At 34.7% G+C, this 71,096-nt stretch overlaps 7 protein-coding genes across 9 annotated transcripts in view; 2 read left to right on the top strand and 5 right to left on the bottom strand.

Annotated features, from left to right (window-relative positions):
- LOC145620326 (bifunctional bis(5'-adenosyl)-triphosphatase/adenylylsulfatase FHIT-like) overlaps positions 1 to 4,418 on the bottom strand; it is a 4,734-nt gene extending 316 nt beyond the window's left edge. The window contains exons 1-6 of one of the 2 annotated variants that reach the window (XM_081674973.1): positions 4,210 to 4,418; positions 2,288 to 2,468; positions 2,050 to 2,160; positions 571 to 717; positions 180 to 278; positions 1 to 76 (exon numbers count right to left, since the gene is read on the bottom strand). The exon at positions 1 to 76 is cut by the window's left edge and continues 316 nt beyond it. In XM_081674973.1, coding sequence (XP_081531099.1) covers positions 20 to 76; positions 180 to 278; positions 571 to 717; positions 2,050 to 2,160; positions 2,288 to 2,452 — 579 coding nt within the window. In that variant the 5' untranslated portion in view covers positions 2,453 to 2,468; positions 4,210 to 4,418 and the 3' untranslated portion in view covers positions 1 to 19. The remainder of the gene's footprint in view (positions 77 to 179; positions 279 to 570; positions 718 to 2,049; positions 2,161 to 2,287; positions 2,469 to 4,209) is intronic. The other variant, XM_081674974.1, reaches the window with a different exon arrangement.
- A 1,673-nt stretch (positions 4,419 to 6,091) lies between these two features.
- Positions 6,092 to 9,046, bottom strand: LOC145618973 (uncharacterized). The gene is made up of 2 exons (XM_081673578.1): positions 7,459 to 9,046; positions 6,092 to 7,029 (listed from the first exon to the last, which is right to left on the bottom strand). The coding sequence occupies exons 1-2, from the start codon at positions 9,044 to 9,046 to the stop codon at positions 6,092 to 6,094; spliced, it is 2,526 nt and encodes an 841-aa protein (XP_081529704.1).
- Positions 9,047 to 18,136: 9,090 nt separating this feature from the next.
- Positions 18,137 to 24,496, top strand: LOC145620317 (polyamine oxidase 2-like). Its single transcript, XM_081674961.1, has 10 exons — positions 18,137 to 18,723; positions 20,585 to 20,700; positions 21,311 to 21,399; positions 21,513 to 21,626; positions 22,331 to 22,418; positions 22,517 to 22,602; positions 22,689 to 22,791; positions 23,260 to 23,357; positions 23,447 to 23,876; positions 24,026 to 24,496. The coding sequence occupies exons 1-10, from the start codon at positions 18,684 to 18,686 to the stop codon at positions 24,329 to 24,331; spliced, it is 1,470 nt and encodes a 489-aa protein (XP_081531087.1). The 5' UTR covers positions 18,137 to 18,683; the 3' UTR covers positions 24,332 to 24,496.
- Positions 24,497 to 27,321: 2,825 nt separating this feature from the next.
- LOC145620802 (protein NPG1-like) lies at positions 27,322 to 34,944 on the bottom strand. The gene is made up of 6 exons (XM_081675518.1): positions 34,801 to 34,944; positions 34,256 to 34,503; positions 33,012 to 33,261; positions 31,659 to 32,869; positions 30,470 to 30,617; positions 27,322 to 28,120 (listed from the first exon to the last, which is right to left on the bottom strand). The coding sequence occupies exons 2-6, from the start codon at positions 34,427 to 34,429 to the stop codon at positions 27,801 to 27,803; spliced, it is 2,103 nt and encodes a 700-aa protein (XP_081531644.1). The 5' UTR covers positions 34,430 to 34,503; positions 34,801 to 34,944; the 3' UTR covers positions 27,322 to 27,800.
- A 1,385-nt stretch (positions 34,945 to 36,329) lies between these two features.
- Positions 36,330 to 57,832, bottom strand: LOC145619242 (general transcription and DNA repair factor IIH subunit TFB1-1-like). 2 transcript variants are annotated; one of them, XM_081673895.1, is made up of 20 exons: positions 57,455 to 57,832; positions 57,281 to 57,359; positions 55,128 to 55,186; positions 54,479 to 54,551; positions 52,866 to 52,974; positions 52,618 to 52,693; positions 52,354 to 52,452; positions 51,098 to 51,142; positions 49,994 to 50,050; positions 49,737 to 49,892; positions 49,580 to 49,645; positions 49,246 to 49,375; positions 49,067 to 49,123; positions 48,847 to 48,971; positions 48,570 to 48,761; positions 48,357 to 48,470; positions 47,692 to 47,769; positions 40,564 to 40,611; positions 37,523 to 37,591; positions 36,330 to 36,774 (listed from the first exon to the last, which is right to left on the bottom strand). In XM_081673895.1, exons 1-20 carry the CDS (start codon positions 57,539 to 57,541, stop codon positions 36,694 to 36,696), a joined length of 1,800 nt encoding a protein of 599 aa, XP_081530021.1. In that variant the 5' UTR covers positions 57,542 to 57,832; the 3' UTR covers positions 36,330 to 36,693. The 2 variants fall into 2 exon arrangements, with proteins under 2 accessions (XP_081530021.1, XP_081530020.1); XM_081673894.1 differs by having other exon boundaries at positions 48,847 to 48,974; positions 57,455 to 57,830.
- A 957-nt stretch (positions 57,833 to 58,789) lies between these two features.
- Positions 58,790 to 61,127, top strand: LOC145618971 (protein DETOXIFICATION 41-like). Its single transcript, XM_081673577.1, has 8 exons — positions 58,790 to 59,110; positions 59,205 to 59,749; positions 59,845 to 59,931; positions 60,023 to 60,079; positions 60,201 to 60,439; positions 60,640 to 60,758; positions 60,829 to 60,915; positions 61,050 to 61,127. The coding sequence occupies exons 1-8, from the start codon at positions 58,790 to 58,792 to the stop codon at positions 61,125 to 61,127; spliced, it is 1,533 nt and encodes a 510-aa protein (XP_081529703.1).
- Positions 61,128 to 61,768: 641 nt separating this feature from the next.
- On the bottom strand, positions 61,769 to 66,066 carry LOC145619371 (beta-amylase-like). Its single transcript, XM_081674050.1, has 8 exons — positions 65,856 to 66,066; positions 64,772 to 64,828; positions 63,918 to 64,316; positions 63,652 to 63,816; positions 63,211 to 63,474; positions 62,833 to 63,042; positions 62,382 to 62,621; positions 61,769 to 62,284 (listed from the first exon to the last, which is right to left on the bottom strand). The coding sequence occupies exons 1-8, from the start codon at positions 66,045 to 66,047 to the stop codon at positions 62,075 to 62,077; spliced, it is 1,737 nt and encodes a 578-aa protein (XP_081530176.1). The 5' UTR covers positions 66,048 to 66,066; the 3' UTR covers positions 61,769 to 62,074.
- Between the last annotated feature and the right edge of the window lie 5,030 nt (positions 66,067 to 71,096).

Here is a 71,096-nt window from a genome sequence, read left to right as displayed (position 1 = left end):
ATTCATTTCTTCAAGGGTTCTATCCTTCCTTTCCTTGTCCAAGTCCAGCTTTTGAGCTAATTCCTTCTCCTGATATCTGGTTCCACAAACGAGGAAAGGGTTAAGTGAGCAAGCTACACACTTACACATTGAGAGATGAATTAGAATCTAATCATCTATGGTAAAGGAACTAAGCTTACCGCATCATAGATTTCATCGTTCTTCTCAAAGTCACCAGTCTTCCGGGGAATTATATGAATGTGGACATGTGGTACGGTCTGTCCTGCTTGAGGCCCATCCTGATATTTCATAATATACTTGCATAGTCAAATTGACTTGTCAAAAAGGGTGGCATGCATTAATTTCTAATTTTAAGGGAGAACTGATTACGGATAGTTAATCATGTATACAATTACATTCCCACATAATTCTATAGAAATGGAAGATGCTGCTTCCTGCAGCACATTCACTATGAAGCAGAAAAAATGTATTTAGCAGTATCAATTACAAATTTACAATAATCAACCAACAAAAACTGAATTGAAGAGTACATAACAGGCCAACAAGATATTGTGATGTTACTGTACGTACTTGGATTGCAAGAGTTAGTGATGATGCTTTATGGTAATGCTCCAACTTGCTGCCAATTTTTTGTGCTGTGAGCCATAAATCACAGGTCTCATCACCAGTGAGATCGGCAAAGCGCTTTACTTCACGCCTTGGGCAGACGAGTACATGTAAGAAATGTTAAGTAAACCAAGCAAACAGAAAACACAAGCATTGACATACATTAATTCATAAATTCAGTTACAACTTTGGATTAAAGTCATTAAACTCATTAAAGTATGGCAACAATGCATTAAAATTATCATACATATGAAAATCATGAACTTCGCCATTTATTGTTAAGTTGTTGACACAACTCACACAAGTGAAAAATACTTAGTTTAAAGTGCTACCATCAGCAAGTACACCAATTACTAGCAAACTCACCCCACATACCAAAGTAAGATGATCAAGCATAAGTCAATATAGTCGACTGATTTGAAGCAGAAGTACAACAGCAAACCCTTAAACGGAAACCTGCATCAGGTTAGTAGGGAAAGCTCTCTGTCTTTGAGTAAAATACAGGCAAAGTTTAAATATAGAGCCTGAGAAAGACAATGAGAGAAGGCACTATGCCTGATGCTTGAAATGAATACGAGCAGAATATGATGTTTAATCTTATAATCTTATTTTATCTCACTATCGGATATATTATAAAGTTTGACTTGTATATAGCATTTATTAATACTTGCATGCAGTGTGAGCGGCGTACTACAGTTGTGAAAGCATTTATTGTTGTCATAAAATAACTTATATAGTAAAAAATTTACATAACATGGAATTGTAAAAGGAACTTGATGTCTTAAAAAATCAAAGGATATGACCTGCAAAAGAACAAAAAATAAAAGAGGTATCTTAGATAATGGAAATAGGCTTGATGGTGAAAGGTAGAGCAAAAAGATCAATAAGTTTGAAAAATTTCCCTAGATCCCCAGCAAGTCGACAACAACAACAACAAAAACAAAAACCCACACCAAGACACTACTTTCTGTTTCATTGACTATTGACTAATTAGGTGCATGTTAGCTTTTCACCTACTTGTACACAATATATTAAATATTTTACAAATCACAATAGTTCTTGTAAATAGATTTCCTTAAAATAGATAAGTACATTCAAGCTTTTCCTTTGAACGCAACCATCTAAAGTAAGAAAACAAGGGTTGATCTAAGGCTCTAAGCATCTAGAAATTCAGAAAACTATGTATTTATGTCTCCCATTCATAACTATTCTCTCTAATTGAGCCCTTGTACAAGAAAAAGTTTTCTTTATATACATAACATGTAAGAATTATAAACTGAGCAGTCGATTAATGCCATAATTACACTGCATGTTAGGACACCGAAGAACCAATCATGTATCTGTCTAGATGAGTATATAAAACATCAAAAAAATTAACCAATATGGTTAACAGAAAACTGATGCTGAATTATATTAAACAGAATAAACAAAAAGATAAGGATTACCAGGAAGAAGAGGGCGCAAATTCACCATGGCATAAGAGAGAGTAGTAGAGTAAAATACTTCTTTTGGATCTATTTTGTAAGGCCCAAACACAAAAGACTCTGATTCCATCTGCATGTTACATGTGCTAATGATTAGGGGTTGCAAAATTTCTTCATTATTCATATACAGTTTTACTGTCACAAAAGATACATGTGCTGTAAACTTGACAGACAGAGAAGAAAGGCCTGAAACCCGCCTTCTTGCAGGAACTAGTAGTCATGGTGGAGAAAGTTTGAAGCCCTCTTGATGAAATGAAGAGTGGGGTGATGGAGGAACACCTCATGCTCTGAAGAGTAGAACCCCTGGTAATGGTAGTAAAAGTCTGTGACAACATTATGTGCTCCAATTGCCTTAATATCATCTTCCCTAATCCCAACCTGGATTGATATAATGATCTAAGAATGAAGGCAAAATCTCACAAAAAGATCAAGATCTTTGCTATAAGGTACTTGAGAAAGGCTCATACATAATCAAAAGTCGGTCAAGAGATATTTCAGCAAAAATTGCCTTTTCTACGATAAACATGGAAAAATTGGTATAAAGGAGTATTGCCATGAGTTATAACCTATCGAATTCTACACAGGCTAGTCAGATTTCGGGGAGGTATCCAAAACATAATGGGAACAGGTTGTCTAGTCTAACCCCAAATACTTTACGAAACTGCACCAATGTATAATGAAGAGTAGAAGACCTTTAGTTTCATTCAGCAACGATCGAATGAATCAGACAGCACTCATGAAGTGCTCTAGCTTCTGGAGTCAAATAGTACTCCAAGAATCTCATAGTCAACCTTTGTTACATTAACACTCAAACTCAATTTTCTCATAAGATAGCAAAGAATTCACAATTATTGCTCAAATCCCAGCAAAGCAACCAAATCAACACTTCACAAATAAAAAACAATGTCTACCAAGTGTATCTCCTATATAAGGTATGGGTCATTGAATGTGCACATCCTTACAACAAACGCTATAAAAGATCAGGATCCTAGCTCATAAACATTCAAATCAATGCAATTAACTCTCGACATTCCTGGTAAAACTATATATTTGGCTCCACTTTCAGTCCTGTTCCTGAGACCCAGATCAAGGCAATAGCATCATCTCATTTCACAGGTAAATTAGCATGTTCCTCTTCTTATTCATCAAGTAGATGTGCTTGTTACTCTAGCTATCTGAGCACACAACCTTTGATTAACAACCTAGTGCGAGTGATCAAATGTGACACCACAACCTTTAATACTAACCCTTTCATATCACACTATTAAACCCTCAAAATATCATCATAATGCACTTGGGCACAGCTCTGATTTTACAACAATCTTTGACACTATTAACAATGATTTTCCTCTACAAACACTTGAATGCTGATTTTGCGAAATATAAAATTATGGGCCTTTTAATGAAGAACCCATTTATTGAATATAAAAACTGTAACTTGATAGACCTGCAAGGGCTGCAACTTCAATAATGTTGTCTTTGATTCATAAACTTGTATTCAAATAATTATAGGTCAACTACTCTTGCACACACGGCGGTCTAATTGTGAAAATGGGGCCTTGAAAATTCAACAAAGAGTTGATAATTTATCATCCAAATATCCAATTTTTGAATAATCTAGAAAAGTGTTAATAACTCTCCCTTTTTCTTCATTTACACTAAAAATCGGATAATATATACTTGTACATAACTTCGATGATGATCAATCGGCGAAAACGTGAAATTGGGCATCAATCAATTGTATCAACAATTAACCATAAACATTTTCATCCAACAATCGAATCAATCAATTCAATGACCAAATAACAAAATCAGCTGAACAACACAGCTAATTATCAATAATCAAAACCAAATGATGAGAAAAATGCAAGCCCTAATTCCCAAACATAATCAAAAGCTCAAACCCATTATTTCAACCCAACAATTGCACAAATTAATTCAGTAATCAAACAACTAATGCGCCAATATATAAACAATTTAAAGTAAACCCCATCAATTATAAACTTATTAAATTGACCCCATTAATAATTAGACAAATATCATAAACTCTCAAAGATATTTTGGGAAGAAAATTAATAAAATAAAACAAAAGAAAAGCAAGAAAGAATAAAGTACTAACAGAGATATAATGGTGGCTTAATTGGGAGTCAATAAGTTGAATCAGCTGCCTTAGAGGAATGCGATGTTTACGATTGTTGCTGGGAATGTTGTTGGCAAAAGGCTTGTGCGCAGATCTTGCTCCAAAGCTCCACTCTTTCTGGGTTTAGAATAGAAAAGGAAAGAATTTGCCTTTCCTCTTTTATGCATAGTGTAACGAATCATCATTGATCATGGACACGAGTGCACGATGAGTGAAAAGACACTCGGATATATGATGTTGCATCTACTGAGCACGTTTGTCATTACACGTTTTTAATCATTATCGTAATAAATTTGATATGTTTAGACCGTTCGTTGAAATGAAAAATATTAAAATATGATAACACACATTTGAGTACGATCTTGTTAAAATGTTTAGAAACGTTTTGATAAATATTTCATATAATCAACTTTTTATAATTTTAACTTATTTATAAATCGTTTGATATAACATGTTGTCTTTTTTCATTATTTACCTGCAAAGTACAGAGTATCATCTTCTTACCGTGATTCTTTTTACTAACATATAAATTATAAAAGCACATGTAATACTTCACATATAACTAGAGTTATTAATCAACATGTTGCATTTAGCCTAAAACAGATAAAGTATAATCAAGGCATGGTCTTTTACATTATGTGTTTATTTGGTGCACAATAAAACATTGTGCGCTTGTTTCTATGATATAGACCTTATTTAGTATTGTGTTTTCATATTACGCGGTGCAATGTTGGTAAACTTTTGCCTTCCAACGAAATGAAGGGAATAAAACATAGAGTATATCGTCTTACATACTCTATCTTAATATTTACTTCGTATTTTTTTTAGTAAAATAGAATTTGGGAAAAGACCTGTTTAATGGGTCGAGTCTGGAACAAGGTGAGTTTACTAACTCATGATCGGATCCTTTTAGGCTGAGTTGAGACCTTAGATCCAACCCTTGGAAAAAGTGAAAGAAGAGAGGGCTAATAACTTAGATGATTTTCAATCGACATACACAAACATGTATTGATGGAAATCATGTGTATACACAATATTGATAAGAGGATAGATGGGTAGTTATTGAAATTATGAAAGAAGAAGACCTACACACAATAAGGCTAATGAAATGTTATTTTCACGTATGTTGTTTGGTACTGTAAAATATCCGCCCTATCAAAGGACCCATAATCAAGAACAACAGTACAACCTCTCTTTCAATTCAACTATTTATTTATTTAATTTATGTAATGAGGTCCGTAAAAGATTGTGTTGTATGTGGACGAGGCATGATCTCAAATATTTGGTACGATTCTCAAAATTTAACCAACTAAATTTTATTTTATTTTTGGCAACAACGCACTAAAATAATTAACATGAAAAAAAATAAAAAAAAATGATGAATTACCAATTGACATACACTTGCTTTCCTCAAAGGGTCATACACTTGCCTCCCCAATTGTTTAAGTAAGGACGGACCGACATACATTGCATGATTTTGTCAATAACATTGCATTCTTGAAAAAAATAAGGAGCACGACTCTAACTAATGGAAGTGAAAAGCCAGAGTAAATAATACTCTTCAATTTTTTATTATTTTTTTTTTCAAATTATTAGAGGATTAATGTTAGAAAATGATAAGTGATTATTAAATGTGTCAAGAAATAAACCCATCTGCACCCTAAGGCCTTTTTCCCTGGAGGTAACGGTTCCATTACCCAAGTCTGATTGTCTTCCAATGCTGCAATTTCTTTTTGCATTGCCTCTCTCCACCCTGCATCTTTCATAGCCTCTTTGAAATTACGGGGCTCAGTGCCTGCAAGTACAGCTGCAAGAAATATACGATGTCGTGTGGAAAAATTATCACAATTCACATAGTGTGTTATAGGATAAGGAGTACCTGAGGAGCTTGGAGTAGGTGAACTAGGAGGACTCGTTGCTTGTACAGTATGTGCCACATAATCTTTATGCCAACCAGTGGACGTCGCACACGACCCCCACGATCAATGTCAAGTGAAGATGAGCCACCCCCGCTGCTAGCAGCCCTTGCCCCCTGCCCAAGGCCGCTGCCAGCAGCTTCTGCTTGCTGCACAAAGCTGCTGCCGTGGCCAGCAGCTGCTGTCTGCTGCTTAAGACTGCTGCCACGGCCAGCAGCTTCTGCTTGGTGCTGAAGACTGCTGCTAGCAGCGTCTGGCTGCTGCCCAAGACTGCTGCCAGCAGCAGCGTTGCTGTCCAGACCAGCAGAGCCAGCCACAGCCTGGCTGCTGCCAGTGCCACCTGCCACAGGTGGGTTGTGGACTGTACTGCTAGCAGCAGCAGTCCCTGTCCTGACCTCGGCAGTGGTCTGATGTTCTGTGTCACGGCTTGCTTCACTCACCTCTAAAACCGCTTCCAAGTCATCCAAAAAATCAAGGTCTACTCCCACACTATCCGCATTCGAATTTTCCTTGACAAAATTAGTTTCGAAGCCAACATTCAAGTCTTTGTCACAAGCAAAAGGAAATTCGTTCTCAAAGAACTTCACATCACGGGACACAAAAATCTCACCCGTTTCAAGGTCGTATAATCTCCAACCCTTTTTACCATGAGGATATCCTAAAAACACACACCGCCGACTTCTAGGAGCAAACTTATCCCCCTTGGATTTTTGATTATGTGCAAAGCAAAGGGAGCCAAAAACACGTAACTCATCAAAGCTAGGTTCTTTGTCAAATAAAATCTCATATGGTGTTTTGTTTTGTAGAAAACGAGAAGGAGTACGATTAATCAAATAAACCGCCCCAAGAATGCACTCCCCCCAAAAACCAATAGGCAAATTCCCTTGAAACATTAATGCACGTCCCACATTCAAAATATGTTGATGTTTGCGTTCTACACGGCCATTTTGTTGGGGTGTCCCAACACAAGATGTTTGAAATAAAATGCCATGTTCCCTAAAGTACGGAACCATACAATTGAACTCAGTGCCATTGTCACTTCTCACCAATTTCACAGACACACCAAATTCACGATCAATCATAGCAAAGAAAGAACAAAATGCGGAATAAACCTCGGTTTTATTATTTAATAAATAAACCCAAACACCTCTAGAATAATCATCAACCAAAGTCAAAAAATAATGTGCACCACAAGTAGAGGGAGTTTTATACGACCCCCATAAATCACAATGAATTAATTCAAAGATACGAGTAGCTTTGTTATCACTATTTGGAAAACTATCCCTATGTTGTTTGGCTTGAGGACACACACCACAAGCTTTATTCAAAAATTTATTTGCAGAACTACTACGAAGAGGTGGAATCAACTTAACCACTCTATCCGACGGATGCCCAAGTCTTCTATGCCACAACTCAAATTCTGACACCGCAGGAGCTTGAACCGCACATACTGTAGGAATACGCCGAAAAAAGTAGAGTCCGTCCCTCCGTTCACCGGCTCCAATCAGGCTCCCCGAACGTTGGTCCTGTATAGCACACAAAGAATCAGTGAATCGTACAAAACAATTTGATTGATCAATCAATTTAGACACCGATATTAAATTGCATTGTAAATTGGGAACAAATAAGACATGCTCCAATGTTATAGTGTCTGCCAAAAGTACTCGACCCTCCTTCAAGGCCATAGCTTGTTCCCCATTCGGAAGTCCCACGGGAGAAGGAGAAATCAACCGAACATCCACCAAGCAATGTTCATTTCCGGTAACATGATGCGATGCCCCCGTATCAATAATCCAAGAAGACAAACACTCACCTTGCATACGGTCTTGTTGAAGAGAAGCCATATTAAGTAAAACCCGAATGTCCTCGGGTTTGAGATCTTGTAGGGAAAGATTATCCCCACTGCCAGAGGTTGCCCCTGTCGAAGCAACAACCCCTGTCACAGCATTGGCACGAGCAGACCCCTTCCCGGAAGCCGTGTTAGAAGAAGTAGCAGCAGTAGGTGTGGAAGAAGAACGAGCAGACCCCTTCCCACGCTTGAGTTCATGCCACCAGTCAGGATACCCATGAAGAACAAAGCAGCCCTCCACATCGTGCCCTGTTTTCTTGCAATGCGAGCAAAACAGCTTGGATTTATCTCGACGATCGGGTCCCTTCGAACGCCCAGCAGAGACAGCAAAAGCATGAGCATCTCTTGCTGCCTCGGTTTGTGCTCTGCCTTGAGCAATGCCCCGTGATTCTTCTTCTTGAAGCAGTGCTTGATAAGCACGAGTCAAGTCAATTGGTGGCTGCTGCGATAACAAATTGGTTCGCACAGCCGCATACTTCGAGTCATCCACGCCAATTAGAAATTGATGCAGCACTTCCTCCTCCCTGTCTTTTGCGAATTTGCCCGCAACATTGCAAGTACAAAGCCCACATTCACAGCCATGTAAGGGTTTGAGTCTCGTGAGATCATCAAACAAGCACATCAAAGTAGTGTAATAGTCCTTAATCGACATACTACCAGTTTGTCGACAATCAGTAATTTTCGACCGTAGTTGTTGCAACCTTGGTACATTAGAAACGCAAAACCGTTGCTCCAAGTAAGTCCACAAGAGTTTTGCTTCTTCAAAATAAGGCAGTGATGCCGCTAATTTAGGTTCCATAGACCTCAAAATCCACGAGACGATCATTGAATTAACCGTCTCCCAATCCAAGAGCTTCTTCTTTTCTGGGGGTTTCGTGATTGTACCATCAACGAATCCAAATTTTCGACGAGATCGGAGAGACAACGTGATTGCCCTCGACCAAGGCAAGTAGTTGTCGCCTTTCAAAATCACGTGAGTGATGAGGTTTCCCGGTTGATCTCCAGCACCGAGATAGAAAGGAGATGAAGGATCAAGCTTCCCGTCTTCCATGGTTGATGCGTGAGCAAGAGAAGAGAGAAAGCAAGGGTTTTAATTTTAGGTTAGGCCTGATACCATGTCAAGAATGTGTATTCTCGTGTTTGTATTGATTGTTAATGTGGTATATATACACAACCTAAGCAAGGGCCTTAAACTTAGCCCATAACTAAATACAATAAATTATATACGGGCTCAACAAAATGTTATATAATGAATGCAAGAGAAAATTAGCATTAAAATTTAAAAATGTAATTAGAAGAAAATGAAAGGTATTTTAGTTGTAAAAGTCATTCATTTAATTTTAACAAGGTAATAAAATAGATTAATAGCATCATATACATGCTAGCAATTGTGTTACTTTACTTGTAAGTTGTTACCATATTCTGAATTCAAAAATAACATTATAGTACACTCCACTCTTTTTTTTTTTTTTTTTTTTTTAATGGAATAGGGAGAGGTGATTTCAATAAATAATAGCCATTCGGCACGTATAATCATCTCTTAAGAAATCTAAATTCTCAATACAAGAATTAAATATCCCTAAACTAATGACATCGCTTCTGAACTGCTCCTGGATAATTTTAGATAGATGTCTTTGCATCGTTCTTGACGGAGCTCCATTGATGTTTAGTCGCAAAAGAAATATAACTTGATTGATCATCAAGATCTATAATGCTTATTTCTTGGCCAAAATTTTGCAAGCTGTGATTTTATCAACTATCTTAACTTAATAATAGTGTGGGTGTAGAGACCACCAAACTAGTAAGGGCCTGTTGTGATTGATTGAACTGAGCTGAACTTATTAGAGTTAAACTGAACTGAACTGCATATTTTATAAGAGAAAGAAATTAAGATAAGAAATGAACTGAACTAAACTAAATTTATTGGAGCTGAACTGAACTGAAAATTAGCTAAAGAGAACAGGCCCTAAGTATCATGTTTGCATAACACTTTTATTTTTAAATTGTACTTGTCAGCACTCTTTAAAATAATATAATTTAATTGTTTTTTTTTCCCCCTTCTCTTCAAAGATAGATGAACTCAGCTACTTGTGAATATTTCATTAAGGGGTTGTTTAATATGAAAAATGCCACATGCAATAATACCATTGATATCGACCTTTATTACTCACCTGCAGGGCTACACCATAACATATTTGTTCTAGTACTAGCAGGTAGCAAGGAATTGCATAATTTGAAGCTTGATACTATTGTATAGTTTTATTTTCTATATTATTGGGATTGCCTAATGTAATGAATCATGCATATTTATTAGTGAGTTAGAAGATCATAGGCATGTGTATTATATTTATATGTGGAGGTAGGTGGGTTTTTTTTTTTTTTTTTTTTTAGCTATGTGTTGTTTTTCATTTGATAATCATCATCAATCATCAATCAATACTATATACTAAATAAAATACTAAAAGACACACCATCAATGACACGTGTCATTTCCTGGTGTGTCGATTATATTATTTTTAAATTTTGTTTTTAAAAAAATCCATTTAAAAAACAAATACATAAATAAAAAGATTTGATCCGTCCTAATATTTATTGCCAATTATAAACTTAAATATAAAACAAAGTTCTTATTTACATAAATAAAAATATTTGATGTATGCATGTATCCTTCCACAATCAAATGCATATTTTAAAAGATCTGCTTGACAAATAGGCTATTTTATAATCCATCATAATATTCACATATGTAAATTTACTTATACAATGTTAATTTAAAATAAGTTATTAAAAATTTCCGTGCATGGCACGGGGTCTAACCTAGTTTTTCTATAAGTTTGAGATGCATTACCTTATTATTACTCTTTGTTATATTTTGATCATTGTGGATGGTGAAAGTATTCACGTACGTGCACTTGTAAATTTTTTGTTAATCACTATATATTACGGAGTATTAATAAACTATTTTAGGATTTTAACTTCTAAAAATCTTAGGATGTGTGCATATGAAGTACATTAGTGTTGTATATTTTAGGATTTTAAACTTTAGGATGTGTACATATGAAGTACATTAGTTTTTTCATCTGTTTTATATGAGTTGTTAAAGTGTTGGTGTTATAAGTGTTATAACTTACATTAATAGTACATTATCTATAAAATTGTAGGTTGTTATTTTATAATTTTTAAGGATACATATAGTTTCTTTGTTGTTTTTGTTTTATATATTTTCACATTCTTTTCTTTTTTTTCTTTTCAGGTTAGTTTGAATGTAAGGACGAGAATGATCCTGAATGAAAGATCTAGCCAAAAGGATTGTGTTGTAATGAATTATTTATTCTTGTATTTTGGACTATGTTACAATAGTTTTAGTGTAATTATATATTGGTATATTCAGAATTATGTATGTACGATTCTAATTAAATAATTTATGTATTCCAATTATTTTGGCTATTTTTTTATTCATCTAAACTTGTGTGAAATATTTATTTTATTTTTTTTTTCTTCACTAAATTACTATGATTTGCACAACAATTTTTATTGTTGCGAAAACTAAGAGTCAGGATTCCTAGTATTTTTCACAACAATATGTACGTTGCAAGAAAACAATTTTGACAACAAATAAATCTGTTGCCAAAAATCTTTTATTTCGCAACAATCTCCTTTATTACAATAATAGTGGGGGTATATATTGCAACTACCTGTTTTCTGCAACGTATATGTTGTTGCCAAAAAACCATTTTTGACAACGAAAAAAAGTCGTTGCATACCTTTAGTAACGGCATCTGCCATAACAATGCAAAGTCGTTGCTAAAGCCTAAAGATCTTTTTGGCAACGACTCCTCCTGTTGTTAAAATCAATTTTCTTGTAGTGATATAAATTCAAGAAATAAATTTAGACAAAATATTATAAGTTTGCATAATATAATTTCAAATAACATTAGTGAACCAAACATAACCTAATTATATTAGGATAAAGTCGGCATAAATGAAAATATATAATAAACTTATTTTTTTTTTTAAAAAAAAAACACATGGTAAGAAAGTGACATTTACAATCACATGTTTAATTACTTGTCACCATATTGATCAAACTTATGTGATTCATATGAGTTAAGACCCCATTCCAATAAGTTGTATATAATTGGTTCACATAATCACATATGGATATATCATGTTTGTCAATATACAATTGTATACACCTTTAATATCCTATTAATAAAAAATTTAGAAAGTTAATGTTTTAAATATATACATACATTTAAATTGATAAATCAACAATTTTGCTAAAGATTATCTCCTTCGAAAAACAAGATTTTTTTTTTTTTTTTTTTTGCATATTCTTCAAAAGGCAGGGTTTTTAATCTTCTTTTAAATATATGTTTGTCCCCACCTGACTCTGATGAGCCAAGGGACTTTTCTTACTTTAAAATCTTAGACTAATTAATGAATTGCTGTGAAATTACTTCATTGATGAAAAACTCGCAAAATCAGATGAATTTCAGTTGATAAATAACCTGACAAATATAAAGAATTGTTATATTGTCTTTCTAATTTAACACGAGTGATATAAGGGAAAACATAATGCAAAATCTACCTAATTTAATAATCGTAGTTTTTAAGAAAAAAACCATTATTTGATTCATTATGTTATGTATTCAAATTTCTTTTGTAGATGTCATATGACCTGTTATTACAGAACTATTTTATATATATATATATATATATATATATATATATATATATATATATATATATATATATATATATATATATATATATATATATAAACTAAAACAACAATAATACTCCGTATATCATAAATAGTGCAAAAGGTAATTGTTGCGATTATTAATGAATGAAAAAGCAAGAGATCAATCTAAAGTAGAGGATTATAATGTTATCTCGACATATGGAAATATTTCACCTTTTGTCGTTCTCTTAGGGAAAAAAAAGTGCAAGGAGATAGTAATGGTGTACTTGTTAGGGTGATTATGTAGTGATTTTGTGGTGACGATGGGTGAAGAAAAGGGGATTGTTATCCTCATTTTAAGGTAAACAAGGGGGAAGGCGAGTAGCCATTACCAGGCAAACGAGGATAATAATTCCTCCATCAATCCCTTTTCCTCGTGTTATCACTTTGTCATTTCATAAAACGCTTTATCTCCTTTGACATATTCTTTAATTAAATTAAGTGTATTTTTTCTAGTTTGACTTTTATTACTCTTTTAATACACTACCTCCAATCTCAGAGAAGATATATATATTGAAATCACTATGTAATAAGATCTTTTTTTTCATGTCTAGGCCCGTTAAAATTCATTTTCCCCGATCAAGGGCCCATAATCAAGAATGACCTCTCACTTCATATCATTCAATTAGATTTTTTTAAGGGCGCATTCAATTAGATTTGATTTAGCAAAAAAGATACAAATTTACTTATTATTAATATTAATATTAATAATAATATTAATATTATCACTACTACTCCTCCTCTTTTTTTTAAATGTAGATAGGGTTTGATCTCAAACGATGGAATTTCAAAACTTAATCAACTCAGTAATGTAACGAGGTTTGATCTTGTATGCTGGGTATCATTTTCAAAAATTAACCAAGGTAATTGACATGCATTCATCAATGATGACTTAATATACTTGCCTTCCAAACTATTAAGTAAGGGTGAATATACATACAATAATGTACATACACCCGATTTTGTTTAAAATTTGTATATGATAAAATAAATTTATATTATTAATAATGTTGCTATAAAATATCTAAACCATATACTTGGTAAGAAAATGACTTTTACAATTACTTTAATTATTTGTCACCATTTCAACCAATATTATGTGATTTGTAGGAGTTACGACCCCATCACAAATAGTTAATTGGTATGTACAATTGAGATCTGTTTTTTTTATTTTTTTTTAAAAAAAAAACATTGAGATTTGTTGTTTGTCATACACAACCTTGACCATTTATATCGTTAATATTTTTTCAAAAGTAGCAAAATTTTATTATGTTGATATCTTGAAAATGAGATTTGAGATCGAGTAAACCAACCATAAAACAATTATTTATTAATATAACATAGAAAAATGTGGTCAAATTGGTATACAAATAGTGCAAAAGTTCAACGGTGGCAAACGGTGATTATGAAAGAATATGTTTCAATTCATAGTTGATAAGACAAAAGATTGAACTAAAAAGAAGATTATAATGCTATCGGCTATCCTGAATTATGGGAATATTTTTCCTTTCATAGTTCATATTGAAAAAAAAAAACTACTCCTCATGTTTAAATTTTCTTTTTAATTTTTTTTATTTATTTAAAGTGCCTAAGATTTTTTTTTTAAAAAAAACAAAATTTTGTGAGAAAGAGTGCCTAAGATATTTGAGTTCGACTTATATATATATATATATATATATATATATATATATATATATATATTTGTTTTTTTTTTGTGAGAAAGAGTGCCTAAGATATTTGAGTTCGACTTATATTCAAACGATTAGGAAAATTTGTCAATTACTATCAGGGAGTCTTTGTGAATTACTACCCCTAAAAAAAAGTTGTTAATTATTACCCTAAAACTAATTTATATCTATACTTAGTTAGTATTTAAAAAAGCAAACCAAAAAAGACATATGTCATCATTCTATTACACTTCCCTATCATCTTTTTCAGCTCAATGTGCCACATGTCATTATATATTTTTTATTTTTAATTATACAACTAGTGTGTGGCCCGGGCGATGCCCCGGGTTGCTAGTTTAATTTGTACATTTTGGTTTTGAGATTAAGTCTTGCTATAAACATTGTTTAGTTGTCAAACTCAATCATTACATACCGGAAACAAATAGTATAATAAAATATCAATTTACTTATCTAAGTTAACTATAATTTTGTTGGATAAAATTATACAATTAATAAATGGCTAAGATGTAAAACTTGTAACTTAAGACTTGTTGGTCTTGAGTTCAAGTCTTGTTATAAGTATTTTTTAGATGCAAACCATGTTGCGAAGGTGACATGTCATGTGTTATGGTGACATGTGGCACATATTGCTGACATGTCAATTTTTATTTCTGTAATTATGTTTTCGGTTACATATTACACTCATAATTATTTATTGGTATTTCCTCACTCATCTCTCAATGCAATTTTCTATGAACAAGCCGTGCATTGCACGGGCTAGAAGGCTAGTTAATTCTAGAAACTACTACATTTTTTCATAATCATCCTACTTAATCTCTTTATGACATCATTACTTGGTCAAATTGTAATTAGTAGCTCTTAACCCTTTATTAATTAACTTGCACCAGCTCCAGCAACCCCTTTACCACCTCCGATAGCTCACCTACCACGGAATCCACCCTCTCTTACTCATCCACTACAAAATCTATCCACTCCTCCACTTGTTCCCCCACCGCGAAACCACCTCCTTCACGTTCCCCCACCGCAAAATCGACCCCCTTCCATTTCCCTACCATGAAATCCACCTCCATCCTACTCCTCCACCGCAATTGCCGCCCCTCCCGGCCTTGCCCCTAACCTCAAAACCCATCCCATTAGCTTTCCCTAACTCTGATTACCGCCCCTTTCCTTCGTTAACCCTTAAAACAGCCCAGACATGTGACGGAGGTGAGTTTGGTTGTGGAGGAACGGGAGGGGGATGATGGGTTTTGTGGTGGGAATCGTGATGGGTTTCACAAATGACTTTTTTTAGGGGTGGTAAGTTACAAATTTTCCTAACTTTTATCATTAAAAATCCAAAAACTTAGCTAAATAACAAACGAACCAAATTGAATGAATTTTTTTGGTGAGTGATTGATCAATTATTCATTTATCTAGCTCGTTTTATTATTATTATTATTATAAGAAAAAAAAATATTACGGGTTTGTTCTCCTCAGATTATATTCAGTTCAGTTAAGCTCTAATAAGTCAATTCAATTTAGCTCTTAATTTCCTTCTCTCATAAAATATTCAGTTCTCAATTCAGCTCCAATAAGTTCACTTTAGTTCAATTCAGTTCAGCTCAGCTCAGCTCAGTTCAGTCAATCAGAACAAGCCCCTACATCATAAAGATTTTGAAGTTTCCTCAAAGAAATAAAAAAATAAAATAAAATAAATATTTTAAGTTTTTTATTTTTGTTTTATTTTATTTTAACTCCGTGTTATTTAAATAGGGAAAAGTAGTCAACTATGAACAGTACTGTAGTAGTACGTATGTTGTATGTCAGAGTAAACATCAAGCTTTTTACTAAATGGGATGGGTCCTACGAACACATAAGCTTCATCTATATTTTGCCAAGTATTGAAAATGTGTTTGTAAACGTCATTTTCCTACTTGGTTTGATTTTTTGTTTTTTCAACTTTTATGCAATTTCAAATTTATCTCCATCTTTTCAAAAAAAATTATCTCCATCTTAATTTAATCTATATTTTCTCTATTGTAAAATTTGAGTTATTCTAGATGCATATGCCATATTTGTTTGAGATTTAATAAAAGGTAATTTCATCATTTTTTTCTCTTTACTTTGCAAAAAGCAGATGTAGTTGGGGATAATAGGAGACTACATTTTAAAAAGTGAGTGACATCAAAATTCAAAAGGAAGTGAAACGAAAAAACTAATAGAGAAGAGACCGAGAGAGTAAAAAATCAAAATTGGCATGAAAGCGAACCATTAAATTAGTATTAACCAAATACTCTTAATACACATAAATAAATATGTAATATTTTGTAAATATGTATTTTTATATCATTAAATTTATACTTAGATTATTATATAAGATCACCATTCTTATCATCCTAGCCAATAGTATTTTATATTCTCTTAATACACATAAATAAATATATCTTTTATGTTATATATACAAAAAAGAATATAAAATAATTGCCTAGCCTGGAAAAAAATAAATAAAGATAAATAACTTCAACAATTTCAAGATAATAGAGAATTATTCTTTTTAAATTTTTTTTTACTTACATTATGTTTCAAAGTAACAACTTAGGGCCTGTTCTCATACGATTATTTTTAGTTCATTTTAGTTCAGCTCTTAATTTCCTTCTCTAATAAAATATTCAGTTCAATTCAGCTGAGTTCAGTCAATGAGAACAGGCCCTTAGTGCAACGCCCGGGCTACACTAGTTTTTATATTGCCCCATAAGTCCGTAAGAGTTGGGCAAAAAATTTTTGATAGTGGGAAAAATAAATAGAGAGAAAGGTGAAATCACAAAATTGCCAATGTGATTGTAAACATAAACTAATGAATCAAGTTTTTTAAGGTAAGGGCATATAGGGTATTTCTAGTGTGAACACAAATATATTCTTTTTTATAACGGATATGTGCAATATTTGTGAAACTTTCTTAAAATAAAGTGGTGCAGTTTTTGGTAAACGAAGAAAACACCAAAATTTTGTATTGTCATATGTGTTAGTAAAAGTGATGCATTTATTTAGATACGCTGAAAGTAGTTTTTTTTTTTCTTTAAACGACTTTAAAATTTACCTTCTTCATATAATTTTTTTTTAAAAAAACTTTCATCCTATTTCATCAACATAAAATACCAAAATTACCCCTCAAACATAGGCCCCAACCCCATCCCTACCCCAAGTTACCCCAACCCCAACAGAAAAGGACATAACTAAAAAATTAACGCGTAATCCATGGCCGGGGTTACATATTTAGGGGTTATTCGGTTAGGGGTTACATAATCAGTCAGGGTTACTAGGTCGGTTAAGGGTTACTTGATAGGTTATAGGTAAAGGTGATCAACACTAGCCCGACCCGATCCGACCCGAAAATAGGGCGTGTTTGGGTGAGCCTAAAACGCATTTTTGGTTAAAAACCCTAAACGGACTCCAAAAAAATCCAAAAAGGCCGCTTTAGCCCGACAAGCCTGCTATTTTTTTACGAATTTGGCAACAAGGAATCATGTTAAGGCTCGCTCCGACCTAACTTTAATCACCTCTAATTATAAGTAACCCCGACCACATGGTGTAGCGAGACACACAAGAAAATTTGGGATCAAAATTTCATAATTACGGAGTAACTTAAATTAAAAATTAATTAGTCCAAAAAAGAGTTAAAAGAAATTTGGTCAATTTGCCTATAAATATCCAATTCCGATTCCCCAATTCCGATTCCCCAATTCTTCCCATTCTCCAAAAACAACACACCCACCTCATATACAAATTATACATCCATCATCACCTTACTCACGTCTTCTTCCTCTTTCTCTCTCCTCTCATTCCCCAATTATTCCTTCCGATTCCCCAAATTTAATCAAATTAATCCCCTAAATTCTGTAAATTCGATTCAATCGGAACCCTAATTGCCGAACTTATGTTGAAATTGCCCAGAATTTCGATTGTTGTCATCTGAAAACCCTAAATTTGTTTCCTGCTCTAATTTGAAGAATCAATCATACGTATGAGCTGGTCGGTATTGAATCTGGGTCTATCGTCGAATTCAAATCACTTCATTACTTGTCTTTTGATCTTTATTCTTCATTATTCACCTCAATTAAGCCCTACTTTGTTGTTTAATCTTAATCAACATAATTTTAATTCTTCATTTTTATTATCATCATCATCAAATTCATCTTCTACGTCGTTTTTGTCGAATACTTCGACCTTAATTCTTCATTCTAGTAATAATCCCAGATCATCATCATCATCATTCAATGGAGCTCAGAAACAAGAATAATCGCCAATTACGTCAAGGTATAATTTTTCTCCTTTTTTTTTTTTTTTTTTTTTTTGGGGTTTTTAATTAATTTTTTAAATTTCTTTTTTGGGATATTTTAACTATTTCTGGGTGAATTTATTTTGGGAAGGAAGTTTATTTGTCGGTTACTGATGGTGGGTCCCACTTATCGCAGCTGTTGTTATGTGGTCGGTGTGGGTGGGTTGTTATGTGAAATCTGAAATGTAAAAACTTTACAATATCAATCACACGTTACTTATTTTATTTTTTTATTTGTATGATTGTTATATGATGATGTCGTTATTTTCATTTTTTTTTCAATGTGTACTTTATATGTAGTGATTAAACTTAAATCTTGATTTATTAATTTACCTTTAAATAAAAAAGCTTGATTAATCAATTTGAGTGTAAAATTGCCCAACTTTATTGGATTTTTGCTGCGCTTACCGTCCGGATGATTGTTGGAGTTGTACTTGTAGTCTCACAATCGTATTCTTACCCTGTTTTATCTTAGTTGACATCGCCTTAAAGCGCGTTTGCTAATACTTCGTGCATGATTTTTTAAACATCAATTTTTTAGTAAAAAGTACAAAACGTTTGGTTAACATGAATCTAACAATACCCTATATGACTATTAGTTTTTTATTTTTTTTTGTACAAGGGGAGTTTCTAATGAGTAATATGGGTTAATTAGTTGCTTCATAGAACACACTTGTACTATGAACTTTTGGAGGTTGAGTATGGGTTCTGTTGTCTTACTGATTAAACCTTTAGAGGCTTAAAAAAGACAGATAACAATTTGGGGTTTGACTTATTGATGATGTTTGTTTGACCCAGTTCATCATAACTAAGTTTTGGATTTGGGGAATTACAAGCTCAACTTGTCTACTTTATAAGGTTGGATACTTGGATTTATTCTAGGCCGTTAATTAATTCTTTATAAAATACCACCTTGGCAGCTTATATTTAAGGAAAAGAAATAGTGTTGTGGAATTTGTAAGTGCCTTTTTAATGAGGGTTGGATCTTGTAACTAACACCTTTTGGCAAAGCTCTGCTATCTGTTAAGTTTTGTGGGATATTTGTCATCTTAGTTGTTGAAATGTAGTCGCCTAATGTCGGGAAGAGGGAGATGATGCATGTGGATGTCGAATAGTTTATTACCAAAAGTCCAAAAGTTGATGATTATGGCCTTTTAGCAATTTTATGAGTGGCACATATTGCCTTTGACAATGTTGGAGACTTGGAGGTGCATAAACAGTAGGGAATGGTAAAAAAAAAAAAAAAGGGTGCCTTTGAATTTTTTTGTATCAATTTTTATGTGACACCTATTGTGTGGTTGCTTAAGCCAGTAATCGTGTCTGCCTTTTCACTTTCATATGGATTGTGTATCCTGCCTTGAATGAAGAATAGATTGAAGATGAGCAACTTCTTAATCACTTTAGATAATCTGCTCCTTTTGTGGTTTATACAAGGACCTGAAACTTTTCTAGTCTTCTTGAATAGAGGTCTAGGCACCAAAAAATCAAACTCAAAGTGACAGCAAGTATTTGTGGAATATAAATTATTTTATTGGATGAATGTTCTCAAGGAGACCTTTTGGAGGCTTGTTGGAGAACAGTAGATTTAATGCCGTATAAGTCTGAAGATTCTGAATCTCATCACTCTGCACTAAGCGCCCTAGGTTCGCCTTGTTGGGGGGTTTTTAACAGTTCCTCAATGGTTGTGACTGTACATGAATATGTGAACAACCATCTTTCAAGTTCTGAACTTTCATGGTTTTATTCTGATCCAATACATAGTTATATTGACTTTACTTCTTGTTGTAATTTAATTTTGATGGATTATGCAAATGTTCTGAACATACTTGTATTTTGCAGGTCTATGCTCTTCTGGCAATGAGGGGAGGCAGGGTGCCTCACCATCTGTCATAGTAATAGGTTCGGGTATGGCTGGTATTGCTGCTGCTCGTGCTCTTTATGACAATTCAATTCAGGTGCTTAAATTACTCTAGATCAAACCTACAAATTGATGTTACTTCCTACTTTATTTGAGGGGAACAGTTGATCTGTTGTATATTTTCTTCAAACTTGAATGTTTTAAGTTATTTGATTTAGCAAGTTTTTTGAAGTGCTGGGAGAGGGGATATTTTTAATCGGCTTGTCTTCTTTTACTTCAACAAGTATTTATTTTAATTCTTGTCTTTAGCTCAATATAGGAAAGAGAGCAGTTTGTTAAGAGAGATTTAATGTGGAATTTGGAAACTTAAAGCATATCACTATATCAGTGTTTGACTAATATGAAAGGGCTCATTTGCCTGTATTTTTTAGTTGTCATGAAGAAGCAAATGCTATTTGTGTTACTGTTAAAATTTAATGGGAAATGCCTATTTTGAGCCCATTATTTTGGTTAGGATAGGACTGCTTGAGCTCCTTTAACAGTCAATTAGGTGTATTAATGTTAGAGATCATGCATAGTCCTGCACTGTATTTTGATCATGTTACTCTATGTGGTAGTTGCTGTAATTGGTGACGAAAACTTGAATATTATGTATTTTTTTAAAGGTTATTTCAGTTCTCAATGAAATTCAGTTCCTGAACTTTTAGGTCACGGTGCTGGAGTCACGTGATAGAATTGGAGGTCGAGTATGCACAGACTACACATTTGGTTTTCCAGTTGACCTAGGTGCATCATGGTTAGTTTCTCAAGGACTTGAGTGATTATACATATTTTGGTATTTGTGGCTTTTGTTGTTCCTTCTCTCCCAATGACTGATATTAACTCATCAAGCTACTAATGATTCCACAGGTTGCATGGTGTCTGCAATGAGAATCCCTTGGCACCATTAATTGGTAGACTTGGCCTACCCCTTTATCGTACTAGCGGAGACAACTCTGTTTTGTATGACCATGACTTAGAGAGGTAATTCTTCTACGATCAACTCTGTTTCTTATGATGGTATTAATTTCTATTATCAGTTCATACATAATTGAAGTCTATTCAAGAATGAAGTTCTATCAGTTGTTCTTCAGGTGCTTCTGGGCCAAAATCTACACTTTTGGCTGGATGATTAATTTGAGTCTGAGTTTCTTATCTAATTTCCATCATTGAAAAGGTTGGTCTGAGAATCTTTCTGCCAGACAAATTTTTAGGTTCTGGAACTATAAGTTCACCATGCTCAAGAGTCTTGACTTAAAAAAGCTCAGGATAAATCTAGTGATTCAGTCCTCATTCTGAACCTTAAAACCTGTGTAAATGGATTGGGTGGAATGGTGTATAATAACTAGTTTTGAAAAAAAAAATTGTATGTATCATTGCATCTCCACTTTCTTGAGATGCTTTTAGGCTTTTGTTTATCTTTATTTTCACCTCATGAACGTCATAATAGGGGGCAGGGGAGGGTGATGGTAGGTTTTTTCTTATCTAGTTTAATGTGTTTCATTAAGTATCACTACTAGCCTGACTTTTGATAGTTTGACTGTCAGTCACTCGGTTGTCAGAAGATTGTATTTTGTTCTATTAACAAAGTTACTAAACTTATTATAGTTACTAAACTTGTTATAGTTGAAATATGCCTTATGTTTTTGAGTTCTCAAGTGTTGTGTCAATGGATTTCTTTGATGCAGCTATGCCCTTTTTGATTTGGAGGGGAATCAAGTACCCCAGGAGCTGGTTGTCAAAGTTGGTGAAGCATTTGAAAATGTTTTAAAAGAGGCAAGTAGCAATTCTCACATTCTTTATACTGTTTGTTCCCCTTAAAATGTCATTTTTGGGGGTTGCAATATTTACGTTGGTTGGTTTTTGATATTCAGACTGAAAAAGTACGAGAGGAATGCAAAGAGGACATCTCTATACAGGAGGCATTTTCGATTGTCTTTGAAAGGAGACCAGATTTGAGGTGAGTAGTATTTTTATCTGTTAAAATTTAAAATTTATGCCTATTTTTTGTTAGGAAAGGAATCATTGCAATTTATATAACTACAGGTTAGAAGGGCTTGCTCATAAGGTACTACAGTGGTACTTGTGTAGGATGGAGGGTTGGTTTGCCGCAGATGCTGAGACCATATCTCTTAAGTGCTGGGATGAGGTATATATTGTATTATTATTACACCTGTTCTGAAAGTTGTTTACACTTTCTGTTTGTCCGTTGCATAAAGCTCTCAACGCTTTTACTTTGACAAATTCCTTTTACTACCTTACTCCTCTTACCAAAATATGTACCCTTTTCCAGTCTCTTACTTTACTCACCTTTTTCTCACACCCACCCACTTTTTTAGAATTTTTACACACTCTCGTCTCTCCTAGCTTTGTTACTTCTTTTTACACCCAGTCACCAGTCTCCACATCAACTCTCTCCAATTGCCTCTATTTGTTCCAGATAGTAAATGTTGAGAACTTTAGGAAACCGAAGTTTTATGCTGCTAATTCTGATCATCATAGTTTGATGGTATCCATGTTTCCAACCTCCCAAGTTAGGCTCTTTTTTTCCCCCATTTAAAATGCCTTTTTACATTTGTTATTTATTCTGGATTTCTGTCGCTTCCTTGATCTGTAGGAAGTGCTCCTCCCTGGTGGACATGGGCTTATGGTTCGGGGATACCTTCCTGTTTTAAATACACTTGCCAAGGGTCTAGATATACGTCTGAACCACAGGTTAGAACATGGTATAATTTTGTAAAACTTTCTATATTTCATACACCTTTTGTCTAGATGCATGACTTAATGCTGTCATTGTTCTCCAGAGTTACGAAGGTCACAAGACATCATAACGGAGTTAGGGTAATGGTAGAAAATGGTGGTACATTTATAGCTGATGCTGCAGTTATTGCTGTTCCTCTCGGTGTCCTAAAGGCTAATACAATTGGCTTTGAGCCAAAGCTTCCAAGCTGGAAAGAGGATGCTATCTCCAATTTAGGAGTGGGAATCGAGAATAAGATAATTTTGCACTTTGAAAAGGTCTTTTGGCCAAATGTGGAGTTCTTAGGTGTAGTTGCAGATACTTCATATGGATGCAGCTACTTTCTCAATCTCCACAAGGCTACTGGTCACTCTGTTCTTGTTTATATGCCTGCTGGAAAGTTGGCCAAGGACATTGAGAAAATGTCCGATGAAGCCGCTGCAGGTTTTGCTTTTAAGCAGCTGCAAACAATTCTTCCGGATGCATCTGCGCCTGTAAGTTCTCAACTCTTGTGTTGATGTTCCATCTACCAGTTTGTGGGAAATGGATAAAATTATAGAAATGTCAAGATCCTTCATTTGGTTTGGTAGTCTTGAGGAACAATATTAACATAAATTTGAAATTATGCATGTGGTTTATGCAGATTCAGTATTTGGTGTCTCATTGGGGCTCCGATATAAACTCTCTTGGTTCCTACAGCTATGATACAGTTGGGAAGTCTCATGATTTGTACGAGAGGCTTAGGGTTCCTGTAGATAACTTATTTTTTGCGGGGGAGGCCACAAGCGCTAGTTTTCCTGGTTCAGTTCATGGTGCTTATTCAACTGGCCTGCAAGCAGCCGAGGACTGCAGAATGCGTGTCCTGGAACGCTATGGCGAGTTAGATCTGTTCCAGCCAGCTATGGGTGATGAATCATTCAGCGTCCCCCTCCTTATTTCTAGGATGTGATAACGGAGGAATGATATTGTTTCTCTAAAGTGGAGTATATTGCATGTAGTCTGTTAAGTGCAGCTTCGGTTAAGCCAGTTGCTGTTTCTTCTACTTTGTACCTTATATCTTATGTTGTAAACAAACTTCTCAATATATAAATCAACAACTTTGCTTGTGTGTGAATGTATATACTCCGTACTAGTTTTCAGTGATTAATCGCGTTTCTCATTTGAAATATTGTGGGGAAGTTGTCGATCCAGGAATCTGAAGCTGAAGCAGATTGAACCACGAATGTATTAGTAACAATTTTGTCGGTTTTTAAAAGAACCGAGTTAAATCCAAATTGAATGATTATAGGTACGGATTGAATCAGGGTTGAGTTTTATGCGCACTGCGCAATGTATGGTGTTCAAAGAAGCCACGAGATGGTTAGAGTGAAGAGTGTATCAATGTCAATATCATCATTGTAGCAAAAGACTTTTCCTTTTGTGGGGTGACAATGAATAAACGAAGATTCAAGAACCTGAAGAGGTCAACGTGAATAACGTGTATACATCAGCCGTTCCAAATCAGCTTGGGCGTTTATTTTATAACGTTTATCAATGATAGCTTTAACTATAAATAAATTTAAACATCAAACTATAAATTGTAAAAACTTGATAATTTGGAACATACACATTACACGGAATCAAACACACGTGATTGTTTCTTTCATCTATAAATTACGAAAGCCAATTAAAGTATAGTTTGTTAATAGTGTTACAAGTCAAATGTTTCTAATTGGAAATTTAAAGAAAAAAAATACGTAGTAATAAAAAAAAATCCAAAGCTTCTAGTTCTAGGCCATTCACAAGAGTCAAAACTCACTTATGAAGGATGGAAAGCAATTTAGGCGGCAATTTTATTATAGACGAAATTTGATCACAAATGGTATGTATCACTATCCCAATATTCTAACTAAGAAAAAATACACACGATTGATTATGTTTTTTGAAAGAACACATGATTACTTGAATAAGCAGTATTTTGACTTTTGAGAACAATAATTCGCCCTTAGGCTTTGTATCATAAATTCATAATTAGCTTTTTTGGTTTCGTTGGGCTTGTGGGACTACACGATTAACACGAAACACATCATGTGGTTGTCCTAGCCTTACCAAATACAAGTCATCCTTTCTTCCTATGATTGGAAAAGTATAACGTTAGCCATATACTTAAGGTAGCTTTCTCATGTAAGAACGTAACCTTTCATTGACTATTTATGGTTGTTTTTTCCGTAGAATGTTATAAATGATACAGACGTGATTTGATCGTATTCCACTATTCTCCATATTTTTTTAATAACTAATACAATAACTTTTGTAAAGTGATTGATATTTTTAGAGATTCGAGAACTCCAATTATAAGCCCTTTGAGTATGTATTGTAAATTCATGGCTAAACCTTTTCTCTTTGTTGGGTTTGTGGGACTACAAGAAGCATGTCATCTGGTGATTCAAGTCCAAGCCTTTGCGGAAGAGAAGTAACAAATAATTTCTCTTATTGAGACTAGATCCATCAATGTTAAGATTAGCAATTTACTCATATATTGAATAAATTTCACATTTTTTGACTCTTTTGTTGGAAATCCCAACTAGAAAATAGTTCTTGAACTAATAAATGTCTTTTATTTAGTAAAATTTTGACTTGACCTCGTTCTTTACAAAAATATCTATTTTTGATAATTTAGGGTAGCGTCTTGGCTTGTCTTATGGCCAAAGCAGGACAAGAAATGCCTAGAAAGACAAGGAAACATAGCCAAGAAAAGGTAAAATGGGCAAGGCAATACTAGGGAATACATCTTACAATCAAACACGATGACAAGAGGTGGACCAAGGCATATGAATGATTACGGGCGCCACATTGGCCTTTTAATTGGGGCCTTTTGGGAACCCCAGGAAACACCTCGATGCATAATCTTCCTAGGTCCAAAATAATCTCTAGAAGCCAAATTTGAAAGCTATTGTACAAAAAATCAAACTAACTTCGTAAATTTCAGGATCTAGCGTTGAAAACTCACGAGATTGTTGAAGACGCATCTCAAAACATATATTGTTATTTAATACTATAGATAACCATTACTTGGTCACATAAAGGCCCGTGGTGGCTTGAGTCAATGGAAGGAGGTGTATACATAAATGGCTAAATTGATACTTTGGAGGCAAAGTAGATGGCTACAACCAGCCAAAAAGCCTCCTGTATTTTGTGGTCCTCTTTGAGTCCATGTAAAGCACCCCAACATGTTTTTCTTTCTTGATCCAAAAAAGTTAGACATTGTCTAAATTTTAAGGTTATAATCCACAATTTTGGACTAATTTTGGAGGTTTCGGGACTTAATGTCGACTTTGGAATGGTAGGAGATGCATCTTCAGGTCATAAAATATTGTAAATGGAACCATAAAAGGTCTATCAATAGGTTTATTAAGTCTCGATAATAAGTTTGGTTCAGCTATGTGCCTATGTGGCTGTTTTGAAATCATGTTGTATGGGTTAGTGAAGAGCTACAAAAGATCTTTGTTTATATCTTCAATTTGGCATTCTCAACCTATTGCCTTCGTGTGCCTTTTATGTAAAAACTAAAAATAATTTGCAAGGTTGGTAATCCTCTATGTTTTAATTTGAGTAGCTCCTCACTCTCATGATGATCAAAGCTCCCAAAGTTCAATTAAAGTATATCTTAAAAATTCATTCTAGGATCATTCTTGAGTTGAATTTCATTTTTTTTTTTTTAATTTATTGTTTTTCTTAATTAAAAAAAGTTATGCTTCTTTCTTCATTTTTTTTTTAATTTTTTTTTAATTTTTTTTTATAAAAAATCTTCCAGCAGAGGCGATTTTTATTTATATAATTACTAATTTTTTTTATAGGGTGTACATATATTAGGGAGCAGGAAGATCTTGACAAACACATTGAAAGTTTGAAACACTATTAAAGGGTTTTTAAAGCAAAACTGAAAATAAATTATTTTGTATATTGAATAATTGAATGGAAGTTAATAATATTTACACATGACACATCCTTAGCAGTTAGGTACATAAATAAGAACTAGCCATCTTATCACCTCCTTCAGCCTATCATTGTTACAGACAACACTTCTGCATTCTTCAACAACCACTCATCTTCTTCAACCAGGCCGGTGTTGCCGAGAGAAAGTATTCCTAAGCTTTTTTTTTTTTTTTTTTTTCACAAACTATTGAAATGCATACATCATACAAAGTCTTCTATCACATCAGTACTCTGTCAAAATTTCAGCCATTGGGAGGTGCAGTACCAAGGATATGCATGTTTGTGCATATCCACCAATGACTGATGACTCTCACCCCTCAAACCAATAGAAAAAAGAAAAAGAAACGGAAAATTTGAACATGAATAGGAAAGAATAACACCTATATTTTCTTTTGGAGAGGAAAATTGTATTCTGCAGAGTGCAGACGACAGCTGAGTAAGATCTAAAGAACAGAAGTATAGCTTTCGATAGGATCAGATTCTTCAAGCATTGAAGCTGCTTGGAAACACTCTGCAGCATCAGCATTTCGTCCATCATCTCTATGTACCAAGCCAAGGTAATACCAAGCTTTACGACTTGTAGGTTCAAGTCTCAATGCATCTGACAACAAGTTTCTTGCCACAGGCAATGCTTGAGGTCCCATTTTTGACAGCAATGCCCCGAGCAGTACCTTGCAGGGCACGTAATTTGGGTCCAACAAAACAGCATTGGTATAAGCAGCCAAAGCTTCTTTAACTAGCCCACGACCTTCATACATGACACCTATTAAAATAGAAAAGAAAATAAATATCATGAAAAACGCCTTAGAAAAACGCCATTCTTACCCAAGAAGTTAATCAAACAGAAGTCTCTGAAACCTTCAGTAAATTGGTTTCGGTCTTCGTATATTGGTAGAATTTCTGGCCGTTCGTTCATTACAAATCTCAAGTCATAGCTCAATGTACTACAGTACTTCCATAATTTTCAGAAATCTCCTTTTAAATGGTCTAATTCTCTCTAGATAGTCCTTAATGTTTGAAGCCTTTTTTAATTTCCTCCAAACATTAATTAAACCAGTTTCTAAACCATTTTTCTCTGTTTACAGTGAAAACCCAAACCCAGTTGAAGTGATAAATTTGACTTGAATGCGAGAATGGTGATAGATTTACTATACCAGAAAATGCTTTCAGCAAAGTGGTTTTTTTTTGTTCTGTATTTTTTTAATTAATTAATTAATTATTTATTTATTTATCTATTTTTAAAGAAGGGGAGAGGAGAGATCTAATTCAGCAAAATTGCAATACCAAATAACAAATGCAGCAGTACGTCAGATAAAGTGAGCTTGCCAAGAGGAATTCAGATTATATTTTTCACCTAAACATAAACTTCAAAACGGTTGCAAAACTTCAAAATCCACATTCTTTTTTAATGAAGATGATGGGTTTCACATCCATAATTCTATGTTCCTTTTTCATTTAGTTCAATATCAAGGTTTAATAGCCTGCTACCTTGTACAAGGCGCAATAACATTGCTACATAACTATTTATTGTCTTGGCAGTCTATTAAACAACTACATACAATAAGCAATGTCATAAAGGCATAAACTACAAGAATTTTTTAGCCATTAATTTGACAAAAAGACTGCATCAAAATGTCAACGGTAACCCTTTCTGGTTCAGTCATGACTTAAGAAACATTATCCATGACAAGCAGATTAACATTATGTTTGGATGACAGTAGCGAAAGGAAAGGGAGGGGAAGAAAAAAAGGGGAAGTGAAAGGGAGGTGAGGGGAGGACGGGCATGACCTTCCATTTTCCTTCCAGTTCTCTCCAACAATGGAGGGATTTGGATCATGAAAATGGGAAGGCAAATGTACCCCTCCATTCCTTGCCTTTCCCTTCCCTTACCCTATGTCTTATCCAAATAAGGGAAATTATATTCCTCAATTTCCCTTTCCCCCTTTCTCTTTAAATATTCCTATTCAACATTGTGTAAATCACAAAAAAAACAATTATCCGTTATAAAAAGCCGTGATGGACAAGGACAACGTTCAGGCCGCTTATCTATTTGTGTGACACGAAAAACCAATGCTCTCTCAAAGTCATTGTCTTATGGTACAAAATAGATTTAGGGTTTTTCCAATTAGTGTCCTTAACTCCCTATATTATTTCATTTTTTGTTGTATCCTCCCTTTTAATTAATGATTATAAATTGTACCCCTTAATTAGAAAGTAATACACAATGTCTCTGTTGTTAACAGGATGCTTAAAACTTCAATTAAGATGCATTTATAGTGCTTTTAAGCTTATGTATAAAGGGATTGTGATAACGTTTAGTTATGTATTTTGATACTAAGATCTTAATTAAAGTTATGTTGCAGTTTCTGACTTTGAAACTTAATTAACGCAAGTCAGCAAGACTCGTTAATTTTTTATCAGAAGTCCATCCTAGCAACACTTGTCTACGTAAAGTTAATTGCAGGGATGTCGTATATAACTATCTTTAAGTTAGGGCTACAATGCTTTTTGAAAGGTGCTGATACAATGTAGAAAATGAAAATATTCATGATAATTACTTATAAAAATCCAAAGAAAAAAAAATTGCAATATAGGAAATAAATGTTGATCCAGACTGTTGGCATGAAACTAAGAAATAAAATCAGGAAAGAAAATGGCATTTGTACCTTTGGTCTGGGGGACTAACACATCATTACTGAGTTCTGAAGGGTACCAGACTACCTTATTTATAGTTAAGTGACATCAATTGTTAAGTACCAATACTTTTTCAATTTGAATGATGGCTTAACAGCATTCTCAAGCCTCACAATTAAAATAAGATAATTACTCAAACAAGCATAAAACAGCCCTAAACAGTAAAGCCATCCAATGTTCTGATAACAGTCAGCAAAATTTCCATTAAACATAACATCAAGATCACTCGTAAAAGTCACTCCACAACCCATAAATCTCACTCTACTCATAGTTTTAGGTCTATTATATGTAATACTGGTCCCAAAAAGATTTAAGTAACACTTATATAATCTCACTCTAGAATCAGTTAAACATTTTTTTAAATAAATAAGTTCATTTTCAATCATCATCCAATCAGAGAAAACAGATCACAACTTGCCTTCTGTGTGTAATGTTTCAGCAGAATATTGCCTCAGAGACTGAGCTTTCTCCAAGCAGGCCTCGACATCTTTCCAGTGAGAAAGGCTTGAGTATAAATTTGATAGACCAAGCCAAACTTCAAACTCATTGACTTTATCATCATCAGCCTATAAATATGTAAGAGGATCACTTTGCAGTGCTATAAAAATAAATTTATATTTTGAGAGAAAGAAATACACCAACTATGATGATGACAATATCAAAGCCTTAATCCCTAAAATACATTATACATATAGAATTTTTATGTTAAATATGGAATAGTATTTCAGCAAGTAGGCATGGTAACTAGAGATTAGGTTATTTATGCTACCTCTGTTTCCGAAAGTTCTTTAATATTATTGTTTCCGACAGAGAGAGAAATAAGGGTAAGGTAGTAAAAGGGGTTTGCCAGAATAAGGGTATGAAAGTATAAAGAATATTATGAAATGGATGAAAATGAAAGTGAATCTTTTGAACAGACAAAAACGGAAAGAGTTAAGAACTTTCAGAAACGAAGAACAAGTTAACAAGCAACCTAAAAAAATTTTGGAAGACTGTAACATATGTAATAGAGCTATACGCTTGCAATTATGTTTGTGAAACTCCTGGGTCAAATCCACTACAATTTCCTTTTTTTTTTCCCCATCATTCTTGTTTCACTAGAGTTCAAATACCTTAAATTTAACACTAGTAATAACATACGTAAGAAATTCATCCAGTAAAGCTTCAGAACTTTGTAGACAATTTTATACAATGCTAAATTACAATCTTCGAAAAGTTACCCACTTGAAACTTCGTTTTCCCTGAAAGGCGGTGACATCATGTCATGAGACCATTTTGGATCAAAATAAAAGGTACCCCGTACCCCCCATATCAGAATAATTTTGAGCCTTCCTAATTTCAAAGCCTATCAATGCATAATGCATGCCTATGACAGAATATCCTTGAAGTCATAACAAGAATTGTGAGAAAGATAAGGCAGAAAGAGAAACGAGCATTCAATTCTGACTATAGGATACTCCGTATAAGTTACAATTTTAATGAAAACTATAGATTTCCAAAATTATCTTTAACATGCAGCAGGGCCAAATTGATAAAATGATATTTTTTCAGACAATATTAGTAGACAATCAGGTATTATAAATGGAATGTCAGGAAATTATCCTAACCTGATGATTGGCTTTGATAGAACCAAAAGATTTTCTTTGGGCTTGAACAAGTGCCAGCAGGTAACGATAAGTTTCTATTGCATCCATTGGTAATGACTGAAAGATCTTGAGCTTTGCTTTCATTCTAAGAAGAGGTCCCTGCTCCCATTTTGCAGTTTCGTCTAAAGCGGCATCAATAACCACTTGGGCTTCGGAATATCTCTTTTGAGAAGAAAGGATCAAAGCAAGCAACCGCCAACCTTTCAACACAGATCCACCGGTTGCATCAATAAACTGCTTTGCATATCTCAATGCAGCATTTACATTGCGATACTCTGCATATTGAATTGCCAATTCTAAAAGAAGATCTGGGTTGTTGGAATCAAAAGTACGGGCCTCCTCCAATGATTTTAAAGCTTCACACTGCAAACTAGACCTTTCATAGTCAGACGAGGATACTTTAGCTTGCCTCCCCAAACAATGTCCTAGCATGCGTAAAGCTACACCTTTAAAATGCTCTTGATCATCTGATGCACTAGTAATTGCTCTCTGTGCAAATCCCACACCCTCAGCAGCCAGAAACGGATCCTCACTGCAAATCTTAGCTGCTAATAACAAAGCCATAAGGTCATCTGGTCTCTCATTATCATGTAAAGATTTCCTTAATAAATTTAAGGCTTCTTTATTTTCCCCTGCTCCACTGTGACAAAGAGCCAAGGCAATCCAGCGGTCAATACGACTAAAAGTTCCGGGCATTATCTCTTCAAGTTGCCTTGCCAAGACAGAAGTTTGACTGCAAAGAGATAATGCAAACGTAAGGTGCTCCATGACTGATGGATCCCATTTGGTCTTGCCAAGGGCACATTTCCGTATTAGGATCATCAATAGTAAAATTGCCTCCTCTAAATTGTTCCTAGGAATATAAGATCCATCAATCTGTACTGACAAACTGGGTGCTGCAGCATCTACACCACTATACAGCAGAAATACTGCAAATTTTTTCTGAATCCTTGCACAGCAGTCATTATCAAGGTTCCACTGACTAAGGAGGGCACGCCTATATGCAGCAATGGCCTCATCATGAGATCCAGCTTGTTTCCAGAGTTCAGGAAGAAGTTCCACAGCTTGACTAACTGTCTCTTGCAACCGTCCATCCACTTGCAAATCAGGTATGCCATGCTGGAATATCTTTTCTACTGTATCCAGAACACTCTTGCATTCACCAGCAGCCTCTGCAAAACGGTCAACAACAAACTTTTGTTGATTGTATTCTTTACAGAACAAAAGAAAAATTGTAGAAGGAATCAAAAGAAATGAAATGCCAGAGTAAATGAGGTAACGAGTTAATGCAATCTTGTCAACAATGGTCCATACCGGTTAACCTCCCAAGCTTCTGAAGGGATTTTGCTTTCAGATATATGGCTTCAAGAACTAGGCCAGCAGCATGTTGTGGGACATTATGCACAGATTCAGTGCGAGGGCGACCCTTTTTAGATGGCTTATCACTAAGTGATGGCTGAAACCGCTGAATCGCAGACTGAAGATCAATACCTTCAAATACACGAAGCGCACCTTCTACATTACCTCTCTGGTACTCCAACCTTCCCAAAAGGGCCCTGGCTTCCTGTAAATAAGTCATTCAATGAGTAACGAGCCATAGCATGCACATTTGTGTACATGGCAGGGAAGCTAATTTAATGCTAACTTACATCACAGTATTAAAGAGCTCAAGTATTGGCAATAAATAGTTATATCACAAAGAAACTGCAACAGAGACATTTTACAAGAAAGGAAAATCAAAAGGTACCATCATCCTAGGCCAATAAGAAAAATGAGTCATGAAAAAAATGGAGCAGACCAGCTAAATGAAGATAAGAACTTCCAATTAACAAGAGTTGAAAACATTCACTGAAACACAAGCTGATGCCAAAAAACATTGGCACCTAGTACTTCATTATTTTAAAATTAATTAAAATAAGCTCAATGGGCTTACCAATTCGACAACCATTATATTGGAAGCACACGAGTACTTCAATCTCAAATAAATCAGCCTAAACAAGATTTTAATATCCCTCATTGGTCAAAATGAAATCTGTCTCACAAAGAAAAGAGGAATGGAGCAGAGTTCAGTAATTCAATTACTTTATCCAGAACCAGTTATTTCAAAATAAGAGATTACTCACCCACACACACACAAATCGACACTCGATTTCCAATTACAAATAAGCAAGCACACTAGCAAGAATTAAAAAGGCTCTCAATTTGCATGTTACTAAACCTACAAGAACTCACATCCATGTTATAAAGGTGGAATACAATTGCACACTAAAGTTAGGCATGGAAAAGTTGATACACAAAGGACCTACCAAAGGGAGGCAATAATTGAACTTCACAAACACAAACACAAACACAAACACAAATCGATACTCGAATGCAATGTATGGCAATAACATGATCTCACAATAATACATGATCAAAGAATTCCTCCAAGCAAATCAATATCCACCTTCATTCTACCAAGAATGCAACTATACATGCCATCTAAAAAACACCTTAACTTAATAAATCTTTAAGTATACAAAATCATATATATACGATTAAAAAGAAAGGAAATGTACTTCAAAATTGAGAGATAAACCCTCACGCAACGACGATTCGGCTTCTTGAATGTTACCCTCATCAAGCTTAGCTTCAAGCTCCGCCGTTTTCATGGAATTCCCATTTGCACGGAATTCTCTTTCCCTTGTTTCTTCTTCATGATCGCTCGAAACTGCCGATTGGCTGCCTGGCATATGTACTTCTTCCAATTCCCTGCCCTAAAAACCACCCAATTTTCTTCTTATTTCTTCCTCCAATTCAATTCAATCTAAATCAAAATTCCAACCCAGAAAAATTAATACATCATATATAACAATTAACATTATTTCATTGCAATGTTGATCAAAATTCAGATCATCAATATAAAACCAAGGTAGAAATTCAGCTAATCAATGATAACAATGGCACTGTTTGATTAACTGTTGAATTCTCATTTTTATCAATTACATATGATCAATTGAAAAATGTAGCAAAATTAAATCAGAAAATTCAGCAAAATTACAAAAAAAAATCAAAAATTGATGAAAAATCAAAGAATGTGAATGTAATTAATTAAATTACTTACAAAAATTCGACTCGTCGAATAAAAATCAAAGATCAAATTGTGAGAAAATGTGATTGTTTCATTAAAAATTGGAATTTTTTCTCTCTCCTGAAAATGGGAAGAAAGTGGGGGATCCGTTGAAGGTGGCGAGATGGGAGAAATTGGGTTTGTAATTCCTGTCTAATAATAACAACATGCACTTCATTACAATCTTCTTTAATTTTTTTTATTAATTAATTAATTTTAAATGATTTAATTAATTTTAAATTGATTGATTAATTAAATTGGATTAATTAATTGGGTTGGATTCTGTATTTCTGTAAGACTGTAATTAAGAAAGTCTGTGCCTTTCATTTGATCAAGGCTATATATTAGTACTAAGTACGACTATAAAAGTGGTGGCCCCACTCTAAATATCTCTTGGGATGGAGCCCAATACTTTATTATGACCACTACTACTCTAAAATCTCGACTTATGTGTTGAGATTAGTTCTACTAGCTTTGTTAGGGAGTGGTTAAGTTATTACGGAACGGAGGGAGTAATTAACGATTCAGGGCATGAGCTTGTTTTCTTGCTAGTGTTGCCACATTATCATCATACAAACCCCATACTTAACAAACCTTTCATCAACAATAAACAAACTTGTTCAAAGGTATATGAGACCTACTTACAACTAATTAAATTTAGCTAAACAATTTATCTACTCAGACTATACGAGCGAGTTTCAGCAAGATTGGGAAGATGGAAATATAGACTGGAAAGATCAGGGCTAACACAGGCAAAGTTGTCTACTCTACTACAGTTCAAACAAATGGGCTAAGATTTAGGAAATGATAAGTTCAAAACTGATGAAAGCATACACTATAACAACTACTTACAAGTTAAAACAATTTGTAAATACTACTCTATTATACGTCTTATTTTTTTAACTTGATTTGTTTCATTTATCACACTTATCAATACATAAATCTAAATATCAATATCCTCATTTCTAATTTTGATTTTGTTTGATTCGTTTTAGTAAATCTTATTATAATATCTATTTGTTATAATTTTTATTTGTTTATAATGTATTATACAAGTACATGTTTTCACTTTTTTCTTACCTTATAAGTCACACATGATCATATTAATACTTTAATAGTGAAAAAGTCAAACTAGATCAAATAAGTATAGTCAAAATTAAAATTCATCTCTGCCAACATGGGTACCATCTAAAAATATTGGCTCACACGAATGCAGGATGCCTGATGTTACAGAAGAAGAATGGGGGATTCAGGAATGGTGAATACAAAGGAGAGAGAAGGGACAGGGTGTGGAAATTGGAAAGAGAAGGCTTTGCAAACTCTGCATCATCGTCGTCGTGTAAATGGTGATTCGATTAACAATCTCCAAACAGCAGAGCAGATTTCGAAATATCGTGTAAATGGTGATTCGATTAACAATCTCCAAACAGCAGAGCAGATTTCGAAATAGCAACGCCAATCCTACACGAATAGTAAAATAATACTCTGTACTTTGGAAGTTATTCTTCTATTTAACAATAAGTTTAAAAATATCACCTGAGCTTCACATGTTTACACCAGCTTCAATAAATATTATGGTCAGGCTCAATACAATTATTGCATAAGTTAGCTCACGGTGACGTTTTCCGCTTCAACAATGTTACCTTACCCCTCTAACAGTCCAACCCCAAAAAACATTTAATGTTACTATACTACACAAAATTCTTTCTAGGACCTTATGAAACTACTATTCTACAAGCCAAAATTGTAGTTTCAAGAACGATTGAATGCATATCTACAGCATATAATCATCGCGACAAAATTTTTACATGTAAATCGAGATTACAGTGAAAAGAATGTAGTAAATTGGAACTTAAGTTCCATGGGCAACAAGGAATAGATACGTCTTTAGATAGTACCATTTAATCCACTCTTTGCCCTCCTCTTTTGCAAGTTTGCATCATAATGTGCAAAAGCAGCATCCAAAGCCTGCATGCAAGTAAGTTGACACCATCAGAAAACAAATTAGAAGAATTATTCAGGTTCAAGAATTCTCCTTCCAGCTTTTTATTTATTAATTTTTTTAAAATTTTTTTTATATAGAATAATCAATATACATACTTCGTATAATAGAAAATGATTTACATCAGTCTTCAAAAAAAAAAAAAAAAAAAAAAAAAAAAAAAAAAAAAATGATTTGCATCATATAAACATAGTAATCCTCTGAAGAACACGAGTAGTATTGCATCTGTTCAGGTTGCCTGATGTAAAGTATTAATGGAATGGTTTGGCAGCCTTAAATAATCTGTTCAATTTCAGGAATGCTCAGTGCTAGCCTGACGGGCAACGGTTTGGTGTCAATTGTGTCACTTTATCAACTTCTCCAAACAATAGGTATAAATTTCCTTTACATAGTAATATGTGAACATGGTTTTAGGAAAGGAAAATCAGCTACAGGACTTCAAAATGGATCTATCTGGCCTTAAACCATTCATTGCCACTCTGCATCATAATGTGCAATAGCAGCACCTATAGCTTGCATGCAACATGTTTCCCTCCTTAGAATGCTGCCTGCGCGGGCACGCGTGCAGGTGTGTGCATGTCTGTGTCTCCACATAAACTATATCATCCAATAACAGGAGTATGACAAGCAAATTGGACTAAACTGTGAGTGTTTGTGTCTCCTCAGAAACTATGTCATCTAATATTAGGAGTATGACGAGCAAATTGGACTAACCTGGACCATTGGCTGAACCAGAAGCGAGATTTGATGTCTGAGATCTGACGGCACAGACTCCTTAATTTGCTGCAAATAGCGGCAAAAGTTATGTAAAGATTAAATCCGCAATTTGCTCACAAGGAATTAACGAAAATCAGGGATCAATTCACATGCAAATAGCTCAACCTAGCAGTCTCCCCAAAGAGGCAACAAGATTCCATAATCAAACAAAAAAGAAATTCAGTTCATTTCCAACTGGGCAGAAAGAGTCCAGATCTAACCAGACGAATTCCACTGGGGGCAGAAAAGTATTCAAAATTTTCATTTTTTTCACGGCAACAGAAGATCATATTTTAAGATGACATTTCCCATAACTTGCTCAATTAACCACCATATAGTTTTTCATTTAACCACAGCTCAGTACCAATTCAACAACAACAAAGCCTTAGTCCCAATGATTTGGGGTCGGCTCACATGAATCGCTATAAGGAATTGTACAATATAAAGAAAGAGACATAAAAAGATAATCATTAAAAGAGTCTGAAAAAGGGGAGAAAAAGAAAGAGCATCCAAGAAAAATTAAGGGAGTTTTAAAAGAGAAACAAGAATAAATATCAAGAAAGTTTTACAAAAGCGGTCGGAGGAGAGTTCAGTACCAATTCAATCAACTAAAAATGCAGACATTATAGCAACCATATCTCAATTTATTACCTCTTCCACCAATGTTTCCAATATTTGGAGTCTGTGGCTCATATTTTGGTATGAATTTCCAAAGTTGGAAGCAAAATTGGACGAGGGTTAATATTAATATGTTATATTACAAGTTAGCTTGGTACTTTTACAATGATTCAAATAATTTCTGATTAATGTTTTTGTTTGATTACTCGATTTCTACCATAACTTAGCTAGTGGTACATATACAATGATACAAATAATTTCTGATTAATGATATTAGTTTGATTACTTGATATCTACTATTCTCTTATACAAAAAAATTTCTCATGGAGTCACAGGCATTTCAGAAACTATGGGTATAGGTTGTGTACATCAAAATCACCCAAAATCCAATTGTATACCCTGATTAAGAGTACGACGCTAACCTAGTTAGGTGTAGTAATTAAAAAATAACTGTTAGAAAGCAAAAGATACATAAATGTTATTGTTTGGTAGCAAAATGTAAACGAGTACTTTATTTCTTGTCTGTAAAAACAATATTGTAATGATAAAGAAAATTTTAAAATCCCATCTTTCTAACCAATCAACAAACCAGTCATTGTAATAATAACAAGGAATAATAATCAGCTTCCAAGCATGAATATAAGGGGCAGGGGCACTTTAAGTAGTAGCATTAATAAGATAGATACTCATAGATAGTTGTCTAGAGGGTAAGCATCATATGTAGAGCAGATCAGAGAGCATAAAGGCAGGCGATTGTTGAGAATTTCTTAAGCGAGATTTTTTTTTTTTTTTTTTTTTTTTTTTTTTTTTTTTTTGAGGGATCTTAAGCGAGATTATTAATTGAGAGAAGACTCAATATCATTTTAAATCTGATTTTCCAGATTAGATCACCTTCTTCTTCACTTAGAAAGCAAAAGATACATAAATGTTATTGTTTGGTAGCAAAATGTAAACGAGTACTTTATTTCTTGTCTGTAAAAACAATATTGTAATGATAAAGAAAATTTTAAAATCCCATCTTTCTAACCAATCAACAAACCAGTCATTGTAATAATAACAAGGAATAATAATCAGCTTCCAAGCATGAATATAAGGGGCAGGGGCACTTTAAGTAGTAGCATTAATAAGATAGATACTCATAGATAGTTGTCTAGAGGGTAAGCATCATATGTAGAGCAGATCAGAGAGCATAAAGGCAGGCGATTGTTGAGAATTTCTTAAGCGAGATTTTTTTTTTTTTTTTTTTTTTTTTTTTTTTTTTTTTTTTTTTTGAGGGATCTTAAGCGAGATTATTAATTGAGAGAAGACTCAATATCATTTTAAATCTGATTTTCCAGATTAGATCACCTTCTTCTTCACTTAGATTATGCCATTGATGGTATCTAAGCCCCCCCCCACCCCCCCCCCCCAAACAACTCAAAAAAAAAAAAACCAAAGCTTTATTCCTGAAAGGATGGGCTATCTCATCTTCTCATCTGGTCATTCACAGAGATCCTCTTCTTCCATTCAGTTTTATGCAGTTCTACATGCTCTTGCAAATACATTTTCTTCATATCTCCCCCCTGCCCCCCCCCCCCCCCCCCACCAAAGCTATTTTGGTCTCCCCGCGCTTCCTTAGAAATCTCCATCACATGTAGTCTATTCTCACTTATATTCTTATCAACTTTCTTCTGAATATATATAGTCCTCATTTTAATCCCTCAAGGGTGTCCCCACACATCCATCTCAGCACACGCATCTCTGCTACACCCTTCTTAAAATGCTCCTTAAATGCCCAACATATTGACTTGTATAACAAATTAATTATGCCCCAATCAAATTGTTTGTTGTCACGTTAACTTTTCCTCTTAATCATAGTAGTGTATCATATCGCTCAATAACTTAGTCGGCGCTCCTCATTTGAGTCAACCATACTTATTTCTGTGGATGTGTAAAATCGATCCAAGGTACTTAAAACATCACAAATGAGTTAGCTCTTTACCAAATTTCTACCCCCACCCTCACCCCAACCAACCAATACAAAGATGACACTCCATGTATTTTAATTTTACCCTGACCTAACCTAGCCTTAAACCCTCAAGACTCTAAACTGTGTCTCCATCGTTTTAGCTAAAGCATTACCATAGTTCATCTATCAATACAACATTATTACTGCATTGATGAACATATAGAAATCATTATTCAATTCAGCTCAATTTATTTTGAAAGCATTATTACAACTTATACAGAGTTCTTTAATAAGCATTAAACTCTAACTCGTTAACTTTGAGTCTGATCTGGTTCATTAATAACTATAGCTTACAATTCTAGAATGGTAGCTTGAATGTAAACAGGAAATCAGAAGTAATAGCAGAAAACAAAAGACGAGAAGGATTTGTCACCTGAAGCTTTGGATAGATCTGAGCCATCGCGTCTTTCAATCTATCAACCTGTAATAGAAACAAGAGAAGCAACCTCAGCTTTACCATGATAAATGACACTTTTAACACCAATCCAATCTCGTACAGGGACTCATAATTTCAGTGTAAAACTGCACATATACAACTACAATGATCCTTGTCAAATCATAGTTCCATACTTCCATTCCTGGATTTCAAAAGGTCAAGATCTATCCGGCCTCGTCTGTAACAAAATAAATGCCCATATAACAAGGAAAATTCGCATATATGTCAAACCGGGACTAGAAAAAGAAAGCACCTTATCCAGTAGTAAGAGAAAATAGAATAAGATAAGATCCCTAACTTCTGAAAACATCTTTTCTGGTAAAAACCAATATTTTTGGTCCAGATCTAAAAATAGAGCAATTCTTATACAGCACAAGCTGCACTTTCCCACATGTTAAGCAGGTTAATGTATACCTAGTTAACTACTTCGCAGTATACAAAATGGGAAATCATGCAATTTTGAATTTTCACATCAGTGAACTAGACGAAAGAAAAAGTTTTTTACACCTAGCTATCCATAACTGATGATATACATGTGCAACATTGTATCAACTGCTAAGTGCAATTATGTCTTGATCCTCTCTAGAGCTGTCAAAAACTAACCCGACCCGAGAACTCAACCTGAACCAGCAATGATCTGAACCCAACCTGTACTCGGACAATGGGGTGAAACTAGTGACCCATAAACCGACCTAAACCTGACCGTATGTTAATAGACAACCGATTTGATCCAATACTTTTTGACCTGAACCCGAACCGTTAACCGATTTAATCCGACCCAACAATAATCTGAACCCGAACTAGTACCCGACCCAATTAGAACCTGTACCCGAGTCATGGAAGGTTTAATAAAATTTATATGCCCTTTGTTCAACTTATATACTGGTACAAATCTGTAAATCCACAATCCGATTCAGCTTGTATACCTTATGTTCTCTAAAACTCATATATAGGTTTAATAAACTCTTGATAAAGCTGATCAAATTATGGAAGGCGTAATTATATAGGTTCAACTTGAGCATATCGATATTTATTGGAATTGAACTTAAACCAAAACCCAACTCAACGCTAACTCGAACCCGAATGTCCCAATTATTAACTCGCTCAAACCTAACTGACACACAACCCGAACCTGAAATTGAATCCGATCTGAATTTGGCTCGAATTGAACCTGACATATATCCGAAAAGGTGAACGACCCAAAATAAACTCAACTGAAATTGATCCGACCCGAACTTAAACCTAATATGAGGCTATATTGACCCAACATATAACCAGATCCTAATTAAACCCAAGACATGATTCGACCCAACTCAAATCTGACTTGAATACCCGAATCGACAACTCTACTATAATACACGAAATCGGAGCGATTAGGAGGTGTTGGGCGCTGGTGTTGGAATTTCACGGAACACTACGGGATGAATCCCGAGATCATATAATACTGTGTGGACCCATATATGACCATTATCCGGCGACGTAAAGGCCCCGGGCCCCAAAACCTCAAAATTTCCTTGAAAAGCGTGGATTATAACCTTCAATTTTGTAATTTTTTTGACCTTTTTTCAACAGGATATAAAAATTGCCGAGATGCTTACCATGGTCCCTAATACCCTCCAAGAAACCAATTAGGTCGGTGGAAGCATCAAATATGCCCTTAAACGGTCATTTTACCCGTTCACAACTTGAAATGATTTTGTAAACTCAAGCCTACCTCGGATGTTTATGACAACATATAATGATCATAAGTGGTTTCAAACGGAATTAAATGACCCCGAGATGTATCCCTTAGGATCTCAAGGCTTTTCGCCACCGGCTCCGAAACCTCAAAATTTCCTCAAAAAGCGTGGATTATAGCCTTAAATTTTGTAATTTTTTGACTTTTCTTCTCCCGGAACTAAAAATTGTCAAGATGTTTACCATGATCCCCAATACCCCCCGGGAGTACAATTGGGTCGGTGGAACCATCGCATATGCCCTTTAACGGTCATTTTACCCGTTCACAACTTGTAGTGATTTCGTACACTCAAGCCTACCACGGACGTTTATGACAACATATAATGATCATATATGGTTTCAAACGGCATTATATGACCCTGAGTTGTATCACTTAACGTCTCGAGGCTTTCGCCACCGTGCCTCGAAACCTCAAAATTTCCTCAAAAAGCGTGGATTATAACCTTCAATTTTGTAATTTTTTGACCTTTTTTTGTCGGGAAATATAAATTGCCAAGATGTTTATTATGGTCCCTAATACCCTCTAAGATTCCAACTGGGTCCGTGGAACCATCAAATATGCCTTTAACAGTCATTTTACCCATACACAACTTGTAGTGATTTCGTAACTCAAGACTACCACGGACGTTTATGATAACATATAATGATCATATGTGGTTTCAAACGGATTTAAATAACACCGAGATGTATCCCTTAGGGTATCAAGGCTTTTCGCCTTCGTGCCTCGTAACCTCAAAATTTCCTGAAAAAGCGTGGATTTATAGCCTTCAATTTTGTAATTTTTAAACCTTTTTTCGCCCGCAACTTAAAATTGCCAAGATATTTACCATGGTCCTAAATATCCTCCGGGAGAACAATTGGGTTAGTGGAACCATCTTATATGCCCTTTAATGGTCATTTACCCGTTCACAACTTGTAGTGATTTCGTAAACTCAAGCCTCCCACGAACGTTTATGACAACATATAATGATCATATATGGATTCAAACGACATTATATGACCCCGAGATGTATCCCTTAGGGTTTCAAGGCTTTTCGCCACCGTGCCCCGAAATCTCAAAATTTCCTCAAAAAGCGTGGTAGCCTTCAATTTTGTAATTTTTTGACCTTTTTTTGCCAAAATATTAAAATTGTCGAGATGTTTACCATGATCCCTAATACCCTCCAAGAGTCCAATTGGGTCGGTGGAACCATCCAATATGCCCTTAAACGGTCATTTTATCCGTTCACAACTTATAGTAATTTCGTAAACTCGAGCCTACCACAGACGTTTATGACAACATATAATGATCATATGTGGTTTAAAACGGCATTAAATGACCCCGAGATGTATCCCTTAGAGTTTCAAAGCTTTTCGCAACCGGACCCCAAAACCTCAAAATTTCCTAAAAAACGTGGATTATAGCATTCAATTTTGTAATTTTTTGACCTTTTTTCACCCGGAAATAAAAATTGCCGAGATGTTAACCATGATCCCTAATACCCTCCAGGGGTCAAATTGGGTCGGTGGAACCATCCAATATGCCCTTAAACAGTCATTTTACCCGTCAGAACTTCCACTGATTTCGTAAACTCAAGCCTACCACGGACGTTTATCACAACATATAATGATCATATATGGTTTCAAACGGCATTATATGACACCGAGAGGTATCTATTTAGATTTCAAGGCTTTTCTCCACCGGGCCCCAAAACCTCAAATTTTCTTCAAAAGGCGTGTATTACAACCATCAATTTTGTAATTTTTTTACCTTTTTTCGTCCGGAAATAAAATTTGCCGAGAATTTTACCATGTTCCCTTATATCCTCCGGGAGTCAAATTGGGTCGGAAGAATCGTCCAATATGCTTTTAAACAATCATTTTACCTGTTTACAACTTGTAGTGATTTCGTAAACTCAAGTCTATCACATACGTTTATGACAACATATAATGATCATATATGACATCAAATGACATTATATGACACCGACTTATATTCCTTAGGGTCTCAACACTTTTCGCCACCGGACCCTAAAACGTCAAAATTTCCTAAAAAAGCGTGGATTATATAGCCTTATATATTGTAATTTTTTTGACCTTTTTTTGCTCGAAATAAAAATTATTGAGATGTTTACCTATGGTCCCTAATACCCTCCAAGAGTCCAATTGGGTCAGTGGAACCAACCAATATGCCTATTCCCAACTTGTATCGATTTTGTAAACTCAAGCCTACCACGGACGTTTATGACAACATAAAATGACCATACATGGTTTCAAACGGCATTATATGAGCCCGAGATGTATCCCTTAGTATCTTAAGGTTTTTCGCCACAGGCTCCTGAACCTCAAAATTTCCTATAAAAACGTGGATTATAGCCTTCAATTTTGTAATTTTTTTAACTGCTTTTCGTCCGAAAAAAAAAAATTACCAAGATGTTTATCATTGTCTCTAATACCTTCCAGAAGTCCAATTGGGTCGGTGGAACCATCCAATATGCCCTTAAACGGTCATTTTAACCGCTCACAACTTGTAGTGATTTCGTAAACTCAAGTCGACCACAAGACGTTTATGACAACATATAATGATCATAGGTGATTTCAAACGACATTATATGACCCCAAATGTATCCCTTAGGGTTTCAAGGCTTTTTGCCACCGGTCCCCAAAACCTGCGAAGCTCGGACTCGGCCAAACACCCAGCCGTACCGGTGTCAACACGACGCGACCCGGGTGCGGACACGGAATCTGGGTCGGACCCTTGCGTGAAAAAGTGGACTCGTCAATTGTGAACCCTAGATCTAAAATAGGAGGACAGATTCACCAAACCAAGAGCCTAAACCTTAGGGTTTCTGATCAAAAGTGAAAAACGAGCAGTTTGACACCAAGAAGTTGCTGGATTTCTTTGCCGGCGACGGAAAACTGGTTCTTTGAGTCTCGAGTTCTCGACCATTCAACTTCAACTGCAATTTCCGTTTTCTTTTATTTTTTTTAACGTGGGTGGGGTAGGCAGTCTTGAAAATTGAAATAGTGAATATGGGGGTAGGTGGAAAACTCACGTGATTTTAATCTTATTTACTGCTTCTTTCTTTTCTTTTTTACAATACTACTTTTATATTTTTTTTTTAAAAGCTGAACAATAAGTACTACTCTAAACTTCTACTTTGACCTATTTTTACTTGCCTTCAACTCTTATATTTTTTAAATTGCCGTGTCCCCGAGTCCAAATTTAAAATATGGACTCTTTTAAAACGTGTCCACGGATCCTTAATTTTATAATATTCCGAGTCTGACACTTGGACCCATACCCGAGTCCGACACCCGTACCCGAGTCCGAGCTTCCTAGCCCAAAACCTCAAAATTTCTTAGAAAGTGTGGATTATATTCTTCAATTTTTTATTTTTTTGACCTTTTTTCACCCGGATTTAAAAATTGCCGAGATTTTTACCATGGTTTCTAATATCCTCTGGGAGTCAAATTGGGTTGGTGGAACCGTCCAATATGCCCTTAAACGGTCAATTTACCCGTTCACAACTTGTAGTGATTTCGTAAACTCAAGCCTACCACGGAAGTTTATGACAACATGTAATGATCATATATGGTTTCAACGGCATTAAATGACACCGAGATATATCCCCTAGGGTCTCACTACTTTTCGCCACGGGGCCTTGAATCCTCAAAATTTCCTCAAAAAGCGTGGATTAGTCTTCGATTTTGTAATTTTTGACCTTTCTTTGCCCGGAAATAAAAATTGTTGAGATGTTTACCATGGTCCCTAATACCCTCTAGGAGTCCAATTGGGTCGGTGGAACCATGCAATATGTCCTGAAATGGTCATTCTAACCGTTCGCAACTTGCACCGATTTCGTAAACTCAATCCTACCTCGGACGTTTATGACAATATATAATGATCATATATGGTTTCAAACGACATTATATGACCCCGAGATGTATCCTTTAGGGTCTCAAGGCTTTTCGCTACGGGCCACAAAACCTCAAAATTTCCTTTAAAAGCTTGGATTATAGCCTTCAATTTTGTAATTTTTAAACCTATTTTCACCTGGAAATAAAAATTGTCGAGATGTTTATCATGGTCTCTAATACACTCTTAATGTCCAATTGGGTCGGTTGAACTATCCAATATGCTCTTAAACGGTCATTTTACCCGTTCACAATTTACATTGATTTCGTAAACTCAAGCCTACCACTGCACGTAAGTTTATGACAACATATAATGATCATATATGGTTTCAAACGGCATTATATGACCCCCAGATATATCCTCTAGGGTCTCAACACTTTTTGCCACCTGGCTCCGAAACCTGAAAATTTCCTCAAAAAGTGTGGAGTATAGCTAGAGTTGTCAAAAACTGACCGACCCGAGAACCCGAACTTAACGGACAAAGATCTGAACCCCAGCCTATACTCGAACAATGGGGTGAAACAAGTGACCTTTAACCTGACCTGAACCTGATATTAACCGAAAACCCATTTGATCCAATACTTTATGACTTGAACCCAAACCTGCCTCGACCTCATAGTAACCGTCAACCGATTTAATCCGACCCGAAAACAATCCGAACCTGAACTAGTACCCGACCTAATTAAAACATGAACCCGAGTCATGGAAGGTTTAATAAAATTTTTTATACCTTTTATTCAGCTTATGTACTGGTATAATTCCGTAAACCCTCAATCCGATTTAATAAAATCTTTTGTTCAGATTATATAACTTTTGTTCTCTATTACTCGTATATAGGTTTAATAAAATCTTGATGATGCTTGATCAAATTATGAAAGGCGTAATTATATAGTTCAACTTGGCCACATCGATATTTATTAGAATTGAATTTGAACCAGAACCTGACTCAATACTAACCCGAACCAGAATGTACCATCTTGTTAACCCATCAAACCCGACTCAACACAATCCGAATCAGAAATTAAACACGATCTGATTTTAACTCGAATTGAACCCGACCTATATCCGAAAATTTGAACTGAAATTGACCCGACCTGAACCTGAACTTGATCTGAAGCTAGATTGACCCAACATAACCTGATCCTGATTTAACCCAAAACCTAATTTGACCCGACCCAAACCCGACTTGAATACCAGAATTGACAGCTCTAATCCTCTCATCCTGTCAGTATTATAAGCAATTCATACACCACAATTGTTTGCAAGCTAAGGGCAGCCACACATAGAAATCTGGTAAGAAAAAGCAGATATGCTCCCCATTTAACATAAAATAGACTTCGAGTTCTTCAGAAGTTGTTAGAAGAGTTTCACGTAGGAAATAGTCATAATATCAAGTAGCTATGTAAATCATTAATTGCAAAATAGTATACCTTTACAGAAAGATGTTCTGTTGTAATTGGATATGATGACCAGAAGTGCTTTAGCAACTCTTGAATGGATGTCCAATGCTGAAATGAATGGTGATGCAAATATGCAATTAGTAGCATAAACCCCAATAATAATAATAATCCAGAACCCAAATGTGGCGCATAAACACATAAGGACCATGATTATAATTACAATATATGATACATGAAGATTGACAGGCAAATTATATTTCATGGTTAAAATCAACCAAGTTAGAATACTTGCTTTACCTGACCATTAAAAAATGTTATCAATAAAGTAACCCAGCTAGCTCATAACCTTCTTAGTTTCAGATGAATACTCAGAATATAGATGTATACCACAATCACATGACTTAATTCTCCAAGCAAATACCCATATATAGTTAACATTTAACAGTATACTACCTCTGTTTCAAATTATGTGCAACAATGGGGTCTTTTTTGAGATAAAAAAAAAATTCAATTGTTGCACATAATGTGAAATGAGGTAGAATATCCATATTGGTCCCCTTTTGGTGTCCTACCTTTCTTTGCCACCACAGTAGTGTTTTTTTAAAAAAAAAATTAAAATCCTTGGAGGCAGCATATGGTCACATATTCTTGCAGACATGTAAAATATTATTAAGCCCAAAAGGATATTTGCTTACATTTAACAAATCTTCCTTTGTCCTGCTGGGCAATCTATCCAGCACAGTTTCCCGATTATTTCCCCCAAGATTATACTTCGTACTGGATATACTATGGGTCAAACTGGCCAAAACCTGTGTAAGAGTAATACATCAAAAGTTCGTACATGAACAGAAACTATCCCTTCAAAAGCAGATGCAACAGTTAGGAAAAATTACTGTAGATACACACACCTTAAAAGCAACTTCAGCTTTAATGATTGATGTTTGAAGTCCCACAGACTTGATATCAGATATGGATTCCCTCAAACAAGTATAAGCTTCTTGTGTGTTAATGTGGCAATTCACATGTCTAGCTCCAACAGCAGTGTCTCCCAGGGAATTCAGTGCATTAGCTTGTTGTGAATAGAAATAATCTCTAGGGTCCTGAAACAATATAAGAGATGACGGAGATTCAGTTTATTTATACATCTGATGTTGGAGATGATGGAGAAGATGCAAATAAGCAAACCTTGATGCAAAGCGGAGCCACAGGGGGTTCACGAGGTGCTTGCAGATCCTCAATTTCTGTCATTCTACAAACTCTATTCAGTCGCTCTTGATTATCGTTCATTTCGGATGTATCATTAGCCAATTCTACTGCAAACATCCATTTATAGCTCAGATTGAGGGGAAGAAGATTATAATGGACAGTTTATACATTGAAATTGGAAGATAAAAAGCTCACTAACCTTTTTTCATCCGAGCAAGTGCCTCCGCTACAATTCGAGTGTCCCCAATCACCACATCTAGCATAAGTTCAACAATACAAGGGGAAAAAGGTTATATGCTCAATTTAAGAGAAAAATTAGAGTTCCGTTGATTATCACAGTTAGCTGGTCAGATCTTAGAAATTTTAAAAGCCACTAACCTAGAGCCCTTCCCTCAAGAACAACAGCAGCATGTCGATTGAGATCTTGTGACAAGTTCCTCTTGTATTGGTCATAATGTGTCTGGGACTCTGCAACTTCTTTATATCCATCTCGAGGATTTCCATGATCCTATTTAATAGAAAGAAAAAATGGGTAAGGGAATTCTAGTACAAACAACTTTATTCTGTGGCACAAAAAAAAAAAGATGCCTTCAGGTGCTTCCATAAAAATACAGAACTTAGGATATGTAGGAAATGGGTCTAAATTAGGATATATGTGAAACTTAAAGAACAAGAGCAGAACTCTAAGGGTGTACAATAATACTAAATATACCGGAAGGTGAGTGTAATCATCCCCTTGATCAGCTTCCATATCTAACGTCGGATCAACCTTTCTTATCTGCACATTTCATTGCCACAATTAGTGTTGAAACAGAGCTTATTTATGGAAGCATAAAGTAGCACAAGAATATATGTCCTTTCAAGACTACCTTTCTACGAGCTTCACTTGCTAGTATATAATCCTGCTTTAGAAAAACAGCAAGCTGCTCATCTTCAGCAGCTTCTGCTGCAGCAGCTATGGCATTCTTGGTGCTGTGAAGATATTCTGCTCTGCAATATTTGGTCCAAAAGTCTTTCTCGGACATCTGATATTAAGACAATAAGTTGTACAAATTCAATTTATTCATACATTGAAAAGAGCTAATAACAAGTGCACAAAAAGCATGTGGAAAATAAGAAAACCTACCCTTTTTGGCACATAAGTCAGAAAAGCTTGATGAACTGCTGGCTTCTCAGCAAAAATCTGACAAATTTAACAATAGATACATTGCCTTAACAGAAAAATCCACCAAGAAAATAAGTTACAGCTAATAAGGATGAAGGTTATACGACAGTCATGAGCAGAAAAACAGTTGAAGAAGAGATGATTGCTTGAATTGATTAAGTTTTTTATCATCTCATTGCTGGACAATACTATTAGATTATAAATACGCCAAAATTGTTACAGGTATGACCACCGCCAATCCTAAATAAACATTAATACTGTAATAGTGAAAACCTACCCCCCCCCCCCCCACTAACGAGCTAAACTCAATCAAAAGTCTGGCCTAAGGTTGGCCAATCCTAATTCTAGTACGCTAAGCTCAGGTTGGCTTGCCCTAAGCATGGAGCCATGGAAAATTATTTGTAAAAAAAAAAAAATATCATTTCTGGGAATAAATTGGCATATGTAATATTTAAAATATTCAGAATTAATTCAAAATTTGAACCAAATATGTTTATATTATGCGTAATAAAATGATTAGATTAGTATTTCAGTTTAAAGAAGATACTTTTACATAAATAAAAAAACACTTTCATTTAAGAATATTTCAAAATGATTTGGTGATTATCTTTTATTGAGAAATTGCCATATATGGTTGTAGTTTTAGTAGAGAAAAACGATTGTCTAGTGTACTACTGTTTGTTTAGCGACATAATTGTTCTGTCAAGGGAACTTTAAATAATGACAAGGGGGTAAGAACAAAGTACAGATATGGGCCCTTTACTAGACACTAGCCTTAAACTACCAAGATAAAATTCAGTAATCAACCACTCGTCTGTGTGCAATTTAACTGGTTTTGTTTTTTTATTTCTTGTTTTCTTCTAGGAAGGTTTCGAGACACTCAAGCACCATTGTAATCTAGTGCGACAGAAGAACAACGAACATCAAACAAAAAAGCAAAGATCTCACTACAAGAAGATGAAATAAAACAAGCCAGGAAAGTCCAATTACTCCAATATACAGAAATCTTGGAAATTTTCATTCCAAAGAGGAATCAAGCAAAGAATAAGACGAATAGGGTAATACCTGATGAATGATTTCCGGTGTCAAGTTAAAGGTAACTTTATTTGTCTGAAAGGCAAAAAAAAGGAAGAGGGAATTAACAAATTGTTTGTCTTACCATGCAACAGAAAGATGATGGAAGAACTAGTCAATGCATCATAATACTAAGCTCTTTTTATAACTTCCCACTTAAAATCTGGAATTTGCAAAACCCAGAGCTGGTAGATTAATAAGGCAGCTACTCTGTATACTTTAAAGAATTTCAGAAAATTTTGGCATCATACTTATGGACAGATGACAAGGTAACAATTTACTTCACGAGTTTAAACAACAACTTCATTCCACAATCACAGCAATATAATCTAATCATCTCATTAAGCATGATCAGCTGTCACCATATAGTAATCAAGACCAGTTCTTAAGTATAAGCCTTTTAGTAATTTAGCATCTTGGAACGGGATGGTGCCATACTTACAAACTATTCTACTAAGTTTGGTTTTAGAAATAAGAAAATGAGCAGAGAGTTGCAACTTCATAATCATGACAGAAGACCGTCAAATATACACATAAGATAAACACCTATGAAGTTCTCTAAAGTAAAATGTCTTCCAGAAGTTCAAGAGTCTACGATAATTATTTGCCTGAACATGAAAAGAAATGATTCTCTAACATTCAATTCCCAAACTCAAGGTCTCTACCACATAAACAATGCACTAGGAATACAACAACATCCGCTTGACTCCAAAAAGGACAACAATGTGTCTCTAGTAACTCCAACACATTGTAGACAATGAAACCATGAAGAATGATTGATTTTTCAATTGAGATAGAAAAGAAAGATTGTGATGCTCAGAAATCATATCTAAGGGTGAAGATGATCTTGGCCTAGTTATGAGCTACAAGAGCTCAGTTTGATCAAAATTCATCCAAAGCTCCACTTGAAATTTAAATAAGTTCAGCTAAAAACAGCTAAGCTCTTCTAAAAAGGCTCATGAGAAAGCTTTAACATAAGAATTAAAGAGAATACTGAACATCTCATAAGAAAACCCTACAAAAACCAGAGAATAATTATAGTACTTCCAGAAAAGCCCAGCATAGAGTCCATAACCTCAAATCAATGATATGTGGCTCACTGTTGTTGTAAATGCAGAGGTTGCAAAGAGTCTCCTGCCCTCCCCCAAAATAGCATGCACATACACACTCTATACTGATTCATCTAATCTAGCACACTCAACAGCTTATTTAGGGAGTGAGTGAGAGAAAGAGATTTCATACAGTACCCGACCATCAGTCAGTGGCTTGATGTCTGATATCATAGCACTTTTAAATCCCACTCGTTGGGTCGAAGATGATCTTTTATTTCCACCATCTAACAATTTCTGCAGAGTATCATCAAGAAGAGAAAAATAAAAATTTATCACTTTTGACTTTGCCAAATAAATCATGTTCACTAAGAGAGCAAAGATATGGAAAAAGTATCAGCTATTTGTGATATCTAGAAGAACTGGTGAACATAGTCAAAGTGATAAATTCTGTTGAGTTACCTTTCTAGTTGCCCAGAACTCATCCTCTGTCAAAATTTTACCAATTACCAACTGTTTATGAAGTTTCATAAGCTCACTGCAAAGGATAACTAATATCAATATTCAATAAACCTTGTGGGAACAAAACATAAGAAAAATATGAGCTTCCATTGCTCTCATCATGGTAATTTCCTGAACTAATGGTCCTGCATGACTCCTATCAGCACAAATGGAAATCCTTCGACTTTTAAACACTGTAGGCCTGTTACCTGTCTTCTTGCAAAAGTTTTATTCGTCGCTCCATTTCTTCTGAACTTAACTGAGTAGGTCCTTCAGAATCCTTTTTGGGAACATCTGGGTGCTTCTCAAGGGCCTTGGCTGTTCACAAGGTGTCATGCTAAATATCATCAGGACCAAAAACTTTAACCATACCCTACATTAAAAAAAAAAAAAAAAAAAAAGGGATAGGAATTTCATGTCACAAAGTGAAGAAGTACAAGCAACATCATTAAAATTTAGGTCTTGGGAATTGGATTTTATAAAAATGTTGCACTAGTAGATTATGCTCTAGTAATATCTGGCAGAAAAATTGTTTTATTTGTACCCAACCTAAATAAAAGGCAATCTTAACAGCGTAATAATTATACAAAGGCCTTGTTTGATAAAGATATGATTGATGAGGTTCTAGCTTTTTAAGAGCAACTAGATGGTTTAACCAAAAAAAATCAGCTATTTTTGGTGCTTGAAAAGTAGATAATATAAAGAGTTTTTTGGAGTTCAATAATCTAATTTGAAAAGGCTGCTCGATCAACTTTTTGTAAGAGTTGTTTTAGCAATTTCCTGCTATAAGCTATTTTGGTGTATGGTGTTTGGTAAAATAGATGATTTAAAGAGTTACTTAAAGCAACTAATGCGACCAACTAGTCAAACTAGATATGTCGGTCAGTTACCAGCTAATTATCAAACAGGGCCTAAACCCATGTCTCATAAGAAGTGGTGGAATCAAACTAGTTGACATTGATCAGCTTAGTATGCATATGTTACATTCATATAATCAGACATAACTTTGAAAAAACTAGATATTCTATCACAAAATTCCATAAAAAATCTACTGTTTATGCAAAAAAGCATTCTACAATCCATAGCATGACTACTAATAAAAATTTAGAACACAGGAATAACAAAAACCCCACAATCATATAAACTTCAGATGGCAGGATCACAGTGACAAGAACATAATCAAAAATAAAAAAAAATTGTCACCACAGCTTCTTCAGTCCTCTCATGCAATTCTGAAACAAGAACTCTGCCTTCCTTTTTAAATTGATACCAAATTGACTCAAATGACCAAACAACAAATCCTTCCACTGAACTCGGTATCCTACCCCATGCCAAGCATAGATATTCTCATCAAAAGATCTTTTATTCCCACAAACATCAAGATTTCAGGACATCAACATAGACAAAGCAAAAATAGCTAAGAGAAAAATGCACTATATTTAAAACCAGCATTTCATCAATTTAGTATGCACATGATATCTGAGAGTATCTAATAACAGAAGACCAAGCAAAGTTCTACCTAGCAGCAACCTGTCCTGAACATTAGTATAGCTCAATAATGGGGGGAAGACAACAAAACCTAAATTGTCACTTCTTCTGCTCCAGGTAATAACATAGCAGAAATTCATATATGTGTAAAAATTGGTCTTGCATCACACCTGATTTATAAGTCAGAAAGTCACTCTCTGCAATGTTGCACCCAATCATTCGTGACATAGTTGGATTCACAGAGCACTAACAAACCTAAGTGGTGCTATAGACCAATTTTCAGCAAAAGATAATAAGAATATATAATTAATGTCATAGTTCAATTTTAACTTACTCACAAAATCCCGACACATATCTCTATCGCTGAAGTTCTCAAATTCAAATATATACCCTTCTGATCCTTCACCCTAGAATCAAAGATAACAACAAGAATCAAATAAACATCTTTCAGTTACCAAGAGTACATCAAACGATAAAGTTTCTGAGTTACATAGAACAACAGAGCCATTTTTATGCTGATAGAAAGATGGCATGACAAATAGTTTAAGTAAATTGTATTAGCTGATTATTGAGTAGTAATAACTGAATTCAAACTCAGATTAAGGAGGTGTTTGGTTCACAAAATCAAGGAGTGAAGTAGGTGTTTAGAACGGTTTAAGCCCATGTCATGTTTTTGGTTGATGATTTTAAGTCTTTTTAAACCCATACTATAAACCCCCAAGGTTTGAGTTTAGAAATCTAGGGTGTGTGTGTGGTGTGTTGTGGTGTGGTGGGGTTGGGGTTGGGGTTGGGGTTTGGGGGGCGGGGGGCGGGGGCTCATACCAATACTTTCAAGTATCAGCTTAATTCTAGAATTGAGCCAAACACATGGTATTAAGAATTGAATTGTTCCATTCCTGATTCCAACCCTACAAACCCAACACCCACTAAGAAGTAAGAACACCGATCAAATTACTTTAGACAATACAAGATAAAAACAGAACCTTCTTCAGCAAATTAAGTAATGCTTGTTTACTTGATCCTTCTTTGGTGACTCTGTGAGCTGAATAAACAGGAAGGAAAACAATTAGTCAATCAAAGAGACATCCTTACAAAGCATAAGTCATCAAAGATATAAGATGATTGATTGCTAGAACCGCATTGAAATAAATATTACAATCTCTTACATCAACAAAAAGATAAAATGAATTATGAAACCTAGTTCCAACCTCCCACCCACAAGGCCATGAGCCAAATATGACATTAGCAGTAACAGATAATAGCCATCCGGTTTTGCTGCCTATTTACATGCTTTACCATCAAACATATGAAAGAACCAGCATACAAGAGGTCAGGAATAGATAACAGGTTAGCTAATAAAATAGATTATAGATATTCTCCAGATTAGTTGGGTATATAGCTCTGCTAGGAATTAGCATGGTTTCTGGCATGATTACAGCTTAACAATGGCAGAAATTAGGGACTGAAAATGATGATTGTAATGATAATATGTGAATTACACTAATCAAACAATAATTCCACTTTCGAGAGGTGGATGCTCTCCTAACATGAGCTTTTGAGAGGCTCACTCTCTCCCAATAAGAATCCTCACAATATTCAACATCATAATTACTCCTCCTAATGAGGTCTATTTATAGAAAAAGTCTCATAACTAACTCTAATTTATTCCTCAAGACACTACTAATAGGCTATGACTAATGTGCCCCTCCCTCAAATACTGATTCCTTGCAAGCTCTTGGATGCTGACCCCAAAAAGGCTCTACTAAGTGGATTTGAATAGCTACAGGGGCCTTAAGAAATATTTCCTAGGCAAAGATGGGTTTGAAAAGGTTTAAATGTGCACAAGAACAGCTTCAATAGTGGTTGGAGGTGCTTGACCTTGGACGGTTGAGAAATGCTGCTAGTTTGGCTGCTATAGGGGTCAGTGATGATCCTAATAGCACCATGCGACCCACAAATCCACAATCATCTTCAATTACCTGTATCTACCGTCAAGCATGTATTTTTGGTAAACCAAGAGGGGTCATAGGTTAAGACTTACTAGTTACTATAGATCTTACCTTAATGATAAGAAGGAACGTCTAAAAGATTTCATCGCCTTTTTACTATAATGGAGTTTGATGCATTGTGCTTTAAAATCCTTGACAATTGGACCCATGTGTGGAATTGCATACTCAGATTACTCGCTCTGAGCTATTGAGCTTTCAGTGTTAGTGTGTTACATATATAGAAAAACTAGGAAATAGGTTCTCTTAGCCCTTACAAAAATATTCGCCCCAAAAAAGTTTCAACAAGCTCTAATGGTCTTGGTTACAAGCACCAATTTAGCCAAAACTTGTCTTGAAATCATGATTCACTAAATGTGCTTTTATGATTCCCAAACTAATCACATCAATTTACTTAGCACCTCCTTGAAATAAATTAGATTGTTCACTTAATGACCACGTATAAGGAATGCACAAATCAAGTGCTATTTCCAGCCTCCCTCAAAAACCAACAATGGATAATGATGAGGTTATGTAAAAGTCACATAAATATTCAGTAAAACTAAATGGGGGGTATCCTCAATACATTTTTTTTTTATCATATCTATTTGGATCAATCTATGTTACTGATTAATGTACAATTATTCATGATTTCATAGAAATTCCAGCACTTCTAACTCCCATGGCCTTTGAGCATGAAAATCTACGGCTCTCTCTAATGCAGCCCTAGAGAATTCAAGTTATCAAGAAATCAGCCATTAACCTGAGAAACATCACATACACTGATACACACCACAATCTCCCTCAACCTCATGACACCGAATACAGCCAACCATTTCTTGCACACTCTCTCAGGACAAACAAAAAATCAGCAGCAATATAGTACATATCAAAAATCCTCAACTTCATCACACCCTACTCAGTTTGCGCGATTAACAGCTTAACCCTACTAACCTCAATATTGCTTCTCATTTAATTTCTACAACTTATAAGAATCAGAACTCAATTCTCAACCCCCAATTGAGCAGCAAGAATAGCATTGGTACACTAATTCTAGCCGTATTCGATAACATAATGAACGGAATACTGTCACAGAACTACTAATAAATCATTCACCCATTACTCAATCAAACAAAAACCAATTTTAGTACCTTTGATGGAATTGAGACGAACTCGAAGCTTCGTTCCAGAAGTGGGATCATTGGGGGCAAAAACAAACTCATCCATAGTCTGCAACAAGAAACAAAAACATTATACATTCAAAACTCAACCGATTGCAAAACTTAAATTGGGAAAAAACCCAGAAAAATTATGCATTTGAATACCATCTTCAAGACGCCAGGATTTCCGGGGGCTTTCGGAGAAACTTTATACTTTGCACGCTTCACCAACATCTCACCACCAGACCCCATTTTTGATTCAATTCGATCAAACAAAATTCAATTAATTTGAAACCCTTCGAATTTCAATTGGGTAATGTATAGTATTATTGAATCAAAAAATCAAATTTTTAATGAAATTGTAATGAAATTGGAGAATTTGGGTGGAAAATTCGGTCAGAAATCATGAATATCGGTAATCTATTCTAAATTGAGCAGTTTCATGTGTAAAACAGTCCTCTTATTAGAGAGAGTGTGTGTTTAAGTAGTTGTTTTGAGCTAGCGTTTGCAAAAGGCTAGAAATAATTGGAGATTTTGGTTACTTTTTCAAAGGAAGGAAACATCCTTGTTTAGGAAATTTCTAGAATGGTTCTTTAAAAGAAAAACCGCCATAGTTTTTTAATCTCAATTACGAGTATTAATATATTAGAAATCATTTGTTTTAGGAAGATCTTGAATTTGATTGAATGATCTGGCTTATTACCTGCGAATAGAGACACATAAGCCGACCTTGGGAGGTGATCGATATAACCCTCTCTAATGCCTAAGTCATCGTGCTAGAGAGAAGATATGTGTTCGGTCTAGGCCTTTTAGAGTACAAGTGTAGCGTGAAATGGCGTAGCTTTCTAGTTCCCTTTAGAGTGTGACTGTGTGAGGGAACCTAGCTATGACTGTAATAATGGTTTATATATTTGAGAAGGAAAATCACAAGAATTGAAGATTAGGTTGATTTTTAGTTATTTGTGAAAGGAAAACATAAGAATAAATCATGATCAAATATAGATTTTGAGCTACTTTAATCTTATGAGTCCAATAAATAACTTCATTGATCAATTTTTTTTTATTATTATTGATATAGAGAAAGAAATACAAGCATTAAAGTTACCCCATGATTTTACTTTTTTGGGTGTAGAGACGCGTTGCAAGGCAATAATGTAGACGAGAATTTACCTAGATGTCCAAGTCTGGGGTACTGCCCACAAAACTTTGACTTTCATAAAATTGAAGTTCATGAAGGAACGAAGGTAAAGAAAAATGCATAGCTAACTTGGAAGATGAAGAACAGTAGTTGGTGTATCTCTTTGTTAAGAAAATGTGTAGAATGGTAGTTGCGCACATTATTACATCTAATGATCTAAGATATAGTTTCACCTTTGACATTATTTATAAGAATTCATGCACACTTCTTTAAATTTGATAAGTACAAGTAAATCAAATTAAATATTAGTATTCCAAACTTTGACTGATAACTTCACACTTCATAGTGATCAGTTACATTTCATGGGCTCATCAACAAGAGGAGAGGAGTACCAGACGTTGCTGCTTGGGTTAGACTCCCATTCACGAATCCCGGACCTGTCTTCTGATGTAATCGAAGAGTTCTTGGCCCATAAACCAGTGGCTGCGAGGTGCTGGACTCGCCTCATTGCTTGGGAGTCACGGCTTTTGTGGATCCTCTCTGGAGCTTCCATTGTAGTGTCTATCTTTAACTACATGCTTACGTTTGTCACACTCATGTTTACTGGTCATTTAGGGGCCTTGGAGCTTGCTGGTGCCTCTGTTGCTACCGTTGGGATTCAAGGCCTTGCTTATGGAATCATGGTATACATTATTTTGCATTAGCTAATTGTCTAGGATTATCAATAATTTTAGTTTGAGTTGTAATTTTTCCTATGTTTGATTCTATGTTTTGCAGTTGGGAATGGCTAGTGCAGTACAGACAGTGTGTGGACAAGCTTATGGTGCAAAGAAATACTCGTCGATGGGGATCATATGCCAAAAGGCGATCATACTTCATCTAGGAGCAGCCATACTCTTGACCTTCTTGTACTGGTTTTCGGGTTCTGTCCTTAAGGCCATAGGTCAATCAGAGAGTATAGCGGAACAAGGACAGATTTTTGCTCGCGGTATAATCCTGCAGCTATATGCATTTGCTATAAGCTGTCCGATGCAGAGGTTCCTTCAAGCTCAAAATATTGTCAACCCTTTAGCATACATGTCAGTTGGAGTGTTCTCATTGCATATACTCTTCACTTGGTTGGTTGTCGAAGTTTGGGACTATGGACTTCTTGGGGCTGCTCTTACTCTGAGTATCTCCTGGTGGATTTTAGTCATTGTGAACGCGCTTTACATAATTTTCAGTCCTAAGTGTAAGGAGAGTTGGACTGGACTCTCTTTCAAGGCTTTCACAGGAATCTGGCCTTACTTTAAGCTTACAGTTGCTTCTGCTGTCATGTTATGGTAAGTGATTATGTATTTTTTATGAATCTGCTTGCAAAATGTGTGATTTTTTGCTTAGATTTAGTCTAACTCGTTGCTGGATTTCTGACATACAGCTTAGAGATTTGGTACAACCAAGGATTGGTGCTTATATCAGGGCTCTTATCAAATCCCACAATATCACTAGACTCGATTTCTATATGGTATTTAGTTGATAACATATAAATTACATTCTTGAGTATTAATTTTTCATCTGATTTTTGTTTTATGTCTTAATTTTCCTCTGTATTCCAGCATGTCTTACTTGAACTGGGACATGCAGTTTATGTTAGGACTAGCTGCAGCAGCCAGGTAATCAGCTGAACTAACTAGCCGAAATATATATGCTTACACCTTCTCAGTAAAATTTAGGAGCATTGTTTATTTTTCTCCTATTTTCTGTCTGACTACTATATGGTTGTATATCATTCAGTGTAAGAGTGAGTAACGAGCTAGGAGCAGCACATCCATCAGTGGCAAAATTCTCGGTGCTGGTAGTAAATGGGACTAGTATACTCATCAGTATAGTGTTCAGTGCTGTTGTGTTGATATTCAAAGTTGCATTAAGCAAGGCTTTTACCACTGACTCTGAGGTTATAACAGCAGTATCTGACTTAACTCCTTTGCTCGCCATCTCGGTTCTCTTGAATGGCATTCAACCTATCCTCTCTGGTAAAGAAAAACATATGAAATAAACCATTTTCTCCCTAAAGCAATTTTCTTATGTGCCAATGTAAATATCTTTGCTGCTATACAGGAATAATGTGGTGACCTTGTATGTCCTGATGTCCAAAGCATGTAGAATACGAGTAACATTATTATTATTTTTTTTTTATATTGTAAACTTCTTTGTGTTTGAAAATATTTTTCAGGGGTGGCAATTGGGAGTGGATGGCAAGCTCTTGTGGCATACGTGAATCTAACAACATATTACATTATCGGTCTCCCAATTGGCTGTGTACTGGGTTTCAAGACGAGCTTAGGAGTTGCAGTAAGTATTAATCTGTCGTTGTCCTCCATTCGTAGGACTATTACTTACATTGAAACAATCTAAATTTCAGGGGATATGGTGGGGGATGATCATCGGTGTTCTGTTACAAACTGTAACATTGATAATTCTGACTGCTCGAACCAACTGGAACACTGAGGTACAATATACATGTAGAACAATGCAAGTAAACATTTCAGATATTTCTTGTGTTTATGTATGTATCATAAGTTGAACTTAGTGTGCATTTGTCATTGACATCATGACAACTAGTCTTTTTGAATAATTAAATAGGTTGAGAAGGCGATTGAACGTTTACGGAACTCAGCAAATGAAGAGACGACAGCTCTAATCTTGGAGAACACTACATAATTAGCACAAATTTTGGCTTTGGCGAAAAATTAAATAAGCAGTTTTGTCTAGTTTGTTTGTCCACATATTCTCATGTCATATTCAACTAATCAACTGAGTGGTTTATATAGTGAAAGTGACTATTTCACAAATCTTCAACACTTTTTTTTTCAGACAACACTACTCTATCAACAATATAGCCAAATATCAAGGCAATTTTCAATATCATTTACCATTTGTATGATTAATTCCAGTTTAGCAGTAGCTTCATTGTCTCATTGGTAATGATTTTCTAATCCAGCATCACTAATAACTTAACGATCAACTAATCAATCGAGGTTGGTGTATACAAGAAGATTAACCTTTTATTAAGTCTAAAGATGTGAACATAAATAATATCCGCACAAAGAAGAATATATTCTGCTAAGATATCTACATCAACATTAACCTGATGTTTTATCCTTTGTTGTACAGTAGGAAACATGATATTGACACGAGTACCGCCTTTTTTTTACTACAAAACATCAAAATAATATCGTAATCAAGGTCAAATCTGTATGATTGAGACCTTTGCAGCAATAATGAGTATACAAATACAGATTACATTATTTACATAGTAGCACATGTGTAGTACTTAAATTACAAGTGTTACAGCATGCATGAGAATCACATATATTCGATTTTTTCCATATCTTTTATGTGATGAGTTTAATACATAGAGGTACATGAAAAGCGACGTTTGTTGTACAAACTCGAGATACAGCTTCTCAATTATTAAGCAGCTAATACATGAAAATAAGCCTTGTGCAAACACCAGATACAGCTTTTTATTTATTTTACCAGATACATGGATGAAACGCGACATAGAAGGACTATATAGTTCCTTAATCTGAAATTAAGAAACATTTTTTTTCTCAGTTACAATGTAACATAGTGTTAGCTCACTTTCACGCAGGCTTGAGTTGTACTTAGTTTTTGAATAGGAAAGAAATCAAGTTTTTCAGTTTGGCACCAAAGGCAGAAAGTGAACCATCAACACTCATATCTGTCTTCTTATCAAATTGGAATGGCTCTGTTGGTCTAGTCGCGTCTAGAAGAACATCAACAGGAATCTTCGGCTTTGATGGTCCTAATGGCTCAATGGAGTTTCCATACTTCTCTATGTCTGGACAGTAATTCTGAAACAACAAAAGTGAAGATATAATTTAGAAAACTCTCATCTGAAAACTGTCCTGCTTTATTGACAGTATCCGAAAACAAAGTAATTGTGCTTACTTGGTTAGCATGCATTCGCTTGACAAACTTCTTAAACAGACTGAAGTTGTTATCTTCCAGTAGATCGCTAGACAGACGAAGATAAGTAAACCCAAACATCTTCAGTGCTGGTGCTCCATTGCTGTTAACACCATTCGGGCGAGCATTTAACAGGATTTGATTGTAAGCTGTACTGTCATATCTTGGAAGTGCATTTTCACCTGCAACTTTAACGTTCTCTTTCCATCCATCACTTAATACCTGCAAATTAATCACTTTTACAGGTCAATATTCATTCTCAGAACATGTGAATGGTGCTCTAACTCGTTTAATTTTCGTTCTTTATATTAAGTAATGCCTAAGAAGTACACTCCAAGACCAGATTGTTTGTTGTAACACGTGTCATCTCCTAGTGTGTCCTTAGGTTTTTTTTTTTTTTTTTTTTTTTGAAGCTATATGATGATTTCCTAACCTGTCGAACAAGTGCTTCAGGACCACTGTAAGCTTCAGAAGGCTGTTCAGTGTCCCTCATTTCAAGACATGTAAAGTTCAAGATGGCATTGTGCCTAGTAAGCATCCTTGCAATCGGTCGATATCCATCTCTACTATACAAGTTATAGTACCCTGCAGTAAGCTCAGCTGCGTGACAATGATAGCTGAACCACCAATGAATCCCTGATACCTTCATGCCAATGAATTAATACAGCGTAATTAGTACAAGATTACATCAAAGCCATGTCAAAGTTTGTGTCATCATTAAACAAAATATGTATGTCAGTTAAATGAACGACTTGATGACCATATGTACTTAGATCACACTCCCAGACGCGTTACATACTAAGTTACTAACCTTAATCGCTAACTTGAGTGTGCAACCACGAAATGCTTTGTTAGCTTCTTCCAAGATCTGATCACCATGGTAAATCAACTTGGTGGAATACCAAGTTAAGAAGAAGACTCCTTTATCAGATTTGTAAGTTCCATTTCTTTTAAAAAATCCTGTTTCTTCAGGTCTGTCATTGTATTTTCCGGCATCAGTTGGCAGCTCCCATTCAGGATGCCCTGCTTCTTTTGCTGCCTTCTTGAAATCTGCTGCCATATATTTGTCATAACACTGTAATAAACGCACAAAGGGCATGTCAAAATACAAATCTAATCAAATAAAATCCGAGTCTGAGTCAAAAATCTAGATAAATATATTCAGAATTTGCACATAGGCACATTTTAGAGACGAAGAGAGTACATATAAATTATAAACATACTTCATACTGAAGTACTCCGTATGTATTACCTGAAATTCTCCGATTCCTGGAAAAACCCATCCTTGAGACTCAGGATAAGAAGGGTATCGTAGCTCCCCTGCTGGACCTGCACCTACTTCGATGTCCACTATTGTTCCGGCCTCAAAGAACTCTGACATATTTTCTCTAAAACTCTTCATGAAATCGCTGTACATCTGTACATACATACATGATACATCAGTACTAACACATTATTACTTGATCATGTAATAAAATAACACAAAAACAGAACAAATTCTGTGTGTACACATGTTACCTGGATAGGTGTTCGGCCTTCAAAGAGAGGTTCATTATCGACACCAAGAGAAAGGTACTCGACGTTCCTAGTACCATCAAGGTTGGTATAAAAGACATCGTTGTTAGATCGACCAATGTTGAGAACCCACTCAGGGAGGGGGATAGTGACAACATCCCCTACATTGCCTCCACATTGATGGAAAGACATAATAGCTTGGATTTTCAACCCACATTCCTGCACGACTTGGAACAAACGTCGATAAGCCCTCCAATCGTACTGCTTTGGACCTTGGGCTTCTATTATTCCCCACCACACATCCACCATTATTCCATCTACACCGGCTTCTTTTAGTTTATCTAGTTGCTTCCTCGTGCCATCCTCATCTTTGAATGAATTTCGACGAGATACCACTCCTAACTGTACAATGTAATAGAAATAACAAGAGAAAAAACAAGGGAATGTAAGAAATCTACGTTGTAAAAAATACACACTACTACAAAAAAGCCTATAAAGACCGCGGTTCATTCTGTAAGACCGCGGTTAGAACTTAGAACCATATTTGGTCATTAAGACCGCGGTTTAACAGTCCTGACCACAGTCTTCAGGACTGTGGGCCTGTGGTCATCTAGACTGCAGTCTGCTAGGCCAGTAACTATATACCAATATCTTAAATCGCGGTTTTAATTGTAATTTTTTTTTTTAACAACATACTTAATTGTACTTTGTTATGTAGGAGTGTAGGACAGTAGGAGTGTCATTTTACATGCCTATAACAATAATCTGATATTAGTACTATAAATTTATTACAGTATAACGAAAGATTAATGTACTTAAAATAACTTGGATGTGTATCCGAGTTGATAATGACTTACTGGTAGCATCACATAGACAGGAACGTAGTTTAAGAGCATCTTGTTAAAACCCAGCTTCTGCACGTTACAAGTACAACAAAAACAAGGTTAAAAACATTATATAGTATGACAATATGACATGCAAGCAAGTACCAATGAAATACTTAGTACGTAAAGTAAAAGATAGTCAAAGTAAAATGAGTAAATAGTGTCAAAAATCAATACGGATCAACTATTATTTAAAAAAAAGGGAGAAGTATACATTATTATTTAGTGTTAATCCAAGCAAATGTTTTGATCAATTAGCCTGAAAGTTTCTTTTACACCAAGTGAATAGCACTTTGCATAGAAGTAATACTATTAGTAGAATGTGTAGTATAGATGTCAACTTAGCTTAGCAAAGTGATGAGCATAGTTGGTTAAGTGTTATATGGGTTGATAGTCGAAGATTAAATCTAGTTTACATCATTATTATTCTTTAATTTTCAGCTTTTTATGTACATTCAAGAGAATATAATAATTTGTATAAAATAAACGAAAATTGTCAAATTGAATATGCATGTCCATCCTCATCCTTAATATTATTTGAGTTGCACGTCCAAATATGAACGCATCTTTTCATCTAGATAGTCCAGTTGTAAATTCACCAATATGCATGAGTACTTATAAAGTACGTATTAGCTAAGAGGTAAGAAGAATTACTCTATTGATTTAAAACCTCTCAAAGGTTAACGAACCTCACTACTTAAATTTGGTTATCACTTTGAATAGCTTGGGGATGTGTAAAGAAATATTTATCCTCGAGATATTTCTAGTGGGGATTGAACTTCCAACCTTAAAAATGGAAGATCATTTCCTTACCACAAATCAACACTTAATTATTGGACACTCATATAGAGTATTAGTTAGCTCGCTATTATTAAATAATTCGTATTTAAAATTAACAAGCTTTATTAAAAAAATGTTATCTTAAAATGACCACGAATAATGTTTGACATATAAGAAATCAATTGAAGTGTCCACGAATGTTTGATATATAAGAAATCAATTGATAAGTGAACAGATAATATAAAATAAAGAGTGAGAGTATGTATGTAATAAATACCTTGTACTCGACACTTGGCTTATCCATGATTGTGTTTTTTGCTTGAACTTTGTTTTGCCAACCAAGCTTTGAGCATAAAGTAGAGCACAATTGTAGCTTGGAAGGTTGAGCTTTCTTCTTCAAGATGTGCTTCTTATTTATACTACTCATGGAGTGAAGTGATCGAGTTTCAGCACGTGCGTAATTATTCATTTTAAATTAATTAAATTGATTTTTTTTTTTTATATAAAGTTAGCTGATACAATAATAATGATTGGGCTACAATATTTTAAATGACACGAGATATTCCTATCAACAATTGTATGGTGCGATTCAATTATCGGTACGTTCATATGCCACGCCAATTGATTGATTTTTTTTTGCTAAGGTATGGGTGGTTAGAATTGCTTCATCTTGTTTGCATTCCATTAAAATCTATGAAAACACTAGGATATATTGTATCATGTATTAGTGTACTATAATGAAGTTGTGTGAAAGGAACATTGTCGTATCCTTAGCCGAATATCTAATACTCCATAGCAAACAAGGTTTGACTCACTTGATAAGACTTTTCTCAAATCTAATTTGAGGTTTAATACTTTAGGGGTTCGAATCTTGCTAAGTGGTGATGCTTCATGATGGGGATTTTCTTAAGTTTTCCAAGAACCAGGTGTACAGAAGATATTAAACCAAATAAATTGTGTAAGGGTTGAAGTTTGTTCAAAGTCAGTCAGGAATATTACTGGTATGTGTTTTAAATGAAGAGTTTAGGATTTTTACAAAGTAATTGGGTGAGTCTGTTACACCAGGTCACTGTAAGTTTATTAATTACTTAAGTAATACATAAAAAATAAAAATAAAAAAAAATCAAAAATCAAAAATCAAAACTGACGTATCTTATATATAACCTATATGAAATTTTCAAAAACTTACATGAAGTATCCTAAAACTTAATTATATATTTAATGTGTAATTTCAAAAGCTGATCGAGATGTTCGAAAACTTATATCATTATATGTAATATCTACTAATTTATTTTCATCTCATTGTGAGTCTGGCCGGGCTCATACAATACTTTTTCTAGGTATTTTGACTTCTTCATTTTAAAATTGTTTAGGCTCAAGTGTGTATTCATCTCAATTTTTTTCTTATTAGGATGTTCAAAAACTATTCAACCACTTTTTAGATTTTCTACTTTAATTTTGACGGATCTCATTAATAAACTAGTATTAAAAAATACACTATTTGCCTATTCTTGCTCGCTCACTCATTTTTTCCCTTATTTTGATAAGGGTCACCCCAAGTTCAATTACAACTAAAATAAGCTCTAATAAGTTTAATTCAAATATGTTAATACAAGTTCCAATTAGTGAAATTAGGTGAATAGAACATACCCTTATTGTACCTAAAAACTTATATATTTACTCAATAGTCAATAGTAATTCTTAGTTTACCCGACTTTTTCTTACACCCACTCACTTTGTCACTTTTTTAAGTTTTTGAAAATATAAGGAGTAAATTTGTGAGTTAGATTTTCTAAAATGCAAAGATTAATTTATGCATCACTTGTTTAGAACTCCACAAACTTATGATCTATTCTCTTCAACTTAATTTCAGTTTAGTTCAGCTTAGCTCAGTTCAGTTCAGCTCAGTTCAGTTCAGTTCTTAATTTTCTTTTCTCATAAACAATTCAATTCAGCTCAATCAGTTCAGTTCAGCTCATTTCAATAAATCAGAACAGACTCTTAGTCAGTTAAACTTGTATGTGTCTTTATTGTTGTTTATAGGAATGATACCAAAGACTTGCAATCAAATGCACCTACAAAGTAAGGTTTTGTTCAACTTTCTCATCATGTAAAAAATGATATGGTTGTCATCATGGATGTTGAAATATTCCACACTATTCTTGACGAATCTTTTTTTTTTCCCCTCCAAAATAATTTTTTTTAAAAAAAAATATTTTAGTCAAGCTTCCATAAAATTTACGTTCATAGATCAAGCGAATTTTACCATATACTTGTACAAATTTTGGCAGCAAATTAAAGCACTTTAACCTTTTGGTTTGTTGTGAAGTCATTTTCATAACATTATTGCCTTGATCTCAGCTTGATTGGGCATGAAAACGAGATTTATGTGTGGAGAATTGAAGGTGTTTGGCAAACTGATTACCTCATTATGTATGTAGAGCTTTTTTACATATACGGTAAAGGAGAAAAAAAAAAGGCATTAGAAAATCTATCTCACAAGGCTTTTAAATGCAACACACTTTTTCATTGCGTAATATTTTTTTATTTTATTTTTTTTTTTTTTTTTTTTTTTTTTTTGACATCGAGATTCATTGCGTAATTTAAGGAAGAGATTAAACAATATCAACAGACAAATCAATTAAATTAATTCATACACGTGTTACCTAACCCTTTGGTAATCATGGTGTTCAAATTATTTTATAAAACTCACTCATTTACTTATATATAAATGGAAAATTTGTTAATTACTACCTCAGACAGAGCTCCCTTGTTAATTACTACCCGCAAAAAAAAAAGTTTCTAATTACTACCCCACATTCAACATTATTGCACCGATTACTACCCAAGTGTTATTTCCGGCGACTTAACTCAACATATGATGTCATAACCCAAGTGCAACCATATATTAACCCAACTAAAGTTAAATTAACCTAACCCACCCAAATTTTTTAAAAAGTTACCCCCAATTAATTACCCCCCCCACTTATCACCTCACCTAACTGGCAAAAAGAAAAAAAAAAAGGTTATTTCTTTTTTTCTTTTCTTGATCTGTTCTTCATCTTCTTCCTTAGCAAAACCCCATTAGAACCTGGAATTTCAGTTCGTTTGCGAAGCAAAACAAGTTAAAGCTTACAATATTTGCCCTAACTAACAAAGTAATCTGCTTGTGAACTTGGGTGGCAATTGAATTTTGCAAAAAAATGTGGAAGAACAAAGGAGTCACCATTGGAGGAGTGAACAGAACGGCCCCTGCAATCGTTGGGTCCAAGTAAGTAAATTTACAGTCTTTATGTGATTACCACTATGAAAATCGTATTGCATGTATGAAATTGGTATGTAATTGTAATGCTTAGCCCTAATTTTAAACTGAATTTGAAGTGCTTAATTTAGAAAGTTGTTGCTTGTGGTGGTTTTGTGAATTTATTTGGTCGAGCAAGTTGCATACTCATCTTCAACCTAAACCAATTGATATTGAAGGTTAAATTCTGCTCAATTGTTCAATTGTGTAAAAAACCTAAATTTACACAAAAAAACCCTAAAAATTTTGTTCAATTATCACAACATTAAGGGAAATAAATCATTTACCTTTTGCAAGCTGAAGTGTGCGAATTACCAGGAGGATGAACACTTACGTGATTTACAGAGGAAAGGATGAGAGGATTTGGGTTGACAATGGTGAAAGATCCGTTGAGAAGTTCAATTGGCTTCTCTCAATTGATTTTATATCAGCTGAGTTGTTGGGGTAAATTTCTTAGTTAATTTGTGTTAATTAAGGTTAATTAGTAGGTAATTAGGGGGTAAAAGGTTATAATTTGGGTGGGTTAGGTTAATTTAACTTTAGTTGGGTTAATATATGGTTACACTTGGGTTATGACATCATATGTTGAGTTAAGTCGCCGGAAATAACACTTGGGTAGTAATCGGTGCAATTATGTTGAATGTGGGGTAGTAATTAGAAACTTTTTTTTTTTTGCGGGTAGTTATTAACAGGGGAGCTCTTTCTGAGGTAGTAATTAACAAATTTTCCTATATAAATCGACACCCAAAAAACTAGTGTCTAAAATGTTAGAGGACTAACTCAACAAAAAACTTAAGCTGATTGTTGAGGCCCAGGAATATGTTTTATACTCTACCCTCACACAAGAGCCCGTCTGGGCTGGGCTAGAAGTGTGGATGCAGCATCGGCCCTCCTCATACCCAATGCTTAATATTCCACTTGAAAGTGGGGGGTGGATGAGATTCGAACCCGTGACCTTTATGTCATGCTGGCTCCGATACTATGTTGTAGGACCAACTCAACCAAAAGTTTAAGCTGATGGTTGAGGCCCAAGAATATGTTTTATACTCTATCACAAAAAGTATGCTGTATAACTTGTACTGTATTTAAAAGAAAACAAAGAAAGTGAAATAGTTTGGCAATTTAGAAGCTTTTTTAATATTGGGCCTTTGAGGCCATTTTATAATTTCTAGGCCCATAATGGTAAAGGCATTTTAGCAATTGAACATACAGTACATATTGATGAATATTGTACTTGCATTTCTCTTGATTAATATTGAAATGCTTTTATAAGTATTTATTACTAGTTTTGTGTCTGTGTGATGTCCGGTTATTTGTTAAATTTTAAAATAAAATTTTTTATCTAAAATATATATGTTATTTGAATTTTCTACACATGGATTAATAATCGTTTGATAATTATACTTGTAAAATAAAATATATAGTACTACCACTCATAAAGATACGGATGGTTTGAAGAGAGATTAATTTGGAGTTGCACCTATTTTCATATTATTGGATGAAATTTCTAAGATAAATTGGGGTTTAAGTATTAAGTACTTTAAATTATACCAAAGTAAAAAACGAAAAGGAAAGAAAAACGAAATAAAAATAAGAAAAGAAAGCAAATACCTAGAAAGCTGAGTTTGATAGAATTATAATGTTTGGTTGTAGGAGTAATAATGTACAACTAATAAGAATGGTTGTCTAAAGTTGTGGTTTCTTTTCATTTTAGCTGAACATCTACAGAAAAGAGTGGTTGCATGTTAAGACTTAGAGACCGGTTATATTGGGTTTTTTAGGGGAGGAGAATTGGTACAATTGCACCTATATATACCCCCTTTGGATTTGCCACTTGTACAATCGCTTTCATATAATAACAGGTCCATTTGAATATTTTTTTTTTTTCTTTTTTAGGGCCGAGGGTGGAGAATGGGTACAATTGCACCTTTATATATCCCTTTGGATCTGCCACTTGTACATATAAAATATTAGTACTACCTCCGTTTTTATATTATTTGTAACGATTAGACATTTTTCCTCTCTACATGTCAAATCATTGCAGATAATATGAAACGGATGTGGTGTTTTATTGAAAATAAAATTCTAATTCAAAAGTTTTATCTTAATTTTTTTTATTGAAAATAAAACTCTAAAATAAATTTTTTATTCATTCTACAAAATCTACAGAAAATCTTGCATGGACTTTGTCCACAATAATATTATTGTGGACCTAAG

The sequence above is a fragment of the Chenopodium album genome, chromosome 27 (assembly GCF_948465745.1).
Source record: "Chenopodium album chromosome 27, dcCheAlbu1.1, whole genome shotgun sequence".
NCBI lineage: Eukaryota > Viridiplantae > Streptophyta > Magnoliopsida > Caryophyllales > Amaranthaceae > Chenopodium > Chenopodium album.
The sequence above is the reverse complement of the archived record's forward strand: the minus strand, read 5'-3'. Positions and strand labels throughout refer to the sequence as shown.

Excerpts from the sequence above, each read along its gene's own strand:
- LOC145618973 (XM_081673578.1), bottom strand. The coding sequence starts at position 9,046 with ATGGAAGACGGGAAGCTTGATCCTTCATCTCCTTTCTATCTCGGTGCT. Across the intron at positions 7,030-7,458 it reads ATTTTTGAATAAAGCTTGTG|GGAATTTGCCTATTGGTTTT; the intron begins GTGTGTGTCCTC and ends TAATGTTTCAAG.
- LOC145620317 (XM_081674961.1), top strand. The coding sequence starts at position 18,684 with ATGGAGCTCAGAAACAAGAATAATCGCCAATTACGTCAAG. Across the intron at positions 18,724-20,584 it reads TAATCGCCAATTACGTCAAG|GTCTATGCTCTTCTGGCAAT; the intron begins GTATAATTTTTC and ends TGTATTTTGCAG. Across the intron at positions 21,400-21,512 it reads GTTGACCTAGGTGCATCATG|GTTGCATGGTGTCTGCAATG; the intron begins GTTAGTTTCTCA and ends ATGATTCCACAG.
- LOC145620802 (XM_081675518.1), bottom strand. The coding sequence starts at position 34,429 with ATGCCAGGCAGCCAATCGGCAGTTTCGAGCGATCATGAAGAAGAAACA. Across the intron at positions 33,262-34,255 it reads GTTTATCTCTCAATTTTGAA|GAAGCCAGGGCCCTTTTGGG; the intron begins GTACATTTCCTT and ends ACTTATTTACAG. Across the intron at positions 30,618-31,658 it reads CTATCAAAGCCAATCATCAG|GCTGATGATGATAAAGTCAA; the intron begins GTTAGGATAATT and ends ACATATTTATAG.
- LOC145619242 (XM_081673894.1), bottom strand. The coding sequence starts at position 57,541 with ATGGGGTCTGGTGGTGAGATGTTGGTGAAGCGTGCAAAGTATAAAGTT. Across the intron at positions 57,360-57,454 it reads ATCCTGGCGTCTTGAAGATG|ACTATGGATGAGTTTGTTTT; the intron begins GTATTCAAATGC and ends TTCTTGTTGCAG. Across the intron at positions 49,124-49,245 it reads TCTTGAGGGAAGGGCTCTAG|ATGTGGTGATTGGGGACACT; the intron begins GTTAGTGGCTTT and ends AACTTATGCTAG.
- LOC145618971 (XM_081673577.1), top strand. The coding sequence starts at position 58,790 with ATGGGCTCATCAACAAGAGGAGAGGAGTACCAGACGTTGCTGCTTGGG. Across the intron at positions 59,111-59,204 it reads GCCTTGCTTATGGAATCATG|TTGGGAATGGCTAGTGCAGT; the intron begins GTATACATTATT and ends TATGTTTTGCAG. Across the intron at positions 60,916-61,049 it reads GAACCAACTGGAACACTGAG|GTTGAGAAGGCGATTGAACG; the intron begins GTACAATATACA and ends ATAATTAAATAG.
- LOC145619371 (XM_081674050.1), bottom strand. The coding sequence starts at position 66,047 with ATGAATAATTACGCACGTGCTGAAACTCGATCACTTCACTCCATGAGT. Across the intron at positions 63,817-63,917 it reads AAGGCCGAACACCTATCCAG|ATGTACAGCGATTTCATGAA; the intron begins GTAACATGTGTA and ends ATGTATGTACAG. Across the intron at positions 63,043-63,210 it reads CACTCAAGTTAGCGATTAAG|GTATCAGGGATTCATTGGTG; the intron begins GTTAGTAACTTA and ends ATTGGCATGAAG.